The 72,089-nt window shown below is 35.6% G+C and overlaps 1 protein-coding gene across 3 annotated transcripts; it reads left to right on the top strand.

The window, feature by feature from the left end:
• Nucleotides 1-38,516: 38,516 nt before the first annotated feature.
• Nucleotides 38,517-71,749, top strand: LOC18429770 (ferredoxin thioredoxin reductase catalytic beta chain family protein). 3 transcript variants are annotated; one of them, XM_011623467.3, is made up of 7 exons: nt 38,517-38,751; nt 54,313-54,425; nt 64,496-64,545; nt 64,676-64,747; nt 67,946-68,006; nt 71,215-71,270; nt 71,438-71,749. In XM_011623467.3, the coding sequence occupies exons 1-6, from the start codon at nt 38,643-38,645 to the stop codon at nt 71,257-71,259; spliced, it is 450 nt and encodes a 149-aa protein (XP_011621769.1). In that variant the 5' UTR covers nt 38,517-38,642; the 3' UTR covers nt 71,260-71,270; nt 71,438-71,749. The 3 variants fall into 3 exon arrangements, with proteins under 3 accessions (XP_011621769.1, XP_011621770.1, XP_011621771.1); XM_011623468.3 differs by having other exon boundaries at nt 71,433-71,749; XM_011623469.3 differs by having other exon boundaries at nt 71,404-71,749.
• Nucleotides 71,750-72,089: the final 340 nt, after the last annotated feature.

The following is a 72,089-nucleotide window of genomic DNA, read 5'->3' as shown; positions in this document are numbered from 1 at the left end:
AAACATGGTGCGGGTAACATAAAACATGGTGCGGGTAGCACAGAACAGGGTGAGGGTAACACAGACCAGGGTGGGGGAGAGCATGAAGGCTGGACGAGTCTAGGAGACTTTGGCCAAGAGGGCACCGCAGGAAATATTCCTGGCTGGCATTATAGACTCCACCAAGCCTTACTCAGATTTTTCGCCCCGTAAATCCTGATAGTGAAACACACCAATATCATGATCCCCCTCGCCGCTCTCATTACTACTAGCATTGTTAGTTGGACTTTGTAACTTCATTAATTAAATTAATGTCAAATTCTAAATTGTCTTGCATATCTTCATAGTATTCAAATATTAAATTATATAAAAAGATGTTTCAATTTTGTTTTTGTAAGATATATATATGTAATATAATAGTATACATTTAATCTAAGTTTTTTCTATTTTTTTCTTTTTTTTTAATTTTGTTGATGTTTTTTACCTGTTTTTTTTTTAAAAAAAAAAAAACTACTTGACCGGTTAAAACGGTTAACCGCCCTGGTTAGTCCGGTTCCAGTTCAAACCGCTCGTAGCCCCAAAACCAGTTAACCGTTCCGGTTCGATTTTACGAACACTAGTTGTAAAGCACCTATATATAAGCCTTTAATTTATATCCTAGGGTTCTAGGTGGTCCCTCACCTTTATCTAATAGTAGAACTCCAACTAGATAATTTAACTCCTAAACCTTATCCCATGTTAATTTTTCATAATCATGATGAACTCTATCCTAATGGGATTTACGCTTTGTAATGTTTCTCTTTAACATGAGGTGGAGTTTGAAAATGGTAGAACATTTTTTATGGAATTTCAAGGCAGTATTTGTTAAATTAATAAATAAGGATAATTTAGGAAATTCGTATAAGTCTTTTTCATATTTGAGTTTTGTTTTGCTTATTCCCCATTTATTGGCTATTTTTAGTAGATAATTTTGAGTGATTTTAAGTTTCCACTGTACGGGGACTTGGTGTGGAATTGTTAGAAGCCTCTCCTCTTAAGAATGATAAAGGTCTTGAATGTGGGCTAAAATAGGGTGATAGATTTTTACAATTATATTTGTGTGAGAACTTTTGAGGTCTTAAAGAGTATGAGCTCCTCTAATGGTTGTAGCTCTCTCTTCTTTTGAGAATTTATTGGCCTCTGTGGTTCCCACTGCATCAAAATGGTATTAATGAAGACTCAATTGTATCATATTAGAGATTCGATTGTTGTAGGAGACTTGGAATCAGAGTTGTGCAATCAATGGTGGAATTTCTCTAATGATGGATCAATAGAAAGATCATGTGATGCATTAAACTTATTTTTAGGTGTCTTTTCCAATTATGAGATTGAATTATCACCTGTTGACATAGTTGGTGATCCTATACATGATGGTCGGTGACATTTCAGCAGCATCACCTCTGCACGAGGTCTCTTTGAAGACAAAGATGCATGTAAAAGGTGCCGACTTTGTGTCGGAAATCCCCCAAGGTGGATGCACGACCGATGTCTGAAGGGCCCAAAACCCAACCGATGCAATGGCTAGGACCCCCTCTCCACCCCCAACTCTGAACTTCTAACAGTGTTATGGGTATCTTTGAATTTTTAGTACTTTTTTTTGGGACTTTTTAATTTCTAAGGGTATATTGGGGATTTTGATAAAGTTGAGGGGTAATTTAGGGACTATGGGATGGAGGTAGGGGTAATTTGAAAACTTTGATTTTTCTCTCTCTAAGGCTAGGGTTTCTCTCTCTAGATTAGCATTTTCATTTTCTAACTCTTCTAAAATGAGTTTAAGATGGCTATTATTGATACAAGTAAGCATGGGTGAAAAACTAAAAATTGATAGGTGGGAAATAAAAACTATGGCTCAAGGGTGGATTACTAAAAATAATTTTGAGCTATGGCTGAAAATTACCAAAAAAAGCATCTAAAATTTGAAATTTTTCATGATTTGTCCGTGCACAGCCAAAGCCCATCAAATTGGATCATGTTTCCACCATTGAACCCAATTTTTTTCCATAAATTTGTAAAGCGACCAACCACAATTAATTTTTTAACAAATTTGAGCAAAATCGTAATCGATTATCCAAGTTTTGCTAATTTTGAGTTTTAGTTTTCCATTTCTTGTAAAACTTTGCACACCGATTTCTATACCTCGTCATTGCACTTGAATTCAGTTGTTGTTTGACGATCAACTAGTAGATTCTTATGGACAATGCCGAGACCGATGTTTGGTGAAAATTTTGGTTCAAGATGATGCCGGATTGGAGAGATATGGCTTTTTTATTTCTTTTCATTTTTGAAAAATGCAGTCTCATAAATTTAGACAACTTCTTACTAGGATTCGCCCCCTTAATTGGATTTTGATCTTGGATTTCCATATATGGATGTGTTCGTCTCTAAGTTACGAAGCTTTCTGCAAACGTTTGGCTCGAAATGCCATATGGATTGCGAGATATTGCTCCGAGAATGGGTGGAGGTCATAGGGAACACACCAATTGTTGCAAACCTCCAACTTTTTGGCTCGATTCGAGTTTAATTCGAGAGGAGGAATCCATCGATCTATATATGGATGAAAAACTCATGTTGCAAAGAACAACATACTGAAATTCGAGTTCGTTTAACTATAGAAATTGGGAGATATGACCCCTAAATTTTTACAAAAAAATCCATTGCTTGGAATTGAGAGATATGACCCCGAAATTTTTTGCAAAAAATTCATTGCTTGTTGCAATTTCAATGAAGATGATGAATAGTCTAAACCTCTTTTTCGCATGGTCCCCCTACGGTCCATTAAAGGTGGTGGTGAAAAAGGCATTTCTGGATATCCAATTTGGTTAAAATTTTTGTCAAGGGCTTTTCTCATCATGACCTTCTTCTCGTAAAAATTTAAAGCTCATTGGCTATTTATTTATTGGGTTCCTCTTGTAAAGTTGGACCAATTCAGGTGGACCATACATGTGGTTCACGAAATTCAAGAGGCCATTTCTCCTACATCCGATGTCGAATTGGGCTTAAATTTGGTCCATAGACTTTTTATACTGGTGCCTTCTTCCTATAAAGTTATTAGGAAATTTATATTTTTATATCTTGAGGAAGCATTGTAAAATGGCCATTGATCAATATTGTGATATAGATGGTTGAGTTTGGCCGGGCAATATCTTAATCATTTGGCCTTAGATTGACTTGATTTTTGGAGGGTAGCCTTAGAGTGCCTTGGATGAAATATTGAACAGTTGGATTACCATTTTGATTAGAGTTTGATTGTGCCTCTGCCTGAACCATCTAATTGTTGTTCTGGGCATGATTGGGCTCATATCTTTCACGTTTTTGGAAGGGATTTTTATTTCATCACATTTAGGAGATTTTCCATCTTAATATTTATTACAAGGCTGGATTTTTATCCACTGTAACCATTTTTGGTAGTCCCTATAATATTTTGGTAGTTATCATATTGTGAATTTATTTGGCTGGACAATATCACTTCTTGAGTCCGGTGACATTTTATTCGAGACAAAATACCTCCCAAACAGGAACTTGTAGTCATCCTTATCTGGAGTAGGCCGAAGCCTCTTCAGTGATTGATATAGGACGCTGTAAAGGTGTGGTACTCGGTGTCTTTATTCTTCCTACAAAGGATTTTCATGAGGCATCCCCCTTGTCCTGCATAAGGCGAGGGAAATTCCTACCAAAACTCTTATAGGATTCAAGAGGACTGAGAGATAAAATTAAAGTTGGTTCTAAAACTACAATATATGAGGGGAGGAAAGAATTGACATACCACCTCTTATAATCGAATACTATAATTTAAGCCGTCTGCCCTACAATCTCTAAAAAGAGTAGTTATAGGATTACTTACCACATTTAAATCCTCTCAAGGAGAGGCATTCTTTCGTTGTTGAGTGAGTTTTGAACGGGAGCTCCATGGATAGTTGGTAGTAGTTTGCAGGCAAGTGGCCATGTGACTCTTAGTCGAACAGACAACATTAGTCGATACGGGGACACGGATTGTTCCAACCATGAAAGAAGTTGATGAATTTATTTTTCCTCGAGAAGTGATTGAATAGAAGAGAGGTGAACTACTTCCCTAGTGGAATTGTTAGAGATGTTGGGGTGATTTTAATCTGAATGTGTAAAAAAAAAAAAACAAACTCAAAAGTGCTTCGACAACCACTCTGTTAGGGTATATATGTGAATAGAGGTTTATTTTATTTCTAGGGATCGAGCAATTCCAAAGTGCCCATGGATGCCTTGTTAACTACATTCAATGTCTCATACAATGGAGATGTGAAACACCTTGTTTAATCAATCATAGATAAATTTGTTTAGTGAAGAAATATGGAAAAGCTAACAAGTTATTCTTGTTATTGCAACTACTTGTATGAACTAGTCCATGCACATTAAATGGAAAACACTCATGAATATTTGAATATGCATGTTATCTCTTAGTTACTATACTTCTTCAACCCTCTTCTGGTTCTTTTTGGCCAAACTATTTATAATCGTGGAACACTTCGACTAGTGGCTCTCGATCGTGCCCAGCAGTTGCGATATAGTGTGTGTAATGGTTCTCGTGCCTTGCTTTGATGATCACAGGTGGTTTGTCATGATTGTTTGTAGGTTCTAGAGTCTTCATCACTTCTTGAACATTTGCCGCATCTTAATCTTGTCACGTCATGGTAGAAGGACATAGTGTCTTCCATCAAGAGTGACTTTATCCTTTTCACAAGTTAAGAATATGTAATTTTCCGGAATGTCTTTACAAATCTTCAAACCTTTAAGTCTTGGAAGATGTGGGTAAGAATCCAAAGGTATCTTGTCAATAATAATCTTCGAATGCAAGTAATATATGTATTGAGAAATGTGAAGTAGAATAATCAAAGTTGTTTTTATATCAGCCAGAGCATTAGTGGGAACGATGGGTATATTCACTATCTTGTAATTGGTGTAAATTCACTGGAGAGTCTCGTAATAGGACAAATCATAATTAATACACATTTATTGGAGAGATACTTGGATTAGGGGGTCATATATTAGATGTCATCTCTGGTGCTTTTACGAATACACCAAAGTATTAACTCAAAATTCATGAGCTTAACACTTTAATCTAGATGTCAAATCCATCACGCGTAATCAAAATAAGAGTGTAATACGAGATAAGGTTTTCTTAAAGATATATTAAAGCAAAGTTAGGGCATTAATTTAAGTCAAAATTACATGGAAACATAGTATCATTTGTAGTCCAATGCAAAATTGTGTGCTAGTGCTTGTTAAAGAACTTGATAAGCAATATGCCCCATCCCAAGTTGCATTCCTACCACTGAACTACCCAAAACAAAGAAAAAAAAAAGGTAGGTTTCTGGTTATGCAGTTGTTTCCCTGTAAATTTTTCCTTTGCCGCTGACCTAATTTTATCGATATGGATTTGGAAGTGCCATCACTTACGAAGTCCCTCTTTTGGCTTTCCACTATGGTAGAAGGTAATCATTCTTCTTTTTCTTTTGTTTTCCTTTTTTTTTTTTTCTTTTTTTGCAATGTACCTTGTTTTATGTAGCTAAGTATGAATTGACAAAAAAAAATATTTGGGAAAAGTTTATATATAGCTGACGCTCAAAACAATCTAATCAGATCCTACCTCAAAAATTTCACTAGAAAAAGTTGTTTTGATGCCCAAATACCCTCAAATTGATCATCTCCACATCAAGATGCATGGACATGAGAAAAAATGGATTTCAAGTTTTGGAAATAGTGTATTTTGTATTGCATTTTGGACCGTCAATTTCCAAGTTTTTCAAGTTTTCATAGATCTGCTTGATCTAGACTATTTTTGAAGCTTTAAACTTTATAAATAAAGATGAAAACATATTTTAAGGCTATCACAAATATTTCTAGTATTGAAACCATTTTCTCGACACTATTTAAAGGCAATCTCTAATTTGATTATTTAGAGCCTAGGCTCTATACAACACCCAAAATATTTTTCTTACATTTTTGGTTATTTTGCCGAATGTCTTCATGGAGTTGTAAGAGGTGATTAGCCTTAAAGAGTTCAAGAAATTAATTACAAGAAACAATGGAATCTCCTGTGGACCGGACAGACAAAAATATAGACTATGCTGGAGAGGGAGGGAATATTTTAGAGAGAGCATTGAGGGGTAAGAGAAAGCCTGTGTACTTGCTCGAGCGGAGTGGACCCGCTCGAGTTTTTTAAGAGCTCAAAAAGGCTTAAAAATATAAAAAATACAAATATTTAAAAAGCAAAAGAGGACATAAAGAGCATAAAAAATCGACAAAATTAGAAAGAAGTATATACAAGATGAAATACAAAAAAAATTGATATATAGATTGAAGGAATTCCAAAATATTAAACGAAGGAAAAACAATGTAGCACATAATACGAAAAATTCGAAAGTCATCATAAAAAAAAAAATAATTACATATTTATACATTATCTATATATTTTTTATGCTGAGGTGTGATGTAGTATTTGAGAAACCTTTATTTGAAAAATCTCACTTATCCCTTATATTTTTATTTTAGGATTGTATATTATGAGACCATTTTAATTTGTTATAAGGATGCAATGATTGCTACTGCCCATGTCAAATTTGATGATCTAGAGTGTGTCACAAAGTTCAAGAAATTTTTTTTTTTAAAACTTTGTATCTAATTAATGACACACTCACAACCCCTTGATTTGAAATCCATAGATAAGAGTGACTGTAGCCTCACTAAAAATATGATCATTGATAGAGCGGAAAGGCAGATCAATATTCATATAACCAATCTCAAATAATTAAAATAAGGTGCAGTTGTATAGAGCCGAAGCTTTAAACAATCAAAGTAAAGCCCACCTTTAAATAGTGTCAAGAAATATGGTTTCAATACTGAAAATCTTTGTCATAGCCTTAAAATATATTTTTATCTTTAATTACAACATTTAAAGCTTAAAAGTAGTGTAAATCGAGTAGATCTATGAAAACTTGAAAATTTTAAAAATTGAAGGTCCAAAAATACGTTACAAGATACACTATTTTCAAAACTTGAAATCTATTTTTTTTTTCATGTCTATTGATTTTGATATTGAGATGATCAATTTCAGGATATTTAAACATCAAAACAATATTTTCTAGTGAAATTTTTGATATGAACTCTAATTTGATTTGTTTTGCGTTTCGGCTCTATATAAACGTTTTCTATTAAAAAAACGGTTATATTGATCATGATGACTATATTTTTTACATTTTATTTTTTATTTTTCATCATGATATGGCTTTAAGTTGTTTTAATAATCAATCCGAACCGGTCCCAAACGCAAGAGGTTGGGAATGGGATATGAGGCTTTAGTGGGGGCCTTGGATCCACATTAGCATTAACAAACAAAAAGGACGCGTGGAGGGCGCAAAAAAAGGTGATGGTACATTTTGCTAAGGAGTTTGTCAAGGGGGACATCATGAGGGGCATTGCCGTGGTCCGCTCAGGTGGGCCCTCGACAAGCTGGGGGAATCATGGGGGAAGATGCTCACGTGGGCCCTCGACCTCCGTGAAACAAACATAAAACCGACTAAATCCATTCTCCCACCCACCTACATTTCCAGCACCCCACCGGAAACCCTAGGTACAAAATACCAAAAGGTTGGGTGGATTCATGAAATATGGGGTGGCCCAAGAACCCAACAAATCAGCACTTGCTTTTTGATGCGAAACCCTAAAAACTTTGATTTCTCTTCCTCCTATTATTCTTTTATTCAAATGTCAACAAACTGCACCATCTTCTTCTTTGCTTTTAATAAGATAACCCTCCACTTTTCAAGGTCCATGGAAGTTCCCCTTTTCTCTCTTACACAATGGCAAAAATATCCTTTTAGAAATATTATTAAAGGGCTGTATATTATGTTCCTTTGGGAGCATGGTTTTGTTCTACTCCCTCAGGTAGAAGATTTACCTCGGAGGAAATTTTGGTATCCATCTAAGAATCACTAGATGACTATTCTCAAAAGAAAAAGTATTCGAAATTTGAGTTTTTTAATACTTAGATTTTACTATTTAAAAATTAAATGGTCTCTATTCAATCTCAAGATTATTATTTTTTCATGTGCGTAAAAGGTCATTAGAAATTTTTTTTATTGAGCTCAATCTATAGGTTGAAAATGTTACGTCATCAAAATTTGAAGTCCTAAGAGGTTTTATGCTAAGGAGTAAATAGACAGTATACTCCCACAGGAGTATAAAATCTTTTGGCTTTATTAAAAGCATTACGAAAAAGTAAATATCATTTTGATTTAATTTCAAAAAGCAAATCTGAAGACATGAAATATCAGAAAATATTAAGTGCGGTTTGCATAAAGAGTAACATAATACATGGTTCATAAATTTCCATGTCATTTCAGCACAAACATAGTCTTCTAACTCATCATATTTGACTGTCCCTCTTTGTCACAATAATTCCTCTGTCTTCTTCACAATAATTGGCGTTACTTTATTGTGCAGGAACGGTCGAAGGGAGATTTGAGCTATGAACGACTCGGGACGAGTACTCACCCTAAGGCCCGAACCAATACTTGGCTCGAGTCTGGCATGTACTGAGTTCTAGCCAACTCAGAAAGGGGAAAAAAAAAAAACAACAAAAAAAATCCAAAAAATATATTTAAAGTAAAATTAAATAAAAATATATATCTAAATGAGATTAAAAATAGTGAAAAATGGATTTGAAAAAATCAATTTGTGAAGGAGATATTTTAAAAATGATCCAAAAGAAAGGAAAATGTAAAAATAAGTATTATGGGCCAAAATAAATTTTTATTGTTGACCAAAATGATAGAAAATATAAAAAAATATTAAAAATAAATTTTTAATATAGATATCCTCGAGTTAGAGCCCTCAAACACGGCTGTCCTAGTAATCGAAAACTGGATTTGAGGGACCAAATTAAGAACGAGTTGCTTCAAAAGTTAAAACATACGGCCCTATAAAAGCCACATGCGTTTTTTGCGCTATTTTTGATTTTTTGCCATACGACTCCCTCCTTAAATTCCTCTATTTTACACGTACATTTTATAGTAATAAATATATATATTGTACCATTATACGATCACTTATTCTGGTATGCAAGCTCGAGGCTTCATGTGTATAATTGAAAGTACCTTACATTTGGAGGCAGACCATTGAGCGAGATTTATTTATTTATTTTTAAATGTATAAAAGTATCTGTTCTAATTCAAGAGTAAATATTCTTTTAAAGGTATTTTAAAATTATAATAAAAATGAGCAGAGTGATAAAATGCTAATCTTTCCTAAAGCAATCGATACATCTCATTTATTCATGATTGGGGAATATGTATTTGTAACCACAGAAATAGTCTATTTTTATGTGAACCCTATTGAATAGTACATGAAAAATAATTCAAATGAGGAGACTAAAATAAGATATGCAGAAATTGAACCCTAACCCTAACCCTAATTTTGCACCTCAATATTCTCCAGTCTTGATCACACCACAAAAAAACTCCCCCTCTGCCACATAGCATCACGCCTTTTATACTCCAAACTCCAACATCCATCCACTGCACTCAGCAGCAGCAGCGATCAGATCGTTTCTCCCTCCTCCTGCAACACAAGAAGAGAGAGAGAGAGAGCATCATCATTTCTTGCACTTACCTCGTCTTGGATGCTTTTGATTTCTGGATATTTTGCGTGCTAGATAGAGGAGAGCGAGAGAGAGAGAGAGAATTGAAGAGAGAATTGGAGAGGGTTAGAGAGATAATTGGAGAGGGTTAGAGAGAGAAAGAGAGGGAATTGGAGAGGGTTAGAGAGAGAATTGAAGAGAGTTAGAGAGAGAATTGGAGAAGGTTAGAGAGAGAAAGAGATGATTATGGAGAAGGTCGGACTGCGGGCACACAATACCTTGAAACTTTTCTCTTCTTTCCAAACAAAATCATCTCACCTCGTGAGCCCTAATCATTACTTTCTCTCTCCTCTTCTCGCTCATCTCTTCTCCTTTTCTCCTCATCTCTCTCCAACTTTCTCTCTCTAGCCTTCTCAAGCTTTGGGTAATCCAGCACCCATCTCTCTCTCTCTCTCTCTCTCTACGTTTGGGGAATCAAGCGGTCACGGTCCGATGCAGAAGGAGCCCAGATGGATCCAGACGATGAAGTCAAGAGGTTTTAAACTGGGGTTCTTCACCTTTGCCTTATTATGTCTTAGGTTATGGTTTTGTTGAGATGTGATCTACAATTTGGTTTGGAGTTTGGGTTTTTGAGGTATTGGTGTTGCTAATCTTGTTTGATATATGGAACAAAAGAGGTGTAAACTATGTTGCTATTGTTCTTGTATAGGGATGAATCCATGTAAATGATTCCTTGTATTCATTTTGCCCACTTAATTGTTGGATCTCATGTCTCTTTGTTTTTCTGGTAATCTCTCTCTCTCTCTCTCTCTCTCTCTCTCTCTCTCTCTCTCTATTCTCCCTTTGTTTCTCTTCAAAGGGAGAGACAAATGAGCTGAATCTAAACATTTCCTGTGGTTTTGGCTTGTTTATGCTTCCGAATATCTGAGGTTTTGTGTGCATGCAATGTTTTTTATTGTACTTTGGCAGATTCGGAATCAGGAGATACTAAATTTTTTTATTTTTTTATTTTTTACTCAGATCTTGGGGAAGCTTTGTATGTATTTTAGTGGTTTTCGTGGTGAGGGGATTAACCAAATCTGGATTTCCTGGGTCAAATTAGGTCTTGATAAATGAGGTGGATCTTGTGAAAGGTTACTAACTCACTGACCTCAGTTGCAAACCTATCTGAGACCAAATTTTCAGGTTGGAGCTGTCCACAATCTAGCTAAGTGAGTTCAACTTGTGGATCAACTTGTGTGTTGCTCTCTGCCATCTGCGTTCGACTTCGGCAGACCAGTGTAAACTGCGGTATGCATAGCCCTGGTTTCTTTGTTCAAGTGGTAGAAACTCTTCTAGCGTTGCTTTCTTTGTTTGAGTACTATAAACTTTTCCTTGATAAGATGTGAGAGTCTGTTGGATTCCATCGGTGAATTTAAAAAATATGCAGATCCGGGAGAGATTACATACTTTTGAAGGCGGATCGCCCTTTCTATTTGGTGTGGATCTATTCTCCATGATTTCGGATACGACCTGCAACTTAGGTCGACCTTAGGTCGACCTTACTGTGTCTATGTTTTTTCGTTTTTTTTTTTTTAGGTAATTCAGTGTCAAAACAGCCCCTACCCGAGTTTTATATCGGAGTCAAGTATTGGTAGTAGTGAGAGTTTTATTATCAGAGTCGAGTATTGGTAGTCGTGAGAATGGAAACCACAACGTGATGACTTTCTAAAGTTATTATCGGAGTCGAGTAGTGTTAGTAATGAGAATGAAAACCACAACATGAGGACTATGTACGAGGGTGCTACCCAGATCCTTTCCCGGGTAGACCTCGATGCCTGCTACCTCTGGTCGACCTTACTAGAAACCATTGGAGTTTTCTCTTTTTATAAGAGAGGGAAAACTGGGAGATGAGAGAGTGGCATTGGGTCTAAAAACAGGTGAGAATTAACTAATACCTTTCTTCCACCTTTGGGAAAAGTAATAGTTTTCTCTGTGGACCTAGTAAGAAGTTCCAATGAGTTATTCCTGTCTAAATAGGAGTAATCTTTTCAACTTTAGATAATATTCCCTTTAACTAACTTCATAATTATCGATCTACATAGGAGTAATCTTTACTACTTTAGATAATATTCCCTTTAACCACCTTCAAAAGTATCGTTCATCTCATTATCAAGCACATAATGCACCAAACACAAGATTAGAACACCCACTAAACATCGATCATCTCCTAATCAATTATTGCTTCTAAAATTTCATCGTTTCATAACAACAATATCATGAAACTCTCACTGTTATCAATGACTAACTCCTCTCTAAGGGATATTGTTTTAACATCTTTGAAATCCAAACCCACTGACTGTAATGGCAACTATGAGATAAATTGAGATAATTCTCATTGTTAGATAGAATGTCTCATCATCGTCCATGAGCGCCTGTTAGATAGCGTTGATAGCTATCATTTTTTGGTACGTGATATTTGGTATCACCATTGCTAAGGCAGCGGGAATGGGAATATCGATTTCCGATAGTAGATCCTCCTCATAGACCAGGCCTGTTGTTTAGGCTTTTACACAATTCTGGAATCATTCGGCGAAAGAAGAACCGGAACTCTGTTTCACTTTTTTCCAGGACACAAGAAACTAATCGAAGCAGAAGCTATGGCAGCCCCGGCTTCTGTCTCTATTGGTCAGGAGGCCCTGTTGAATGGATGCCCCGGCTTCTGGCTCTATTGGCCAGGCGGCCCTGTAGAATGCTGGGTTCGCCCGCCGCTCTTGATGTTCTATAGCAAGAACAATATGCTCTATTTAACTTAACCCATGCCTGTTAGATAGACCATAAATTGGAAAGAAGTTCATTCTTCCCTTCTTTTGCCTGCCTGGGAAGGCCAATCCCATTTGGCCCTTCCCATTCGGCCTCTTTGAGTTTGGCCAACTCCACCCCTACGAAGGAGTGTTGATTTGACAAATTCCTACCTCCCTATCTATCTATCTCTTCTCATAGATGTTTGGATTTTTCAAAACTCTACAAAGAAAAATGCTCTTCCTACGCGGACCAAGACATAACTTTTACTAAAGTTGATTGTGATCTTCTTGTTCAAATAAAAATTAAGGTGGAGCAGGGTCAGAAACAAAGAATCTCTTTATGATGTTATTACAAGTAGTTTTTTACAAGGGATCAGACCAATGACCTATATAATACTTTAATTATCGATGTAGATGCTACATTGTTGGCTCTCATCCTTCAGAGATTACGAATGTAATAGGAGCTACTTGAATTATCGATGTAGATGCTACATAGTTGGCTCTCATCCTTCAGAGACTATGAATGTAATAGGAGCATCTGTCGACTATGAATGTAATAGGAGCATCTGTCGACAAAAAGAACGCCTTAAGATGATCATCCCATGCTCGCCCTAAGATGATCATCACATGCTTTCAACTAGGTGAATTAGGCCTTGTACTTATCGATATTTACGTTAACATCAAATCCATGAAGATCTCTGGTGAAATCCTAATTTGAATTATGCTTTAAACTAAATCAATTAAAATTCAATAGAGAAGTGAGTTCCATAGAATTATGCCACAGGGGTTCGACCTTTTACTACTTTCCTCTTACGCGGCTCAGGATCCTCCATAAAAACCAATAGAAACTTGAAAGAAAACAAGAAGAAAGGTTTAAAAGAACTTTTGAAGAAAATGAAGAAAAGAATCAAACAAAGATGATTTTAACGGTGTCTTTCTCCTTGATCTTCTAGATTTTTACTTGAACCATAAAGTTTAATTCTCTTGAACATTGAAGACGAACTAGGAAGCCATAGGGTTTTCTTGAACTAGAATTATGGTTTGATTTTCTTGGTTTATGAAGCTTCAATGGCCGCTAGAAATTGCAAGGACCGGAGTTTAATGGCCTAGGGTTTCTAGGTTTTAGAAGGCCGGAGTTTTTGGGTTCCGGGAGGCTCAACATTAAACTTTTAACTATTTCTCCATTATGGAATGGGTCTCTCCACTTGTGATCCCTTGGAGGAATGGAAATTAAGGCTTGAATTGGGGAACTTTGCTCATGAGTTGTACCCTAACTGGGACTTTGGGAAAAATCTTTAAGTATTTCTTTCATCTTCAAATTTTGGTCTTCATGTACCAATCCAAAGATGAGTTCTTTAAGGTGTTTTAAGAAACCTGTCCTGGAAGATGTGAGATATTGCCCTTAAATACTTGGGATGTCCTTGACTTCTAATTTCATACGTGCGCTATCATTTGAAGTTTAGAAGGTCAAGGTTCTTCGAGTTTTTGTACTCCATCAAGCTAGCGCTCATTGATTATTTTCGGGATTGGACCGACTTAGAAAATTTAAGATTTGGGCATCTTTTAAGTCTTCTTTGGAGATTTCAGATGTCTTTTTCTTTTTTCATCTTTCTTCCAATGTTCAAAAAGTCCGTTGATTTTTCAAAAATCAGTTGACTAACTCGGAGTCGATCACTAGCCAATCCCTAGTTTGCCGATTCCATAGGTTATGTATTGGGAAATTTTCATGCAATGTATTAATCGGCTGATTTAATGTACAAATCGGCACTAATATGTGATTTGTTGTAAAGCTCTTTGCACAACATGCCAATCTCTCTCTCTTTGCTCTGCACAATAAGTCTCTCCACTTCTCTCTCGGTTGAGGCACTCTCTCGGTTGAGGCAGGAGTCTTCCCCAACCTCAATCTCTCTCTATATAAGATTTGTCTAGAGTTAACAACTCTTCAAAATATAAAGGTTAACGTTAGAAGGGGTTGTGATTAGTATATTTACTCTCTCGGTTGAGGCACTCTCTCGGTTGAGGTAGGGGCTTATCCCAACCTCAACCTCTCTCTCTATAAGATTTATCTAGAGTTAACAACTCCTCAAAATACAAAGGTTAATGTTAGAATAGGTTGTGATTAGTATATTTTATCAAAACGATTATTATTTTTTGTTTAAAAATTTATTTTAATACGTAACTTAACAATCAATCAAAGGCAAATTTGAACTTTTTACAAAAATACAATGCCATTTTAGAAGCTAGTATTCTGGAATTTTATTTATAAAGTGCCCTTTGTCTTATAATAAAAAGTTCAACTTTACCCTTATACAGATGACAAAAGTACCCATAATAAAAAGTTCAACTTCACCCTTATGCAGATGACAAAAGTACCCATTATCTTATAGTGATATTTACAAAAATACTTTTACTTTTTGAGCAATATATCAGAAAAAATAATGCTTTTTTAAAAAATAAAGTAATACTTTTTAAAAAATAAACTACAAAGTTAGTAAATCCACCTTTTACAACTCATTCTATTATTAACCTTTGTAATTTGAAGGGTTGTATATATATATATATATATATATATATATATATATATATATATATATATATATATATATATATATATATATGAGATAATCTAAAGTAGGCCCACTAGCCTACAACTTTAAATTATAAGCTCAAGGGGTCCAGAATGAATCTGGGTCGATCCAATGATCATGATTGCCTTTTGTATTTTAATTTTAATTTTTTTATAAATTCAAATCACTTGAAATTTTGGACGTGTGTTTGTTAACAATAAGAGAATCTGATAAAAATTTCAAAAAATTATTTTGTGAAAAATAAATTGATCGAAATACCGTTAAAAGTTTTCAAAGGTCTTTTGGTCCATTTATATTTTATAAATTATTTTAAAAATATTTTAACTAGGTGCGCCTTGATGACAATAATTGACGCCTAAAATTTCACATGATTTGTATTTTTAGAAAAAAAAACATTAAAATTAAAATACGAAATGAGGTTGTGTCTATCAGATCGCCCCAGATTGAATCTAGGCTATTAGGCTAATATATAGCTGTAGGCTAGTGGGTCTATACCAGTATTTTTCTATGTGTGTGTATGTGATTATGTTAGGGTGTTTACATTATGGAGTAATTTAACATTATACTCAACAAAATTTTGACATTTATATACTATTGTTTTATAATGAACATATTTTTTAGTAAGGGTATTTTTAGTAATTAGGAAGAATGTGACATCATCTACATGGGGTGTGCTGTCACCCACTTAGAGCATTAAATGCCACTAGTTTGCTCCATGTAGGTGATGACCACTAGTGTGCTCCAATTGGGTAGCGTCACACTCCATGCGGATGATGTCACACCCCTCCTAATGACAAAAAATACATTTATTTAAAAAATACTCTACGTACAAAATAAGGCTATAAAAGTGATCAAAACTTATTGAGTACAATGATAAATTACTCTAAAGTTTGAGCACCCTAATATTTTAAGTTGCAACCTTAAAATGTAGATTTACAAAGGCACCTCAAAAATCCATCGCAAAACGTTGTTTTAATGTTTGAAAAACCCTCTATTGATCATCTCAATTGATCATCTCAACAACGAGATGTATGAATATGAAAAAAAAAAAGATTTTGAGTCCAAAAAATAATGCCATCTTGCAACACATTATCTAGATCATCCAATTTCAAGATTTTCATATGTTTATAGATCTGCTTGATTTTAACCATTTTTAGAGCTTAAAATTTTATAATTAGATATGAAAATAAATTGGAGATAATCCTAAGATGTTTTACACCAAAATTACATGCTATGATAAAAATTGGAGGTGCACCTAAAGGTTGCAACTTTATGGAAACCACACCATATATATATATATATATATATATATCTACCCTTTCTTATCCTACGGATTTTATCGTAAATAGGTAAAGATAACAGAGTTATAAGCTATTAGTTGTTGGAGAAGTCTAACATAATAGAGAAAAGCACATATGAGAATTAAAGCAAAAATCCAAGATATATCAAGAACAATCCACGAAGTATGAGTAAGATTGCGAATTTTAAAAGTAAATACAAATTTCAACTGCATCATAGATTAAGAAAGAAACAGCATAACTTACTGTTTACATATACATAAACTAGCAAAGTGTTTCCACTCGGAGGGATAGTAAGAAGGTAGAGAGAAAATATTACAATCACACATTTAAAGTAGTAAGAGGTTACCAACTTGATGTACAGACGGCTGAAGAGAATAAACCTACTGTCTACAAAAAATAGAAGAAAGCAAAGTAGAAGAGAGAGGCAAAGGAGAAAATATGAAACTATGAGTCCATATGCTGAGCTTGCTTCAGATGCTTTCTTTGTAGTCCTTGCGAAGTCTGTCTTTCTTGGGAGAAGGGAGGAGGTTTTTATAGGCACATGACGAAGTTGGATTCCTTCGTGTCGAAGGAAACTGTGTGGCTGAGGAAGGATGTCGTAATGGCAAAGGAAGCTGAGTGGCTGAGAAGGAGCCGTAATGAAGAAGGAAGCTGACTGGCTGAGAAAGGACCCTGTAATGGAGAAGGAAACTGAGTGAAGTCACATGGGTGGTGAAAGCGGACACATGGAGGACGCAGGAGGTGGTCGTACATTAGTGATGGTGATGGCGAATCTTTTGTGCGAGATGGCAATCGTATGTGTGGGCGTCGGGGAATCAGGAGAGGCCACGTATGCAAAGGTATGGCCTTGATGTGACTCGAAATTAGTCACATCGGAGGAAACGGAGCATCTTCACTGTGGAGGGTCATATCAACTTTTATAGTGGAAGGCTTTATGCTTGTTGGGTCATATCGATGTTTATAGTGGAGTCATATCAACTTTTTAGGGGTTATATCAACTGCAGAAACTACCGGGTCGGGCTACTCATCGGGTCTTTGATTGAAATCTTCGAGAAGCGGGTTGCCTGACTGTATAGTTTCTTCTGAATTGGTTGGTCCTGGATTTGGTGCTGCGAAAATATGAAGAAGTTGTTCTTCCAGTTCTTCTAATGTAGCATTTGGATGTGACAGTCATCTTTTTGAGATACGCAGAAAAATTGGGAAGACTGACAGTATTATTTTCTTGAGGTTGCAGTATATCGAATTGAGGAGGTATCCGTTTGAGTGTTAAAGAGGAGGGTTTAGTACTGTAAATATCCCACCATTTGATTTTGATGGTTTTACCAAGGCGAGGGACATATTCAAAATTATTGGTATTATTTTCAGAAAGAGTGTAATCTCATTTTAGAATCCATGGGATTTGATAGATAGCCATAAAGTATAGGTGATAATCATCTTGGGGAGTGCATGTATTATGAGTGGCAAAAAAATTTTGAAAGGCTTGAAATTCATCTGGTAATATTTGAGTATGTGATCCCCATATCAGGAACCAATGTCGGAACCAACTAGGGAACCGTTCCAAGATAGGGAATTTAAACTGGACATACCAAGAATGAGTATTATTTGGATTTTTATATGCAATGACCTTATGTCAGGCCTCAATATACTCAGCATACTTATAATATTTGTATTGGAATTCAGGATTGGCTAACTTTTTGCCTTGCATAGGGTTATTACCCCAATCTTCATAAGATAATAATTTTTTAATTTGTAGCTTAGAATATGCATATAGCTTAGTATTACCTTGATAGAAATGTACGATGGATACTGAACCAGTTTCCATGAGTACAGCCTCGTACCATTCACGAGTCTTGCCGCCATTGGTAGGATTCAAGTGATTAGTGAGATATAAGGGAGCTAATTTATTTGGGTCAATGTTTATATGCTTGTCGTATATGGGTATATCAGCCAGAAATGCGGTTTCAACATAAACTAACTTAAAAGCGGAGGGAGTTTGTCTATTTGGATAAGCAGCTGAAGTAAATGCAAGAATAGGAGTTTGTATTGGACTTTGAGGAGGAGTCTGGATGAAATATTCTGGTACATTTGTCGACCGCATGGGTGACATAGGTGTTATTGGTAAAGAAGAACTGGGCATAAGAGGCCCAGATATGGGACAGGGTACCAAGTCCATTTTTTGTTCACCATGATTGTTACCTTGAGATGTATTCATATTTGTATGAGTATTTTACAAAAATAACAGTAAACCATAAGGAATACTATCTGGCTCAGGTAGTGGTGTTCAGCGTTTTTATTGACATAAAAAACAAAGCAGCTCCATGGAGATAGGCTTGGACGGATAAGTTTCTTTTGAAGGAGATCTTTGATCTCCATATGACATGTTTGAAGTAATTCAGTATTCATTTGAATAGAACGATCTTTCGTTGGGATTTTTGTTTCATTAAAATCGGGTTCATATGGTAATCCAACAATATGCTCTTTTCTATTCCAGAAAGCAGTTGGTAATTCATGACATATTTCTTGTTCAATAATACTTTTAAGTTGTTGTATTTTTTGTATCATATCTTTAGTTTGGAGTTTTTCCGTAACAACCTTATGTTTGATTTCAAATTGTAATGATCCTAGAAAATCCTCTTTTTGTTTGATATGATTTTTAACTGTATTGATCTCTTTGATTTTTGGTTTATCAAGAAAATCGAATTTAATATGAGTGTCATGAACACTTGTTTCAATTACTGATTGAGTAATTTTCATTGGATATAAAAGGGTGAGAAAAGGTACTCCAAGGATTACAGCTTGGCTGAGTCCTTTGACCATTATGAAAGTAGTTGGGAAGTAGTTGCCTTCATTGCAGATTTTTACATTTGACAGTTTGTATTTGATAAACAATCTGCTTCCATCAGCAGTATTCAGGATTTGGGTTGTTTTATCAAAATATTTTGTAGGAACTAGTTCTTCATTGAGAAAGTTGAGATCTGCCCCTGAATCTACTAATGCTAAAGATTGAAATTCATATTCATTACTTATGACTATTGTTACTAAGATAAACCATTTTTGTGTAATGACTTTATTCAAAATATTTACAGATTTACTTGTTGATGTTTATCTATGTTGTAGATGAGATGTTCTGATTAGGTGATCAAATTCAATAGAATCGGTATCAGTATCTATTCCTGGGGTTTCATTTTGGAGTTCTAGAATTTGTATCCGATTTTTTAATTGAGCAACTTCTGTTTTTACAATATTTACTTCTTGCTTGAGATCAGCAATGGTTGGTTCTTTTTTATAGGCTTCATGCTGACTTATACGTTTCATTATATCAGAAAAATTATATTAATCTGGAGGTTTGATTAATGAAACAAATTTTGATTTTGTTTTAGCAAGATTGATAAACTGAGTAATTACTTCTTGTTTTTCATCAAGGTCAGAAATTTTCTCTATTAAATCTAATATGAGATTATCTTCTTTTGTCAAAGTATGAATATTAGAAGTAGGAATAGGACATTTACATATGTCATCATCATTTTCGGAACAATTGGATGTATTTGACCAATAAAGGTCTTCATCATGGATATTACCAAGAAAAGATGTATTACTACTGGATGAAGTAGTATCTGAATCTGAACTAAATAGAGAATCGTAGATTTGGATAATATCATATATTTTATTTCTTATTTGTTCATCTAAGATTACAGCAGCAATTTTCTTTTTGACTTTACATTGGCTTTTGTAATGGCCAACTTTTCCACATTTATAACAGACAGGTAAATTTTTATCCTTTCTTTGAGATGATTTATTAGAAGCAAATCTTTTTGTAAATTTCTTTTTCTTTTTAGAAACATTTGGAGGTTTATTTTGCTTTTGTTTAGATTTAAATTTATGTTTGCGTTTATGGAATTTATGTATATCATGGGGTTTATTTTTATCAATGTGATAACCAAACTGTTCACAGGAAATCTCCTAATTCTTTTTTACCACTTATATTTTGTTTATCGATTTGTTTCTTTAATTTCAGGTCTATGCATAAGGCTAGTCCTTCAGCACAGATTTCTGCCGATAATTCTCCTAAGGTGTATTGGGAATAGATGATTGTACCACCATGCTTACCTTTTAAGCGTTCTTTCACCTTTTCAGCAAATAAATAGGGTAAGCCGGCTACGAATTTTTCTTTCTAATGATCTAAATGGCTATCTTCTCATATAAGTAAACGAGAAAAGAAAACGTCTTTATACCATTTATAATGGGATAATGTAAGACATCTAAGGTTTAATAAAAGATCAGCAGATCTTGCTCCTAAGACAACAGTATTGCCTATAAAATGTAGGGCGATATATTAAAGTATTAACAGCATCACTTTCAGTGTATAACACATATTGGTTGTGTTCATTCTTTGCTGTCCAATTTCGGGTATTTGTCAAAATCTGTTGTTTTGTTTGATCATTGAGGTGGAAATCCCACCATCCACTAAGCCAACTAGTAAATCCAGACACGATGGCTTTTGCTATTTCTTGGTCATGGCTTACAGCCATCTTACATGCTGATGCGTACATTGTTATATGTCGCATAGTATCTAGTATTTGGTGATCTGAAATTCCATTAATACTCCAATTACTGATGGTTCGACCAGTATAGGTGGATGTATGACTAACTAAATCTTCTTCTAATTTTATGTCAACCAGGGTTGGTCTCTTGTAATATGGTCTAGGATTATTGGCTGCCAATTTTTACTATAATTGATTCGATAAATATTGTCTGAAGAAATACTATGTTCTGTGAATGCCTTTTGCATATTTGACAGAGTATTTTTAATTTGAAGTTTAGGGTCTTCTTCTTAAAGAGCCATATTATCATGGACGGGAATTTTAGCTTTTCCTCTGTCGTCTGAATTAGCTCCAGGGCTTGTTTCAATAATTGTTCTCTTGGGTTCTTTGAGTTCTAATTTAGATAATTTGGATATTAACTGATCCATGAGAATTTTATTATCATCTCCTATAAAGAATTTGTCTTTATTTATTTCAGGGGGAGGTTTAAAGAGAATTTTCTTTGGTTCATTTTGTCGTGTGGGAGTTAATAAATTCTCGATTCTAACCGTTTGTTTTCCAAGAGTTTGAAGATAAAGGTTTGTATAATTGTTTTGTTCAATTATATGGAGAAGTAATTCAATACGGGACATATTTGCATTGTTTAATTTATAAAGAGTAGTTACAGTTTCATAAAGGACCATTTGGTATTGAGAGGTTGATTCTTCTTCCTCATTGTCAGTTTTTGTGGGAGTTTTTTATGGTGCTCCCTTGATTTTTAGGCTTTTCTCAGGAGGATGGATTGAAGTAATCGGTTTTCCCTCTGTTGTATTAAATACAGTATATTGAGATTCAAGTGTTTGAAGATGAAATTCTGGTATAGGAATAGAGTATTGGTGTAAAATGTCTTTTAACCATGTGAAGAAACAAGTACTTTTGTTTCCTTGTTTTCGGAATTTGTTATATTTTTTATGAAATAAATATATTAATTTTGGTTCAAACGTATCAAAATATCATTCTCTTATATCTGTTTTTTCAACAGATAAATAGTCATTTTCGATATATTGATTATCAAATTGTTCTTCAAGTTGTAAGACTTGAAGGAAATCAGATTCTTCAGGTTCTTGTTGAGCCTATTTATATTGTGGAATAATAATATTATCTGGTGTTCTTCTTAATCCATCAATTTGTAGTCTCCGAGGAGTACTACTTGTGGATGGAGGAGTCCTTAAATGCGGACTATGGGTATATGTGGTAACAGATTGTCTTGAAGGTTCAATTTTTGGAGAAAATTGAGGAACAGATATAGAATCTATTGTGGCAGTAGGAATAGTAGTTCTATTATTAGTAAATTGGATTTCAATATTTCCGTCTGTATGTTTTATAATTTTATCTGGAATATTTTGTATAGATGTTTGGGATGGTTGGTTTTCATTATGAATAGACCATGATTCTGGTAAGATAATGTCTGACCAAGATATTGTTTTTGGTATGATGGTATTGGATTTTTCTATATTGGTTTGGAAAAATATAGTTTGTCCTCGGGTGTCTACTTGAAGTACATTAGGACATAATGTATTCATTACTTTGTAATAAATGCGATAGACAATAGCTATATTTTGGGAACCTAACATCATGTTAAGTCCTTGAGTTTTCAAATTTAGGCTTAAAACATTTAAGATATTTGGATCTGTAAGTGATACAGAATAATTAAGAAAACAATTAAAATATATCGGTCCGCTACATAGGCTAGATTCAACCATTCCGAGTAATGAGTTGAAAAATCTATTATGTCTAATATCACGTAGACATACCAGAATAGAATTATTAAGTCCTAAACGAGTTAAAGGTTTAACTGCAATTTGTATTAAACCTATATGGAGATATTTATAATTTTTTGTTTTTTGGACTTGTAATATTTTATTAGATAATAATTGGAATCTTATTGATTACTTATAACAGATAGAGTCTGTTCTACTGTTTTTATAGCATATCCCATTTTAAGATCAAAAGTGCCTTTTTTATAAACATCAGATATTGGAACTTTTGGTATGTTCCAATCTTGAATTTTGGCTTCTATATCATTTATGATAATTTCTTCTTTATTTTTAATTCTTAGAGTACTACTAGTTGAACTAATTGCTTTATCCGATATATTCTTAATAAATTTTTCCATTATTAGGTTGCGGTTGAGTGTTATCTGGACAGTCCTCTGTGACTACCTCTTATGTATTCTTCGACCTCAATGGCTCTCCTGGCCTTAACAGTCTTTAGACTGGGTGTCTGAGCGTCTCTAACCTCAATGCTCGGAACAAATTTCTCTAAAGAAACTTACTAAATTAATCCATTAGAGAAAGTTGGTTCGAGCATTGAGGTTAAAGACGCTCAGACACCCAATCTAAAGACCGTTAAGGCTAGGAGAGCCGCTGAGGTCGAAGAAGACATAAGAGGTAGTCACAGAGCACTATCCAGATAACACTCAACTGCAACCGAATAATGGAAAAATTTATTAAGAATATATCGGATAAAGCAATTAGTTCAACTAGTAGTACTCTAAGAATTAAAAATAAAAAAGAAATTATCATAAATGATATAAAAGCCCAAATTCAAAATTGGAACATACCAAAGGTTCCAATATCTGATGTTTATAAAAAAGGTACTTTTGATCTTAAAATGGGATATGCTATCAAAACAGTAGAACATACTCTATCTGTTACAAGTAATCAAGAAGATTTTCAATTATTATCTAATAAAATATTACAAGTCCATAAAAAAAAAATTTATAAATATCTCCCTATAGGTTTAATACAAATTGCAGTTAAACCTTTAACTCGTTTAGGACTTAATAATTCTATTCTGGTATGTCTACGTGATACTAGACATAATAGATTTTCTGACTCATTACTCGGAATGGTTGAATCTAGCCTATGTAGCGGACCGATATATTTTAATTGTTTTTCTAATTATTCTGTATCACTTACAGATCTAAATATCTTAAATGTTTTAAGCCTAAACTTGAAAACTCAAGGACTTAACATGATGTTAGGTTCCCAAAATATAGTCATTGTCTATTGCATTTATTACAAAGTAATGAATACATTATGTCCTAATGTACTTCAAGTAGACACTCGAGGACAAACTATATTTTTCCAAACCAATATAGAAAAATCCAATACCATCATACCAAAAACAATATCCTGGTCAGATATTATCTTACCAGAATAATGGTCTATTCATAATGAAAACCAACCATCCCAAACATCTATACAAAATATTTCAGATAAAATTATAGAACATACAGACAGAAATATTGAAATCCAATTTACTAATAATAGAACTACTATTCCTACTGCCACAATAGATTCTATATCTGTTCCTCAATTTTCTCCCGAAATTGAACTTTCAAGACAATCAGTTACCACATATACCCATAGTCCACATTTAAGGACTCCTCCATCCACAAGTAGTACTCTTCGGAGACCTCAAATTGATGGATTAAGAAGAACACTAGATAATATTATTATTCCACAATATAAACAGGCTCAACAAGAACTTGAAGAATCTGATTTCCTTCAAGTCTTACAACTTGAAGAACAATTTGATAATCAATATATCGAAAATGAAAAATTTATCTGTTGAAAATACAGATATAAGAGAATGGTATCTTGATACGTTTGAACCAAAATTAATATCTTTATTTCATAAAAAATTAACAAATTCCAAAAACAAGGAAACAAAAGTACTTGTTTCTTCACATGGTTAAAAGACATTTTACACCAATACTCTATTCCTATACCAGAATTTCATCTTCAAACACTTGAATCTCAATATACTGTATTTAATACAACAGAGGGAAAACCGATTACTTCAATCCATCCTCCTGAGAAAAGCCTCAAAATCAAGGGAGCACCATCAAAAACTCCCACAGAAACTGACAATGAGGACGAAGAATCAACCTCTCAAAACCAAATGGTTCTTTAAGAAACTGTAGCTACTCCTTATAAATTAAACAAAGCAAATATGTCCCGTATTGAATTACTTCTCCATATAATTGAACAAAACAATTATACAAACCTTTATCTTCAAACTCTTGGAAAACAAACGGTTAGAATCGAGAATTTGTTAACTCCCACACGACAAAATGAACCAAAGAAAATTCTCTTTAAACCTCCCCTTGAAATAAATAAAGACAAATTCTTTATAGGAGATGATAATAAAACTCTCATCGTTCAGTTAATATCCAAGTTATCTAAATTAGAACTCAAAGAACCCAAAAGAACAATTATTGAAACAAGCCCTGGAGCTAATTCAGAAGATAGAGGAAAAGCTAAAATTCCCGTCCATGATAATATGGCTCTTAAAGAAGAAGACCCTGAACCTCAAATTAAAAATACTCTGTCAAATATGCAAAAGGCATTCACAGAACATAGTATTTCTTCAAACAATATTTATCGAATTAATTATAGTAAAAATTGGCAGCCTATAAATGCTAGACCATATTACAAGAGACCAACCCCGGTTGACATAAAATTAGAAGAAGATTTAGTTAGTCATACATCGACCTATACTGGTCGAACCATCAGTAATTGGAGTATTGATGGAATTTCAGATCACCAAATACTAGATACTATGCGACATATGACAATGTACGCATCAGCATGTAAGATGGCAGGAAGCCATGACCAGGAAATAGCAAAAGCCATCATGTCTGGATTTACTAGTTGGCTTAGAGGATGGTGGGATTTCCACCTCAATGATCAAACAAAACAACAGATTTTGACAAATACTCGAAATTAGACAGCAAAGAATGAACACAACCAAGATGTGTTATACACTGAAAGTGATGCTGTTAATACTTTAATATATCACCCTACATTTTATAGGCAATACTGTTATCTTAGCAGCAAGATCTGCTGATCTTTTATCAAACCTTAGATGTCCTACATTATCTCATTATAAATGGTATAAAGACGTTTTCTTTTCTCGTTTACTTATACGAAAAGATAGCCATTTAGATCATTGGAAAGAAAAATTTGTAGCCGGCTTACCCTATTTATTTGCTAAAAAGGTGAAAGAACGCTTCAAAGGTAAGCATGGTGGTACAATCATCTATTCCCAATACACCTTAGGAGATATATCGGTAGAAATCTGTGCAGAACGACTAGCCTTATGCACAGACATGAAATTAAAGAAACAAATCGATAAACAAAATATAAGTGGTAAAAAAAGAATTAGGAGATTTCTGTGAACAGTTTGGTTATCACATTGATAAAAATAAACCCCATGATATACATAAATTCCATAAACGCAAACATAAATTTAAATCTAAACAAAAGCAAGATAAACCTCCAAATATTTCTAAAAAGAAAAAGAAATTTACAAAAAGATTTACTTCTAATAAATCATCCTAAAGAAAGGATAAAAAATTACCTGTCTGTTATAAATGTGGAAAAGTTGGCCATTACAAAAGCCAATGTAAAGTCAAAAAAAAATTGCTGCTGTAATCTTAGATGAACAAATAAGAAATAAAATATATGATATTATCCAAATCTACGATTCTCTATCTAGTTCAGATTCAGATACTACTTCATCCAATAGTAATACATCTTTTCTTGGTAATATCCATGATGAAGACCTTTATTGGTCAAATACATCCAGTTGTTTCGAAAATGATGATGACATATGTAAATGTCCTATTCCTACTTCTAATATTCATACTTTGACAAAAGAAGATAATCTCATATTATATCTAATAGAGAAAATTTCTGACCCTAATGAAAAACGAGAAGTAATTACTCAGTTTATAAATCTTGCTAAAACAAAATCAAAACATGTTTCCTTAATCAAACCTCCAGATGAATATAATTTTTCTGATATAATGAAACGTATAAGTCAGCATGAAGCCTATAAAAAAGAACCAACCATTGCTGATCTCAAGCAAGAAGTAAATATTGTAAAAATAGAAGTTGCTCAACTAAAAAATTGGATACAAATTCTAGAACTCCAAAATGAAACCCCAGGAATAGATACTGATACCGATTCTATTGAATTTGATCACCTAATCAGAACATCTCATCCACAACATAGAGAAACATCAACAAGTAAATCCGTAAATGTTTTGATTAAAGTCATTACACAAAAATGGTTTATCTTAGTAACAATAGTCATAAGTGATGAATATGAATTTCAATCTTTAGCATTAGTAGATTCAGGGACAGATCTCAACTGCCTCAATGAAGGACTAGTTCCTACAAAATATTTTGATAAAACAACCCAAATCATGAATACTCTTGATGGAAGCAAATTGTTTATCAAATACAAACTGTCAAATGCAAAAATCTGCAATGAAGGCTACTGCTTCTCAACTACTTTCATAATGGTCAAAGGACTCAGCCAAGCTGTAATCCTTGGAGTACCTTTTCTCACCCTTTTATATCCAATGAAAATTACTCAATCAGGAATTGAAACCAGTGTTCATGACACTCATATTAAATTCGATTTTCTTGATAAACCAAAAATCAAAGAGATCAATACAGTTAAAAATCATATCAAACAAAAAGAGGATTTTCTAGGATCATTACAACTTGAAATCAAACATAAGGTTGTTACGGAAAAACTCCAAACTAAAGATATGATACAAAAAATACAACAACTTAAAAGTATTATTAAACAAGAAATACTTCATGAATTACCAACTGCTTTCTGGAATAAAAAACAGCATATTGTCGGATTACCATATGAACCCGATTTTAATGAAACAAAAATCCCAACGAAAGCTCGTCCTATTCAAATGAATACTGAATTACTTCAAACATGTCATATGGCGATCAAAGATCTCCTTCAAAAGGAACTTATCCATCCAAGCCTATCTCCATGGAGCTGCTTTGCTTTTAATGTCAATAAAAACGCTGAACAGGAACGAGGAGTCCCACGATTAGTCATCAACTATAAACCTCTCAATAAGGTCTTACAATGGATAAGATATCCTATTCCCAACAAAAAAAGATTTATTGGACCGATTAGTACATGCTGTTATCATTTCAAAATTTGATTTAAAATCAGGATTCTGGCAAATTCAGATAAAAGAAGAAGACAAATATAAAACTGATTTTAATGTACCATTCGGACAATATGAATGGAATGTAATGCCTTTTGGTCTTAAAAATGCTCCATCTGAATTTCAAAAAATTATGAATGATGTCTTTAATCCTTATTATAAATTTATAATTGTTTACATAGATGATGTACTGGTCTATGCTGACTCCTTAGATCAACATTTCAAACATCTTCATACTTTCATCAATACTATCAAACATGCTGGTTTAGTTGTTTCTGCTAAAAAACTTAATTTGTTCCAAACCAAAATCTGATTTCTAAGACATAATTTTAATCAAGGTACAATTATCCCCATTGATAGATCAATTTGCTGATAAATTCCCTGATAAAATTTTAGACAAAACAGAAGTGCAACGATTTCTAGGGTGTCTTAATTATATTATTAATTTCTATCAAAATCTTGCCATAGAAGCCAAACCTTTATATGATAGGTTAAAAAAGAATCCTCCCCCATGGATTGAGATCCATATTTTGGTTGTTCAACGACTTAAGTAAAAAGCCAAAGAATTACCTTGCTTAACACTTCCCAATCCTACTGCATTTAAAATCATTGAATGCAATGCCTCTGACTTAGGTCTCGGCGGTATACTAAAACAATGGTGTGATTCTACTGAGCAATTAATTCGCTTTACTTCTAAAGCATGGAATCCTACACAAATGAATTTTTTATATATATATATATATGTGTGTGTGTGTGTGTGTGTGTGTGTGTGTGTGAGTGTATGTGTGTGTGTGTGTGTTGCGGCAGGAGGCTGCCCCAATATCCGTTTCTCTCTCTCTCAGGTTGGGGCCACGTGCCCCAACCCTCTCTCCCTCTCTTTCCCCCCACTACCACTCTCTCCCCCTCTCTTTCTCCCTCCCTCTCTCTCTCCCCATTCTCTCTTTCTCAATGTCTAAAATTAGCTTTTTAGTATAAAAAATTTCTTGTAAATTAGCTTCATGTGTTTAAAATTAGCTTTTATCTCTTTTTTTTTTTCTTGAATGACCATCACAAAACTTTGAAGTACCCATTTCACTCAATTCCATAATTTTCTTTTAGGCTAAGCACATGTCAATCAAGGAAACTACAAACAAGTGAAACAAGAAATTTTATAGAAATCATAACAATAAACATAATCAACATTAAAGTAGTATGCAACACTCTAATCACATTGGCCCTTCCTTCACCAAACTTTGAACATTGGCTCAAAGGAAATTCATGTTGGGTTTTCAGTTTCACATCCTCTTGTGAAAGTCCCGTATCTTCAATTTTTCTACCTTGCCGAATAGTTATATCAAGACCTTGCTTTATACCACTAAGATCTTCAGTTGCCAAACCATGTGCCTCCTTTTGAGCTTTATTTTTCTTTACAACCAAATTTACCTTTTCACTTACAATTGTGCTCCCTAATAATTTATGCAAGTTTCCTTCATAACTAAATCCCGCTTTGAAACTTTGAGCGCTCCGCCTTGCTTGGTAAATTTGTAGCCTTCCATATCTAGATAAAAAAGTGAAATCAAACTCTTCTTTAAATCTAGTACATGCCTCATATTTTCAAATATTTGAACTATCACATCATACATCTTTATACGAATCGTCATTCCAGTCGTTTTACTCATTGAATTATTTTCAATTGATGCTAAACCTCACATAGCTCATATGCATCAAATCACTATCTTGACATGATGTGTGGCTCCACTATCAAGTATCAAACTTTGATAGTACATAGGATTACATCTCACCATCAACACCTCATCTTCAATATAACCGCATGTTAATAATTCAACTTGGTAAGCCTCATTCTTGGCTTCACCTTTCCTTTTCATTCCCAATCCAAAACACTTTGAGGCATTTTGCCTTTTTATTTGGCAATAATATTTTTTTTATGTGACCAAACTTGACACAAAACCAACAACCTTTGTCATAAAACCCCCTCAAGTTTGATTAACTACTTGAGGAATTTCTTGATGAACCAATCTATTCATCCTACCGGCCTTTTGCCATAAGGACATCCACTCTCAAACCCATCGATGTCAGCTTTCGAAGTTCATTGGCAAGAAGAGCCACTACACACAAAGCCCAAATCAAGAAAATATGTGTTACTCCAACTCAATATAATAACAAGGTTATTGTAGGATTCTGACAATGTACAAAGTAAGATGACCAACTTATCTTCATCCTCCATTATCACACCGATACTTTTAAGTTGACCAATGATATTATTAAATTAATTCAAATGTTCCAACACTTTTGCACCATTTTTCATTCTCAATGAATACAATTTTCTTTTTAAGAAAATTCAGTTTGTGAGATATTTTATCTGATATAAACTTTTCAAATTTTTCTACAAATCTTTTGTCGTTTTTTGTCAAATAATATTAAGGAAAAAGTTTATATAAGGATGCAACCTTATAATGTAGAACTACGGACGCACTGAAAAATCCATCGAAAAAGGTAGTTTTAATATGGAAAAACCCTTTGATTGATCATCTCGAAATCGAGATGTATGACCATGAAAAATAAAAATATTTTAAGTCTAAAAAATTGTGCATTTTACAACATATTGTCTACACCGTCTATTTTCAAGATTTTCATATGTTTATAGATCTACTTGATTTTAACCATTTTTGAAATTTAAAATTTTATAATTAGATATAAAAATAGATTTTGAGATAATCCTAAGAACATTTTACATCAAAAGTATATACCATGATAAAATTTGAAGGTGCACCTTACCTCTACACTTACGGATGCATCCGTATACCAACTGCATCCTAATATTAAACAACTCTTCATTCGTCAATCACAAGTGAATAATGGCTTGTACCTTCATATCAAGTTCCTCCCAATCATCATCGATCATATTTACTGGTTTTTTATCTTTTCCAAGTAATGCATTGTGTTGTCCTTGATGTACTAATACATCTTGCATTTTTTATTTTCAGATTTCAAAATCATCTTTCCCATTAAACGTTTCCACTTCAAACTTGTGAGATGTCATTTTTTCAAAAATATTACACCACTTCCTTGAGCTCTAATATCACTTTTTGGCAACTGAGGCTTTCTCGGTTACCTCTTATTGTGCCAAATAGGGGTAACTCAAATGCCTACTTGATGTTGTGAGCACCCCATAATAATGAATCCAACACCCAAATAAAACACCCAAAAACGATAATGTGTGTGCAATATTTTTAGAAAAATATAGAAACATGAAAACAAGTAATATGGAAAATCTTTAAACCACAACACAAGAAAAAGTAAAAGACACATATTTACGTGGTTCACCCAAATAGGTCATGCTCACGGGCAAGAGGGCAATGATACATTCACTATCCAAGGAAGAAATTTACAAATTTGAGGTTTTGTAGATATTACTTCATACAATAGCAAGGAAAATTCAAATAGAAATTTCCTTCCTACTATAATACCACCATTAATCGAATCATCTATTCGTCTTTGTCGACTAAGACTGTCGCTGCGAAGAAATCCTAATAAAATCTGACCCAATACAAGGGCCACAATAGTATTAGGATTTGTACAAGAAACTCCCGATCTCTACCTCCCAAAACTTCTCTATACTTTTCTTTTCCTTTCGTTATGTTTTATGTTTCCAAAAATGGCTTTAATGAGCCTCCATAAAAAGCTTATTTTTTATGACGAAAATACTCCTTTACCAAAGAGAAAATACAAAATTGGGGTGATTTGCATCATCGTCGCGACAAAAAAAAGAGAGAGGCTTAGGTAAAAAAATTTTGGGTGAATGGCTTAAGTAAAGTTGAGAGAAAGTCTTGAGAGAAAAAGAGAGTATATCATTTGAGATTAATTTGATTTTTTTTTTATGCCCAGCCCGGCTTGGCCTAAAGCCCCAAAGAGGCCCGAAACCCTGAAGCCCGGGCCAACCATTGGCAAGCCCACATGCAATATATATGAACAAGGAAAAATATCCCATTCGCAACCATTGGCATGCCTACGCAATGTATTTACAAACAAGGAAAGTATCCAGAGGAAAGGGGTTGGGGTTGTATTGGTAGCATCCCCACACTCAGATACCACATCGTGGTCTCCATTCCTACCGCTAACACTCCCAATTAACACCTTCAAAAATGTGACTCCCTAATCTATTGAAAAAAATGGGTAAGGGCCTATCTTCCCCACTTAATTACCCCCAAAAAAAAAAGAAGGAAAGTATCCCCACTTAGTTATCCCCAAAAAAAAAAAAAAAAAAAGAAAGTATCCCATCTACATCATTTGGATAGGCGGAAGGGTGCACAAACACCCTTCCAACGGTGGAGATTTCATAAGACCGTATCCAGTGGCAAATATTAAGTCTCATATTTTATTTTTATTTTTATTTTATTTATATTTAAATAAGATATTTATCTGAATTTTGTGGGGTAGATGTATTTTTATAAATATAACTAAAAAGAAATGACTAAAATATTTTAAATAGAAAAAGAACCAAAATATCCTTAAATTTATTTTGATCAATATTTTTATTAAAAATATTTTTCATTATTTTTATTCAATTCTACTTATAAAAATGAAGCTAAATACCAAATTCCATATTGATATCTTTTTTCAATAATAATAATAATAAAGCTATAAAATTCAATTTTGATCCTTCGATGAGGCTAGTTCAATCTAAACCATTAAGAGTCCACAGCCTGTGGATGCAATACCAACCCATAAAGCAATACAGACAGAAAGGTCATCACCATTATTCATATGATCTAGAGCGCATGGATGACCCATCTACTTCCCTGTAAAAATTAGAAAGAGAAAGATCACAATTTTTTAGTACAATTTTGGGATTTGAATAAGGGATCCACGACAATATGTGTAGGTTGAGAAGTATGAATTAATATAAAAAAGAAAAAGTTTATGTAGAGCCAAGGATCCAAACAATCATATTACAGCCCATCTAAAAACTTTCACTAGAAGAGGTTGTTTTGATGCCCAAATATTCTCAAATTGATCATCTCGACATCAAGGTGCATGGAAATGAGAAAAAAATTGTATTTCAAGTTTTGAAAATAGTGCATGTTGTAACATATTTTGGACCGTCAATTTTTATGATTTTTTAAGTTTTCATAGATCCGCTCGATCTACACTATTTTTTAAGCTTTAAATTTTATAATTAAAGATGAAAATATATTTTAATAGCATCACAAAGATTTTCAGTATTAAAACCGTATTTCTCGACACCATTTGAAGGTGATCTTTACTTTGATTGTTTAGAGAGTCAGCTCTATACAAACCGAACCATATAAAAATTGCTGCTCCTGGACAATGGGGGATTGCTATCAAAGTGGGTGACAAAATTAGGCCAGGATGTTATTTTGTTAAACATTTGGGCTACCCTATTTACTTGTGGCGACAAGATCCTCGACTCTTTCAATCACTTGTACATAAAATATGGAATAAATACGAAAGTAACTTTTAAATCGTCTGCTTTTTGTTTATCTTTTATTCTTGTTCCATAAAAATCCCTCTTTGAACTCGAATGTTATGTTTAAATTTTTATTTGTTATGTGAATTTATTGATAATTAGGTAAAAATAAAAGAAAATTTAGCTAAATATCCATTTTAGTTTTCATTATTATTAAATACCAAATACTTTATGTTATTACTAATATATCTATTTTTAAGACTTCATAACAATTCTTTTAAAAAAAATGAAACTGCCAAGTTTTGATTTTTCAAAAACTGAAATCAGGTCAATTTTTCTTTTTTAAAGTTACGTAAATATCTGTTTTGGTTAGGGTGAATGTATGTGAAGCCGAAGGGTTGGGGCTTCCTATGCTGCAAACTTATCTCTCTGGTTTTCATGACGCCGTGGACTTCAGAAAGTGGGCGAATTTTGCAGTGGCAGGAGCTACGGCCCATGATTCGCCATTGTTGGGAGAGAAAGGTGTTGAGAAATTGTCCACTGCTCATGCGACTGTGTATCTCGCTTGAGCAACTATTCGATCAAATAGATGTCTCCTTGAACAAAGCTCAAAAATCAAATGAACCCAACTCGATCCTCATAAATATCATATAAGTGGATCGCATTGGGGTGAGGAGAAACATTTTCAACAATCTTTCTCATGCCCAAAATCTCATTAGTGAGCAAAGTGTCGGCGATCGCAACCTGTTTCCATGTGGGTAATCCAGAGGCTGTTTTGCAAGATAGCATAGACTGGTTTCTCGGTGGAAGAGAGAGAGAAAGAAAGGTTGAGAGAATACATAAAGGACCCACAAGAAAAAAAAAAATTTCAATTTAAAATTTTCAATCTAATTTTAGGTTTTTCAAAAATTGAAATTGACATGATCACAGTTTTTTAAAAACTGAAAATAGATAGTTTTGCCTTTTTAAAAAAAATTGTTATGAAGTCCAAAACAACGGACATATCAGTAATAACGAAAAGTATTCGGTATTTTGGTAATAACGGAAATTAAAAAGGATATTTACTTAATTTTCCCAAAAATAAATATCTTTACCCAATTGAAAAATTTGCCTAACTTGTTTTCTATTTTTTGTTAACAAAGTAAAATTAGATAGTTGACTTAGAATAAAAAAATAATAAAAACTTGAAAAGATTTAGAATGCAATTAAATATAGTAATTTGAAACAGGATTCCTACCAAAATAAGAAACCCACTAAAAATTAATGAAATTTGAACACGAGGGAAATTAAATAATAGCATAAATAATATCAGATAATTAAATAAGGATGTTGTTTGCATAAGGTTGCAACCTTAAACAATTATAAGACGTACCTCCAAATTTTAAGATGCACTTTTGGTGTTAATAAATCTTTGGATGGCCTAAGAATCTATTTTCATCTCTAATTATAAATTTTTAAACTCTAGAAATAATTCAAAACAATTATATTTATAAACAAATTAAAAACTTGAAAATGGATGGTTTGAATTATATGTTGCAAGATACACTATATTTTGGATTCAAAATCTTTTCTTTCATAACTATATATCTTGATTGGAAATAATCAATTAGAGAGTTTCCCAACACTAAAAAAAGCCTTTTCTAATGGATTTTTTTGAAGCGCTTTGATTCTACAGTTTAAGGTTGCAACCTTATTAAACTTTTCCCAAATATAAAAAAAATCATATTCATTTTTCATAAACTAGAGAAAATAAATAGGAACGAGGGCTAAAAAAAAGTAGAACTTATACAAGAAAGATTTCTTCATTATGAGTTACAGAATGAATTCTCAACTATATTTTACGTATGGATTAAAAACCAAGACGTGAATATAAGAAATTAAATAACTTTAAAAATAAGGGAATTCTATAAAAAAAATCCTCTAATTTTTTTTTAAATTTAAGAAGAGGGGGGCATATATATATTATGCTCCAATCTCACTTTTCTCAATTTTTTTTTATTTTCAAATTACTTCCTATTGAGACATCTAATTTCCCAATAGGGGTCACTTTCTTTCCAGTGAAAGATGGGTTTGATCATGTCTAAGACGGAACAAGTTAAGACATCCAATGTTCGAACAAAAATAAAGACAAAGTGGCCTAGTTAGGATACTCAATATCGGAACTTGGCCACTCATCAAATTGTTTGAGCAAAAGATTAATTCAGACATTGGATGAACCATTTTTTTGTCTTAACATATTTTTGTAACTAGAAATTATTGAAGGACTAAGTTCCGACATTTAACGTCCAAACTAGGACAAATTCTATAAGAAATGACCGGTTCAAATAGCGAATTGGGGTTAATTTGAGAATAAAAATTTTTAAACACTTGGAGATTGGAGTGTAAAATATAAAATAAATGGAACTATTTTATAATTATGTAACTAAAATTGTTAAATAAAAGCCAAATAATAATTTGTTCTAAGGGTTCATATGGATAGGGAACTTTCGAGAAAAATCTAGTATTTTTCTAAATTAAAAAAGCGTTCCACATATTTGCACTTTTATGCTTAAGCACCACTTTTTTTATTTTTTATTTTTTAAATTACCTTGAGTTTGTACATCCAATATCCTAATGAAGGTTTGCTTTGTTGAGTGAAAGATTGATTTGGACATTGAATGCATGAACCAATTTTTTTTTTGGGTAATTGGGCTACTTCACATATCAAATGTCCCATTTGGTCTTCCACTAAAAATGGCAAATGGTCAGGTTCGAACATTGAATGTCCAAACTCAGCCGCTTGTCAAAAAAAAATTTTGAGCAAAAGCGATGTTCCATCATCCAAAATCTGAACCAATCTTTTACTCCAAGAAACGAAGTGGGTTCAAACATCCAATTTCCAAACCCGAACACTTCTAACTTTTTGTTTTGAGCATGGGTTGGGTTCGGATAATGGAAGACGAGTCTGAAAATTAAATGTAGTTCACTTTTCATGTTCTGAGTGAAGTACCGATTTGGACATCTAATGTTTGAATCGCCTGTCATTAAAAAAAATAATGAGTGATTGGGTCATCTATTTTTTAAATAAAAGACCAATTCAGCCATTAGATGTCCAAACTTGTCCAACTACAAAATATCAATGTCTCAAGCCTAGCAACAAAAAAAGAAAATCATTTTAGATATTTGATGTTGAAACTTGTGTAATTACAAAAAATTAGTTCATACATCCAATATTTGACCCGTTTTGTTCCCTGAAAATATGTCTTTTGGCAACCCATTCCCATAAAAACGGCCTGTAAATAGAGGTGGTAATGGACCCGAGACCTGCAAGGTATACCCGATATTGGTCAAGTATGGGTTTAGCATTTGGATTTGACGGGTCGAGTCTGGGTCTAAAACTTGAACCTGAACACTATACGGGTGTGGGTCTAGGTCTAGCTGGATCCAACTCGTACCCATAAATTGTTAGAGATAAAATACTTTACTTTAGGCCCTATTCATTAGGGTGTATTAAGGATCGTATATAATTAGAACTAGTAGTCATCTTTAGCTATTAAACGACAAATCACACTGCTTAAAATCTAATAATGGATGATTGTGACCTTGTTGCTAATAATACGGGTATATGATGGTAAAAAAAAGAAAAAAATAAGCTCATTGTGAGGGTGACAATGGACCCGAGACTTGATAGGGTAGACTCAAGACCCGACGGGTATTGGTATAGATCCAATTTTTAGATCCGACGAATCAGGTTCAAATCCAAACCCAGACCCGAATCTATTTGGGTATAGGTTTGGATCCAATCAGACCCGACCCATATCAGACCCGTTGCCACCCCTACCTGTAAATGCAATTTGGATGCCCTCCTAGCGTAAAGAGTCCAATTTCTGTATGGAGATCGATTTCCACATTTTAAACCTTTTGTGGAAATGTGGATTACATGAAAATATGTCGATCTAACATTTTTAGGAGATTGAAAGACAGACACGGGCCCCAAAAACTTGCGGTAAGTTGTATTTTATAAAGTGGGTTGAGGTTCGCCCCAAAAAAAAGAACCTCAAACCCCTAAAGCTGTAATAATTATTATAATTAAAATAATTAATATATGAATAATAAATAATACATATTTTACATTAATTATAGTTAATTATATATTACTATATCGTACTAATTTGTATATTGTAATAGATATAATATTGCAATCTATAATTAATATATTGTATACAAAATAATTAATATACAATTAATATATTAATAATATATGCAATATTATGATACATAATATAATATTTTATTATTTCATAAGGGCATGTTTGGTTTGCTCAAAAATATTTCTCAAGAAATATTTTCATGTACAAAAATTATTTCATCTGGTTAGGCGTGAGAATATTTTCATACTAATTAGCTATAGAATATTTTCATACTAATTAGCTATCAATTGATGTAAAAAAAATGTATTTTGACCAATTATATGAAAATATTTCTACATGTAACCACATGAGAAAATTATTTCACATGAAAATATTTTCTGAAAAGTATTCTCACATAAAACATATGTGCTCCAATATTATAATATTATATTATAAAATTATTGGGAGATACGTCTTCCAAGCAATGAAAACCAACGTGGTCAGATTCGCTTCGGAGTCTTCCATTTGGTGAGAAATATTAATCATTTCGGTGCTTCAGTCGATTCGAGGGAAGATTTCGGAATTTTTTTAATTTAATTTAATATATATAAAATATATACAAATAATAAATAATAAAAATAATAAAAAATAAAAAATACTTTTATATAACTATTTCTTTGTTGGCCAAAGCAAATCCAAAACATACCCGAAACAGACCTGAATCTGACCAAAACAGACGAAAGCGGCCCAAATCTGACCGAAAAGACGACACCAGGATTTGCTTCACTTCGGCTTATGCCTAAAATAAAAAATATTCCGCCTATTTGGCCGAAGTGAAACGAATTTAATAATATTATGGACACCGATTTCCAAGGAACAACGGGGAGAAAATTGAAAAGCTCTAATTTGAAATAAAGAAATTTGAAAAATAAAACTTTGGAGTAGAATACAAATATGTGTGACTATTTTAAAAATTTAAAAATATTTTTAATTTTTCCTACAAAAATTAAAATTTCCGTCCATTCTTATTTTATCTTATCGAGCAGCACGTGGCATTGGATAGTTGACGAGAGACAAAGAAGAGAAGGGATGAGAAAAGGAGCGAGAGAGAGAGATCTGAAGGACGGGAGAAAGGCGAGGGACAAAATTTGACACCCACGTTTGTGGCGGCAACAATACTCCACACCCCTCACCCAAATCTCTCTCTCTCTCTCTCTCCTCACACAACGCCATGGCTCTTCTGCAACTCCAAACCTCTCTCTGCAAAACAACAGGCTTCATAAGGTCCCCAAATCGTTCACCTCGTGTCTACTCTGTTGTCCCCGCAATCAGAGCAAAAGGTAGAAATCTGCAGTTTTATTTCAGCTTTTGAATTCTATAAGGTTCAAATCATTGTTCCGTGTGCTATTTAACTGTGAATTTATGGCAATGAAATTTTGGGAGCCCCTCCTGTTTCTTTTTCTTTGATCCGTCTCTTGCTTCACTTCTTAGTTCCATTGATCTTCTTGTTGTTTGGAATGCTCTGGCATACCTATATTATTTTGCTTTTCTTGTTTGATGATGGAATGTGTAGTTAAATTCATCGAAGTCGAGGAGTTTCTGCTACCATGAGTGGCGTACGGTTTTGATTTATTGAGAGCTTTGATGCGTCTTTATTATTTCGCTCTCATTCTCTATGAATGCTTCCATGAGTGGCTGAATTCCTACTGTTTTGCTTTCTAAAACTAAGAGCTGTTTCCATGTGCTGTAATTAGACATGGTTTTTATACAAATGTGAATATTTTCTCCCAAACTTTTGCGTTAACTACTTGTTTTTACATGTGATTAGGTTATTAAGCGGATAATGGCTTTTTGTTGACACTACACTTCTGTTTTCATGGACAGTCTTTTGAAAACCTATGAATTGAATGGGAAAAATTTTCCTGGTATTATTGTCAAATACTTTTCTTTGACATATTTATCATTTCTTTCAACATACTTGAAAGCTAGAGTGCCATGTTTATGTTTTTTTTGCCCTGAAAAAAGCCCGATGCTATTCTCTTTATTATTTTCAACGACATTTTTGTGAAGTTATAGAAACTTGCATTTATTTTTATGTACAATATCTTATTTCCTTTTTTATGTATTCATATTAGGAAGGTGATTTATTGCATATGTTACTTTAGTAGTACACAACTTTGTAACTTTACAAATTGGGGTTCTTGTACACATCTTCAGTAAGCCCTGAGGGCTCTCAAATACATTAAAATTTAGTATTTTCTCACATGGTATCAGAGCGAGGTTCATATTCAAGGTGTGCATTTCTCGTCCCTCAAGCATTGTCGCCGATTTTCAAAATGAGTCTCGTGCTCACCTAGTCAGCGTATCTTCTTCCTTGGGTCGATCATCCATGGGTGTGCAAACAACGGTAGAAGTTTATCGACATCGTCTGCTTAATCAACGATCCTAGTAGGCTGTCATCCCTATTTTTGCTATTTGCATTGCCTGATTTTGCTATTTGCATTACTTGCTTTTGCATGTTTGGAATTTGCATCAAGAAGTTTTCATCAAAGAGTTAACTTACTCAATGTTGTGTCATACAAGCTACTCATGAAAATTGTTTTGCTATTTGCATTACTCAATGTTGAGTCATGCAAGTTGCTCTTCCACGGCTTTTTTGTGCTGCTGCACCCATTTGATCTGTTGCTCTTGAAAATAGTTGGGAAGATTTTGGGCTTGTGTCTCGAGAGAAAAGTTCTTCCCAAATCGGTTAGGTAGAGAGTCAAAACCCATAGATCTGAGCTCGCCGTAGAGAGAGATGATCGGGGCATGCCACTTTCACATTCTCCACTGCCACATATCCCTTTGCTGCCAGGCTCCCTTATGATGCCAAACCCTTGTTGAGCCAGATCTGAAACCTACCTTTAAGAAATGCTTTCAGTCTGCCCTTTGATATCGGACCCCTGTTGAACCGAATTTGAAGCCTACATCTGAAAATGACTTTTGAAAACAACCGATCTGCACCATCTTCAAAACAACCATCGAGTCGTGTTTCGACTCTTTGATCTGTCTCTGTACCGAGTCGTGTTTCGACTCTTTGATCTGTCTCTCTGCCGAGTCGTGTTTCGACTATCTGATCTGTTTTGGATCTTACTGTTCTCAACTCCGAATCTAAGGTCCAATTATGCTTGTTGATCCGCTGCTGATTTCTGTTGGCTCTTCCAAGTGCCTCCTGTTTAATGATCGAATTTCTCGATCCTAGTTGTTAATCAAGTTTTTAGTTACTTGATCATGTTTAATGATTAAGTTTTCCATTACTCAATCCTATTGGATGATGATTTTTTCGTTACTCGATCCTGTGTAATGATCGAGTTTTTTTCATTACTCGATCTTGTCTGTTCTGGAGGCTTGTTGATTTGCTGTTATGCGAGATTTCTCTGTTCGAGGCGTTGATTTTTTAGGATCGCTAATTTGTAGCTGCTCATGCTTCTTTTGTTCCTGCTTTGTTTCTAAGGCTTGCCTTCAGTTATCCAAACTCAAGTTGCTATCTCGTAACTCATCTTGAGTTTGAAGGGAGTGTAGAAATTATAGAAATGTGCACTTATTTTTTGGTATAATATTTTCTTCATTTTATGTGTACCCATATTAGGAAGGTAGTTCATTACATATATTACTTTTTTTAGTGGTACACAACTTTGTAATCTTATAAATTGGGGCTCATGTGAGAAAATACTGAATTTCAATGTATTTCAGAGCCCTCATGGCTTATTGAAGATGTGTACAAGAGCCTCAATTTATAAAGTTACAAAGCTGTGTACTATTAAAAAAAATAACAAATGAATGAATCACTTTCCTAATATGGATACACATAAAAGGAAATAAGATATTGTACACAAAAATAAATGCAAGTTGCTATAACTTCACACTTCCCCTCAAACTTAAGATGCTTAAGAGAGAGCAATTGGAGTTTGGGCAATAAAAGACAACCCTCAGAAACATAACGTGAACAGAAGATCGAGCAGCGACAAATCAACAAACCTCAGAAACAGACGGCTCAAACAGAACAAGCTCAAGCATTAGCAGATCAGCAAGCCCTAAGAACAGATGGCCATATCAGAGTAGGCTCGAGCCATCAGACAAAAAATTCCAAATCTTCACCGGAGAAAGAAAAACAGTTGAGACAACCGATAAAACAGAATGACACTTAGAAGAGCCAACAAAACTCAGTGTGGATTCAAGACCGATTCAACAACACACAGATCATAACCAACATGATCGAGTAACCAAACAAACAAGCTCGATCATACAAATAAGACCAAACAACGCGAAGATGAACTCAGAAAACCTACAATTTTTTTGTTTTTTGGACAAGTTTCAGAGGGTTGATGACAATATCAGATCAGAGTGGCTAGGTGAGATTTCAGACAGATCTGGACAGTGAGATCAAGATCCAGAAGCAAAAATAGGGCAGTTTTTCAGATGGGGCAGATCTGCTGATTTCAGAGGTCATTTTTTAGAGGTGGATTTGGCGGCGGGTTTCAAATCCGGCTCAATAAGGGTCCGACATCAATGGGGAGCCTGGGAATGACGGGTTCTATAGAGGTTGCAAAGTGCCTCAGAAACCTTCCAAATGCAACAACAACAACAAATACATCAACAATAACGATAAATATATGAGAAGCAAATACGGGGAGTCGAAACATGACTCCACATCAGAGTCTTAGGAATAACCCTTAAAACATGGCACCCACCATCATGTATAGCCTGAGAAACCAGACCCATGAGACCCACACTTCCTCCTCCATAAACCAAGTCGATATCTCTCCCCACTAGTTCAATAGAATATGCAAACCCTTCTAAATTGAGACTTATTTTTCTGCTCCATGGCTATCAATTGATTCCTTGTTCCCTCTCTCTTTCTTTCTCTCTCTCTCTCTCTCTCTCTCTCTCTCTCTCTCTCTATAAAGAGATCTCAGCATGGCAGCAATCAGCCATTTCAAATTGGGAACAAAGCGAGGGAACAATCTCGCACTTTCTCTCTCTAGGAGATGTTCAGGTACAAAACAATGAGATGCAAACTATGATGAGCAAAGAGACCTGCTGTGGAGAAGACGGGGACTGTTTCTTCAGATTTAATGGATGGTATTCTGTCTAATGAAGATTTCCAGTTGATCAAGGAGCTTAACTGGACACCAGGTCTTCACATGCAACAATACTTTTTAGTTGCCAATATAGCATACCCATTGCAACAGGTATCATGGAGAAAGCAACTAAGGCATTGTGATCTCGCAATGCTAGGTTTTCTCATGAGATATTCAAAGAAAGAACCAAAGAGATCAGGTCAACAGAGTTTTGGTACTAGGCATTGGAGCAAGGTTCAAGGTCATGAGGGCAGCGAGAAGGAGAATCAAGACGCTGGGGATTCGAGTAAAGTTGTTGTTGGGTCTTCTGGGTAAGGTGTAGATCATGGAGAGGAAGTTAAACAGGTGAATGAATCGATGTCTAGCGAGGAGAGAGGAGTGGAGTTTTCCAAGTATCACTTGGCAGGAGCTACAACAACCCACACATAACTTGGAATCTGATCTTGACTCTGAACTCAATTTGCCCTCCTGCTCCATCTGGTCATGCTCGAGTAAACCCTTATCGACTGGTTCTTTGGAAAGGGTGATGCACACAATATCAAAAAAGAATTGTAGAGAGAGAAAGAGTATTGAAATTTTCAACGATGAGGTATTCCATATCAAGCAATGGAAAATCAGCTTAGTGTGGAGAGTCGAAACACGACTCGACAGAAGGGCTCAAATCAGACGATTGTAGAGGTGCAGATCAATCCGGCAGTCGGTGTCAAAAAACTTATAGCTTTGATACCATATGAAAAACTGTATTTCTATATATTTGAGCCTTAAGCCCCCATGGAAGATGCATTTCAGAGCTTATCGAAGATGTGAACAAGAGCCCCAATTTATAAGATTACAACATTGTGTACTACTAAATAAAGTAACATTTGCAATGAACCAGTTTCCTAATATAGGGTACACATAAAAGGAATGACAATATTGTACCAAAAAATAAGTGCAAGTTTTTATAATTTCCACAGTTTTCACACCTTCCCTGTTGTTTTTTTAATCACCCCTTTCCTTTTGTTTCAATGGCTTTGTGGGGTGTTTCCTTACGGTTCTTTTTTATGGAACTCCCTTACTCATTTCAATGTGAAATTGCTTCTTCTATAAATAGTAGGAACTATGCATTCTGTAAACTATTAAGATCGATTTGATTCCTATTAATGGAAATGCTCACGGTCAAAATATACAAATTATCCTTGCTTTTTACAAGCATTTGAATGTCGAAACACATTTTTTCTGCCCAAGTGTAAGTATTAGGGGCAGGATGGACATTTTATTCCTTTGGAAGAGTTGTTTCTTTTTCTTAATTTTGTGCTTCTCTTTCTTCATTTAAGGCTATAATATCATATTTGTATTTCAATAGGTAAGATTTGAAGCAATGTTATTGATATATTGTGTCTAGAGGAATATATTTTTCCTATGGCCTTTATTTGCAATTGCAAGTTGTTGAACAATCATTTCTTTCCATTGATTGACAAATTGTACTTGCACACAATGATCAAAGAGTTTGCAAGAATCCAGCTTTTACGACCTATTATATATCACGATAGGTCTAGAAAAACATTTTTTATTTGACCAGTTTAGTAGGGAAGGGTTCCCCTACCCTTGGTAGGAATGGAATTCAAGACCTCACATTGTGGTACCCCGTCTCCCTAGTCACCTAATCTTGAGCCCAATCCTAGAAAAGAAAACAAAAAAAAAGCAGTTTTTAAATATAATGCATTCAATATTCACATCCATGGATTACGCATAGGAGACTAGTCTTAACTCAATTAAGACACCGGTGTTTTGGGTTTGACTGAAATTGGTTAAAGGCATGCTGAAGAAAGTGTAATTTGTGTAATTTTCATACAACCTTTGACCTATAAAAAACTTCATGTTTTCTGTTTTTGGATCAGTAATTTTGATTTTGCTGAACAAAATTGATTTACAAGAATATGTGCTCATTTTCCATTTACAAAATTGAGCCTATATACCACAAACTCTATAGAATAACAAAAACTTATTTGCTCACAACCAACGAAGACTTTGAAACACCATCCTTGGGAGAGCATTTGCCTCACTATTTATCTCCCTAGCTAAGTGATTGAACTGCACCTCTAGCTTACTCATGTGGTCCCAAATTTCATCGAGCACGTTCAAGTGCCATGGGCACAAAGCTTTTCCACTAACCCATTGTACCACAATACTTGAGTCTCCCTCAATTTTGGGCCATGACCATTTTTCTTCCACCAACCCGATACTCCATAGGAGGGACCGGGATAGGGGTGGGAATGGGTGGGGTTGGGTCCCAGGCAACCCCAACCCGAACCCAACCGAATTAAGTTTTACATGTTCAGATTGGGTCCAAGTCATTTGGACCCCGGACCAACATCTAGAAATTATAAAAATAGAAACAAACTAATTTATATATTGTATAGTATATATTTAATATATTTTTATATATATTCTATATTCGGACAGGTCGGATCAAGTCGACCCTGACCCACAACAGACCTAACCCAATGGGGTCCATGCCGAAGTCTGACCTGGACTCGGACCCGACTTGGGTCGGGCTGAAGTCATTGGAGCCCAGACACCCGATTGCCACCCCTAAGCCGGGCTTCGGCATTATTGTAGCCACAGTCGGGGGAGGGGACCTGAGTTGCTAATTGATGTCCTCTCTTCATGGTTCCTCACAGGGCCCCTCCAATTCGTAGAGCCTGAGTGTCCCCTTGGGCTTCCATCAAAACTGAGCTTCAGGTCTTCATGGCACCTTATGGGGGCGAAGTTCGCCTGTTACATTTACATTTCTTGGGAGCCTGGTTTTTTGAATGTGATTAAATTGGAGAGGAAACCTAATGAACTGTAGCCCCAAAGTTCCTTCATTGACTTCCCCTAAGATATTATTGTGGGCATAATCGTAGCTTTTAAGGATTTTACTTCTCTTCTTTTGTCCGTAAAGTTTTTGTTATTCCTTTCCACCCACAAAAGCCACAAGGTTGCAAGCAATATAAAAAACCATAACAGCAAGCCTAACTTGGGTAATGGTGGAGAAAACTGTTGTCTAAAAGATCATTTCATTTGGAAAGTCAACTTTTTCCCCAAAAAAAAATAAAATCAGTTCATTTGACTTTATTTAAGATGACGACATGCATGAGATATGAAAATTGGTTTTCAGTATAACTAAGCAGAAGATCCCCTATCCAGTACACATAGTAGACTTGAACTCTGTTGTGCCTTGCTGGAGACTGTATTTTAAGTGGATTTGTGGATGAATACTTTGAGTGCTTGCTCAATCCCCTCATGATTTTATTTGCTTTTAAAGAAGCCTTAGACACCATTAGGAGGCATCATTTGGACTCCATAAATGTTAGATATATGATGGAGAGAAACAGTGTGTAGAAGTGAATTCAGAATTCAGATGCCTTTGACAGTAGTCCAGAAGTGTGTGTGTGTGTGTGTATATATATATATATATATATATATATATATATATATATAAATATATATTGTTTGCACTCTAGAGAGATATTAGATATATGAAGGAGAGACAAAGAATGTAAAAGTGAATTCAAACGCCTTTGATTAGGTGATGTTACTCCAACCCCCATTTATCCATCCTCCTTAATGGATCACCGAAAAGTTTCTTCTCGGCTGGGATCCCCTCACCCCTTTCCTCTTTGCCATAGCCATATTGTTTGCACTCTAGAGAGATATTAGATATATGAGGGAGAGACAAAGAATGTAAAAGTGAATTCAAACGCCTTTGATGAGGTGATGTTACTCCAACCCCCATTTATCCATCCTCCTTAATGGATCACCGAAAAGTTTCTTCTCGGCTGGGATCCCTTCACCCCTTTCCTCTTTGCCATAGCCATGGAAGTCTTCTCTAGATCCCTCTCCCGCCTCTACCAGTCTGGTCTTCTCTCTGGCTTCACCACTAACAACCAGGGTCCCTTGGTGTCACACTTGCAATACGCAGATGACACCTTGGTCTTCCTAGACGCCACCGAGAGGAGATTAACACCCTCAAACTCTTTCTCCAATGCTTCCAGACAGCTACAGGGTTCAAAGTTAAAATGAGTAAATCCAAAATGATGGGCGTTGCCTTGTCATCTGACGAGGTGGCTGCCCTTATTCCAGACTGGGACTGCAAAGTGGAAAATCTCCCCTCCACTTACCTGGATCTTTCTCTGGGGCTAGGGAAACCCAAAAAAAGACTTTGGTCCCAGGTTCTTGACAAAGTTGAGAGATGCCTAACCACCTGGAAAGGTAGATATCTCTCACGAGCGGGCAGAGTAATCCTGATCAAGGCCACCCACCCTAGTATATCTCATGTCCCTGTTCCAGATGCCGGCACAGGTGGCCAACCGCATAGAACAACTTATGCGAAATTTCCTATGGTCAAGCCAGGCAGAGAAGACAAAATTTCACCTGGTAGCTTGGGATAACACCTGCCTACCAAGAAAACAAGGGGGCTTAGGGATTCGCATCCTCAAAAAGCATAACACAACTCTTTTAGGCAAATGGTAGCGGCGCCTTGCCACCCAACCAAATGCTCTTTGAGCTTAAATATTGTGCAAAAAATACAAGATCTAGGAGGATACTTGGGTACCAGAGAGCATTCAAAAACATAAGGCATCTGGAGTGTGGTTGTCTTTAGCTTCTTCCCTACCACAGTTCACAAGGCACATTAGATTCCACACTAGAGTTGGTACTAGAGTTAAATTCTGGACAGACCTCTGGATCGATACTTCCTTTGTGCAAGGCCTCCCTTCCCTCTTCTCCCTCTCCACTGACTGTAACTCCTCTATTTATGAGGAATTGCCTCTCGTGGGTAGCAGAAGAACCTGTTGTCCTTCATTTCATAGACACCTCTCTGAGGACGAGTGCACTCAGTTCCTACATCTATTGGGCACTCTATCCTCCCACTTCCTCCCCTCCTTCGACAGTGACTCTTTGGTATGGACCATATCCCTCTCTGGCCTTTTTTCAGTAGCTTCTTTCTAAAAAGCCCTCATTCAACCCCCAACCTTCCCCCTCAACCCCACTTCTATCTTGTCAAAAGTGTGGTCCAACATCGCCCCACCAAAGATCCAGTTCTTTAGTTGGATTACCTGCTCTCAAAGAGCCCTCACAGTCGACCAATTACAAAGAAGAAGTCTCTCCTTACCAAACAGATGTGCCCTATGTCTCTGTGAGGAGGAATCTAACCCCCACTTGTTCATTCTTTGCGACTTTTCCAGTAAACTCTGGTCACTTGTTCTCCAGCTTTTCGGCCTCCAATGGGTTACCCCAACCACGTTCAAAGCACTCATCACCCACAACTTCGCTTCTCAGTGGCCCTTGGCTGGGAAAATATTATGGAAGGCCACGGTGGCTGCTACAATATGGTCTCTCAGGCTGGAAAGGAGCAATAGGATCTTCAACGGTGCTCAGCTACAATAGCCAGCTCTCTTCCACAAGATAGTCTCTTTAACCACCTTCTGGGCTTCTCAACACAAATCCGTTTCGGGCATCCTGAGGAACACTTTCTTTCCTCAATGGCAAAACATACTTATCCATAGACCTCACAAACCCCCAAGAATTAGCAGTTGGCAACCCCCTCCAAAGGGCAGCATCAAGCTGAACTTTGATGGCTGCTCCTTAGGCAACCCTAGTCCCTCAAGCGCAGGGGGAGTTTTCAGAGATAGCTAGGGCTATGTCCTCTTTACTCTTTCGATACTTCTAGGGACTTTCGACTCTCAATATGTAGAAGCCATGGCTCTCTTATTGGGATTGAGAAACTTTAATTCCTCCTGGGGTTCTACATTGATAGTGGAAGGAGATTCTTCTAACACCATATCCTAGGCACGAGGCTTGTCCCCCCCTCCTTGTCAATTGCCCTCAATCTTTGATGAAATTTCACATTTATGTAGGGTTACCAGCGTCTTATGGCACCATACCTAGAGGATGTCCAACAATCTAGCAAATCTACTGGTGAAGGAGGGAGCTAGTTTGCATTCAGACTCCCAGGCTAGGTCCAACTCCTTTTTTGTTCAGGACCTCAGCAGTACTGACTCCTAGACTAGGTCCAACTCTTTTTTTGTGCAGGACCTCAGCTGTACAGAATAGCACCTCTCCCATTGAGCAAGCCATTGCTCAGTTTTTTGTATTTCTCATTGTAAATCTTGTAACATGGAGCGCTTCTTATAAGCCTATATTGATAATGAAAGACTAATGTATATTCACTGTTAGCCACCCAAGGAGGGTGCGGTTTCAGTCATATCTTTTGTAAACTCCTATAGAAATACAATGTTAACAGTTATCAAAAAAAAAAAAACGCCTTTGATAGTGGTCCAAAAGTGACTCATTGAAGTATATGCACACACATACACACATATATGTGTGTGTGTGTACACATATATATACATAGACATATACATATATTTGGAGTGGGTTAATGTTCTTCAAATCGCTATGGAGAAAAGAAAAAAGAATTTCAAGAGGCGCTTATGATGTTTGGTTTGGCAAAATATAGAGACATGAAGTTAGTGGCATTGTGTGATGAATGGTGCATCCTGGTATTGTAGGATTCTCGAGTTCAACTTGGTGGGGACAAATCCTGCACACTATGTGTGCCTAACCTCATGAGGTTCCACTAAATGTCTAACGGCTAGGTGGTCACCCTCCAGGATTGATTTTTAAAATTAGGGATATGGATATGATGTATGACATTTATAGATGACAAATCCTCTATCCCTTTGGTGTTTTTGTAGGACATCTATTTATGAAGGTGTGCACTAATCAAATCTCTTGAGATCTAGTTGTGAATCATGGCATCTTTTTGGAACGTATCAACTTCAGAGTTCATATTATCCATCTTGCATATGGTGGCATCCTGTGTAATATATAATTTTTTGAGAGGATCTAGAGACTTTGTGAACCACAAGCATTTGAGAGCCATCATCATCATCATCATCATTTTAGCCTTTTCTCAATTAATTGGGGTTGGCTCTATGAATCCTGATTTTCCATTCTACTCTATTATAGGCCATATCCTCAATGGGGCCATAAGTCTCCATATCTTTTCGGACTACTTCCAACCACGTCTTTTTGAGCCTACCCCTTGCCCTTTTCAGTTCTTCCACTTGAGCTAAGTTGCATCTCCTTACAGGTGTTGTACTTGGTTGGCACCACACATGGGCAGCCCACCTAATCTACTCTCTCATTTTATCGGCTATTGGTGCCACACTTAAATTCTCTCGAATAGATTCATTTTGAATTCTATCCCTTCTTGTTTTTCCACTCATCAATCTCAACATCCTCATCTCCGCTACACTCATTCTTTTTGTCAGTCCAACATTTCCCCCCATAGAGCAAAGCTGGTCTCACCGTTGTCCTGTAGAACTTGTCCTTCAACCTCATTGGTATGCGGCGATCTCATAAAATTCTAGTTGCACATCTTCACTTCGTCCACCCAACTCTAATTCTATGTGCGACGTCTTCCTCGATCTCTGCATTTTCCTGGATTATCGACCCAAGATATGGAAAGTGCGGTCTTTTTTGTACTTGCTGACTGTCAATCTTGACTACTTCCTCGTCTCTACTCCTATTATTACTAACCTTGCACTCCATATACTCTGTATTAGTCCGACTAATTTTAAGACCTTTGGATTCTAGAGCATCCCTCCAAAGTTCTAACTTTGTGTTGACGTCATTTCGGGTCTCATCAATCAAAACTATCATCTGCGAACAACATGCACCACGGTACCTCTTCCTGTAAGTGTCTAGTTAAGTCGTCCATAACTAAGACAAAGAGGTATGGGCTCATTGTTGACCCTTGATGTACGCCTATTATCACTAAAAACTCACTCATCTGTCCACTAGTTGCTCGTACACTAGTTAGTACTCCATCGTACATATCTCTCACCAAGTCGATGTAGTGTCCGGAAACACCTTTCTTTTCCAACACCTGCTGAATCAATTCTCAAGGTACTCTATCATAAGCTTTCTCTAGATCAATAAAGACTATGTGGAGGTCTTTTCCCTTCGCTCTAAGCCTTTGAGAGCCATTTTATAAAAATATTTAAGACCTGGAATATTGATATGACCATTTCTAAATGAAATATTTATGTTATATAATCTCTTTCCAGGGACCAACCCAAGCTAATCTTTGTGAATGTTGACCCCTGTTTGAAATTGACAGGGAGGTTACCCTTTGACATCTAAAGTTTGAATGCATCCGCATGGACCTTCTTTGATGTCTAAAGTTCAAAAGTGATACCCACTTTGATTGATTTCATAATCAGTTCGGCTGATTCCAGAATCAAGTCCTGGCGTATTTCTGTTGAAATCTAGATTTAAACACTTCATAACAAACTGTGTAGTGGATTCCTTTTCTCAATTTAAATTATAAGAACTCAACCTGAAATTCAATGAAATGTAGAGGGATTTCCATCCTAATTTTTAGCAAGTTCAGAAAGAATTAGTTTCTGGCTTATTTCTTTTGAAATCTGGAATTAAATACTTCGCACAAAACTGTGTAGTGGGTTCTTTTTTAAATTTTTTTTTTTTTGAAGACTCCTTAATTTCAGCAAGATCTACAGGGATTTCCATCTTAATTTTGAGAAAATTTTGAAAGTTAGTCATCTATCAATTTACTGTAGAAACATTTAGTGATATTTTGAGACTTGGTCCAAATTATAAAATTTCAGTTTCTAATCCCTGTCAACACCAAATTGAAATCGAGGATGCTATTGGCTTGAAATTAGAACACCTTGCTATAGCTCACTGGTTAAAACCCTTCATTTGGATATCATTTCTGTTGGTTCAAAACTCTTGCATCCCCAAAATAAAGAACCACACAGAATGCCCAGGATTTGTCATGTCATACATTACCATGTTCATGTTCTTTGAAATTAACATGTTGGTTGTCACTGGATATAATCAAAGGGATGATGGGTTGTGCAAAACACCAAGAAGCATGTCAGACATGCTACAATGTCCCCACCAAAATGTGTCTCACAAACACACATCACATGCACACATGCATTATATGGCCATGGGAGAATAAGTCGGGAAGTGACTTTTAAAGTCCTTTCTAGCAACTCATTTTCCCTCCAATTTTCCTCAAACGTTCACACTCTCATGTACCCACTTATTTCTAAATCTCTCCTAAAAAATATGTTTTTGTTTCTTCTAACCCAATGATAAATCATCATTTTTACATTATAAATTAACAACAAATAAAATTGGTATATACTTATTGTTGTAAGTATCTTGAAAACTATGAAACAAAACCAATGTTTCTAAAAAGTGGTGAGTGTTTGATTTTATATTGTACAATCAGACTGGATGGTGAATAATGTGATTCCTTGAAATATTGCAATTTAAATATTCATACAGCAAGTGAGCACGTGATCCCTTGACCTATCGAAATATTATGTGATGGAGGAAATTGTTGAATGGAGAAAAGGAAGAGAGGGCAACAAGTGGAATTTATTGATATCTTTCCTGTCAAATTAGGGATGTATATAAAATAACAGCTCACAATAGAGAAAAATATCCTTACACAATCTTAGAATGGCATACAAATGCAGTACCACAATCCCTTCACAGAGGCCATTCAAAATGCAGTGCAGCTATTCCTCTATAATCTGCCCCCTACATTATCTTGCAAAGGCTCACTACTTTTCTTGGTGTTTTCATGGACCTAAGCTTCCACCGAGAAAGTCATAGTGTCCCAAAGTTGACCATGTATCATCTGGTGATGAAACCTAATTTGCCTATGAGTAGCTTAATAGAATGAGATATCCTTTATGCTACATTAGAATACCCGTGCTTGGCTTGGACCTCAAGTCAAAATCTAACCAACAGTTCTCATGTGACTCGTCCGTGGTGCATGCAGGAATGGGCTGACCACCTCTCTGTGTAGGTGGTGTAGGGTTGTTGCGTCTACCAATGCCCTTGGCAGTTTCTCTTTCATCAATTGGAAGTGATTGGATTGGCTATTGCTTTTTCAGTTTCCTTTTGAGGATCTAAGGAATATATTTCTCTGAGAAATGAAAAAATAATATTACTGGACTTCATATGCTCCATCTCAAGAAAGTATCCCCTAGTTCTTTTGAGTATTAAGATGAAAGTATATAATTTCTTACTATGTCTTATCTCTTGCAAGCACAATATCATTTATGTACACTAGAAATTCATTCGTCACCCACCCCTCAATAGACATCTTATAATCACTCGTATGCCACTTGGATCCAGAAGTCATGACTACTGAACTTTTCTAACCATGGCCTTGGCGATTGCTTCAATCCATATAGATTGACTTCTTTAGTTTCCACACCATCTCAAGCTTCCCTTGGGTCAAAAACCTAGTAACGAATCCATGTACACTTCCTCCTCTAGGTTAACATGGAGAAATGAATTCTTGACACGAGGGCCACTATCTGTTAGCTGCAAGGGACAAGCTCACTCTCTGAGGATTCAGTATCTCCATGTTGTCTACGCTACACATTTGAGTATGTCACTAGCCATGCTTTGTACATTTTGACAGATTCATCTAGTTCAAATTGTATGCTTGCCTTTGGTAGTTATACGATATACCAACTCTTATTCTTTCAAAGGTGTCAACGTCTTTCCCCTTGGCCTTCTTCCACACAGGATGGGTACCAGATTCAGTAGCTTGTGGGTTCTAAACGGAGTCATTACAAGCATGCAAATCCTGAAGAGCTGGCAAATAATAATAATAATAGCAGGTAAATCACTCTATACAATTACCATGGCTACTAAGGTTGTGACCACAGCGACAACCAGACCCTATCGTCATCCTTGTCCGTCTCATTTGAGGTCTGTGGACTTTGGTCCGTTGCACTAGCCATACTATCCCTAAGTAGAAAGACATTGATACCCCACTGCCCCAAGGCATCACTTGTTATGTAGGAAACATTTTTTTGACATTATATAGGAAACATTTTTTGGATAATCATACATTGAGTAGCATAAAATTCATTTTGTATACTCAATGGGAGTTGATTTTGGTAGTATGATAATCGATTGTTTCATTTTATTAGTAGATTATGTAGTAAAAAATGAACTTTCATATTAAATAATGCAGTGCAAGTGCAAGATATGTACATTCATATCAAGGTAACTCACTCTTGCCACTTGCTTTCTAGCAAGGATAGGATCTTTCATCTATAGATATACAATATAACATTGAAATATCAAGAGAAAAAAATTGAAGTAAGAAACCTACATAAATATAGAATTAGCAGTACATGCAGGAATTGATAGTTTTGCGATGTTGGAGGAACTTTGATGGGTTTGGGCATGGGTAACAGTTCACTGCTCATCACTTCATTGTTCTCATATCGTAAATGGTGGGAATGTTTTTATAGTCGCAGGTTGTAAGAAGACTGAAATCTTCTTGTGTCGGTATTTGATTGGTCTGTTCATACGTTTGATAGCAATGGTTTCAATATTCCTAAGAGCTCTGTTACAAATATGTACCAAAAAACTGCCGTGGTATAAGCAATTTGTACTCCTTATATGACAGAATACAGTTGGCTACATGATATTTGTGCAGCAGATTGGTTTCAGTCCCTGGAGTTGCATATGGAGAATTCTCTCTGGACGCTTTCATGCTGAGAATCAAGTGAATATCTCATTTTGTGCTCTATAAAAAGAAAACTTAACAATAGCCTGTTGTTGTTGTTTCTGTGTTATAGTGGTAAAATAATTGCAAGTTTTCAATTATAGAACTATGGTGTGTCACTGCTGTTTCTGCTTCATGTTATGATCTTTTAAACTATATTTCCAATGATTCTGCAGTGGAACCTTCAGAAAAATCTGTTGAGATTATGAGAAAATTTTCAGAACAATATGCACGCCGCTCCGGAACATATTTTTGTGTGGATAAAGGGGTCACATCTGTTGTTATAAAGGTAGATCCCATTTCAGTTTCTCATGGAATTTTATTGCTAGGAGTTAACATATCATTTACTTGATTAATTCAGCAATGTGGCATATGAAGTATACAATCTTCATCCTGTGTATAACATTTAGGTTTGAGCTATTTAAATTGTCTTTTTCGAGATCACAATGATCATCTTTAGTATGGGTAACACATCATCTGCTGTAGATCTTGCATCTTTTTTCAAAGTGATGGATTATTTTACAAATTTCCCAACTTTTTCTGTCAGTGAGTCTCATATTCTGAGCTTGATGCTCTGATGAGTGCAGAAGTCTTATTGATAAAGTAGTTTCTTTGTGGAATTTTATATTGGGTTGCTTTGAAACATGGCTGGGGTAGTTTCTGTTGGTCAATTTTCATCTGTTGATAGAATTAAGAAATAAAATTGTAACAATTTGGTCGAAAGAATTTCCTAGTTCCCTTATTGTGCAATAAGGAACTTTAATTTTTGCTAGCCACATCTAGATAGCGTCTCATCAACCTCCTGTTATAATGTGAGCATCCTTTATAATTATTCTTCATACTTGATTTCGTATGTGAAATTGTCATCTCATTGAGTTCAATGAAGGTCAATAAACTGCAAGTCCTTCACTCTTTGACTCTTATCCATCTCTATCAGATTTTCTTGCTTCTTCTAGACATCAGGGAGGATAGAAATTATGGATGTGTACCTAATGCTATTAGCCACTGAAAGGTTCTATTCTAGATGTTGTCGAAATTTGACTGTCTACACATGCAAAGACTAATTATTGAATGGTTCGCCTGATTGGCCTTCCAAATTATCATCTATATTGATTGAGAAGCTCAGATTGCTTCTACAGAAATTGAATATATATATATATATATATATATATAGAAATGCTGATGTAGGCCCACTAGCCTACAGCTAAATATGAGCCCAACGTCCCAGATTCAATCTGGGCTGATCCAATGTTCACGATTGTATTTCGTATTTGAATTTGAATTTTTTTTTTTATATATAAATCCAAATCACTTGAAATTTTGGGCTTGTGTTCTGTAAAAATAGGAGAATCCAATAGAAATATCAAAAAAATATTTGTGAAAAATAATTTGACCAAAATACCCCTAAACTTTTCAAGGGTATTTTGATCAATTTAAACTTTGTGAAGTATTTTTTAAATATTTGTATTAGGTGCACATTGATGAGAAGAATAGACTCCTAAAATTTCACATGATTTGGATTTGTAGAAAAAAATTAAAATTCAAATACGAATAGGCCCACTAGCTTACAACTAATCATAGGTCCAACAGCCCAGATTCAATCAAGGTCGTTGGGCCTATATGTAGCTGTAGGCTAGTGATTCCATGGGCATTAATGTCCCAAAATATGGTATCTAAGCGATGCGTGAATGCCTCACTTGGCTATTAAAAGGCGTGATCGACATACTCCTTTTCAATAATCCTATTTACTCAAGATCTCAAGTTGACCTTAAGGAGTTGATTCCATACCGTTATTTCCGTGCCATGGCATATTGAGAGTCATCGGATAGAGCCTCGACCTTATCAATTGTCCTTGCTATAATGTCATCATCCAATAAGGGTGCCCCTATTGATTAGTTAGATAGGGTGACCTCTATTGAGTTATGTCCTTCACTAGTGGGAGCTTGTGTCTCATCAAATGGGTCTTCTTATTGTTGGGATGCCTTACTTATTAGAGTCATGCCCTTGCCCCAATTAAATTCCAGAGATTTCCCTTTTCCCATTTCTTTGCCCCAGTTAAGTGGGGGTCATCCATTGGGCTCTCCAGAGAGGTAGCTTGACTGGATCTTCTAGATTCGGTTCATCACCCCACCTAGGTGGGTTCTCTACAAAATCATGTCATAGTGGGGCAGGCGGTACCCTTACGATTTCTAGGGGGTTTTCCTCTTGCTCTTGAAGAGGTGGGGAATCTGAGTCCAAACTTGGGAGAATACTCGAAGTTAAATCCTTTATGCTATCAACCTCCGAGTCAACCCGAAAGGGAGATGTGCTTATGTCCTTTGGCTTGTGTGCATTGTACCACCTGTATGGGTTGTCTATTCCATTTATTTGAAAGATTAAACAGATCTTTTGTCCATACTCTAACATGCATTATAGGGATATCTTGGATCCTTTTTGGGCCTGCATCTTCAACTACTATCGGAATCTTTCTTAAGGTACTTGTTCTTTCGCCCTTTATTAAGTCATGGAACCTAGGCTAAGGCTATCCTCATCGTTGTGATTTGATGATTCTTACCACAGAGTCTTAGGTGAGATTATGATTGTCTTGCTCTTTATTTAACGGGTTCTCAGGCTAGTCTTGTCCCTTGCCACAAGGCCATGTTGGATGATCTTTACATTTAGACCGAGTTCTAGACTCATTCATATTTATTAGGTCGACCTCGGCGGTTGTTTGGGAGGTTGAAGATATCTCCTCGTCTTTATTTGTGCCAGTGATACCATCCGGATTTAAGATGGAAAATATACCCCTTTTATTAAGAGTGGAAATTGGCCCAGAAGTAGGCTTGTCATTCCCTTTGGTCTGCCTCGTGACTGTTATGATTCCTTTATCAATTAAATATTTAACAATATTCCTAAGAGTAAGGCATTCCTCAATGTAATGGGCACGGCTTCGATGCCATTTGCACCACTTCGATTTATCCCCAATGGGGCAAGAGAGAAATCTAAGCTATAGGCTACTCCACAAGTTTATTGTCAAGTTATGGCTTGAGAACATCACTCATTGATTCCTTAATGCGACTAAATTCCTTGGTCATACCTCTTTGCATCTGCCATGTATAGAAATGCGGTTTATCTATGTACCTAAGAATTTTAGAAGGAGAGGTCGGACCTTCGACTCATTGGTTATGACTTCTTTAACTTTTCCACCGAGTGAAGCTTCATCTTGATCATCTCCTGTTAAGGTGTAGCTAGTGGTTGATTCCTGAGGGAAACTAGCTTTGTCCTTCGCCCTCTCATAGTGCGCTACCATCTCGAGCATGGAGTCGAAAGAGAAGGGCATGTTGCTTTTGCTAAGGACATGTATTCGGGCGTAACATTTTCTAGGAGGATAGCAATTAGTGTGTATTGAAGGGAGTGCACTCGAGAACCCGAGAAGCAACAAACCTAAATAGCTCAACAAAGTCAAGGCACAATTCGTCATCCTTTCGCCCCTTTGAGGTAAGCTCCCCTAGTGAGACGGGTTGGGGTTTGCTGCCCCAGTAATGAGACTCAAACTTTTAAAACATCTTGTCCGGAGTCGCATTGGAGTTATCCTTCATGAATTGTCGATGCCATATGAAGGGTATTCCTGATAGGCTATGTGAGAACATCGCCTTTAATTGATTGGGCCGGTCACAGTGGGTTGGCACTGAAAGCAGGCAAGCGTTGATATGTGCTTCTAGGTGACCCTTTCTGGAGAACTTTCGAAATGGTGGCATAATGAATCCCATTGGTAAATCTTAGAGATTTTCAAGGGTTTCTTGTACATATGCTTTAGGAGCTGAGAAATCGCATATTCCCATTCTCTAAAGAGTCTTGAAGGTGTTGCATGGTCGCCTACATATTGGCTAACTGAGCATTGGCACTAGGACAACTTCTCTGGACGATTGGTTGCTTAAGATGGACTATTGAGCTTGTGTTTGGGTATATGAATTGTTGATTGAGCTTGGGGAACCGATTGGACTAGTTAGGATGATTGTTGACATATGAAACCCCTTGGGCTATCTTGTTGTTGCCTCATTGGGCTTACCCTAACTTTTCCAGTTTCGCAAGAAGACGTGCAAAACTAAGTGTTCACTTATGGGAAATTGGGAAGGACCCCCTGGGTTACTACGGTGGCTAGACCTTTGACCTTGGTTAACTGGGCCTAGATGCTCCTGTCATAGACAAGGTGGTCTACTTCTAGAGTTGGAATCGCCTCTTTATTTAGTATTTGACCCAAAGAGGGCATGAAGTCCATGATTACTATCAAACGTCGATGGCCATAACCAGACCCCTAGCTAGGTGGCCTATTCCTACTAAGTGGTTATTTGGTTTGCTTGTCTAGCAAATTGTTAACTAATAGGGTTAACTTGGTTTGGGCCAGTTGGCTACAGGTGAATTAAGGGGTTGAACTTCTATCCTACCTTGCCTATGCTGACTAGGTGGTTGAATGGTATATCCCTTGTTCACTAGGCCTTGCAGGACACCTGAGGGTTTGCCTGGAGCTGACTATGGTCAGGACGCTGACTCCTATTGGTGTTAGGTTGAGTAAATGGGTTGCCCCTAGCAATGCCATGGTGACTAGAAACATGACTGGGCACCTCAAGCCTATGTGAGCCTTGGACCACTCTCCCTTAATTGGTTGTTTGTTTGGGCCAAAATTCTTGGGTGGTAACTGATCACTAAGGTTAACCTAGCTATGGTGCACTGACCATAGACTTGGAAGGGTTTGGACATTTGGCCTACCTTGGTCACACTAACGGGAATTAAGACTCACACCCATGTCTTGGTGGATTACCCCTGGTCTAATTCCTTGACTATTCAGGGTGCAACTTGGAGGTCCACGGTTCTTAACGACAGTCATGAGGACTACTAGCTTGTAGCCTGGATTGCTAGGTATGGTTCCTTATGGGTTGAGACTAGATTCACCCACATGGGTACCTTGGGTAGGAGGAGCGCCTTGGTGGATCCTCTCAGGCTGCCGACCTAGTGTCCTAGACCTAGGTTGGCCTGAAGTCATGGGGTCAGACCTCACCTCCGTTTAATCCTTGAACATTACTCTTGACAGACCTAAACTAAAGTAGGCTAGGCAAAACAGCACCTTAAAAGGTTTGATAAATTTGACCTAGTTTTCTATAGGTAGGTTAAGGCTCAGGTGGGGTTCCTAGCTATGAAAGGGTTGGAATGTGGCTAGGTCTCAATGGGTACCCATATATGTCTTGGCCACCTGTTCAAGGGATCAACAAAGGTCTTACTATATGTAGGGTGCTTTGGGGCTAAGAATTACGGAGGGGCTCTCACTGTTAAAGTTGTTCCAGCCCCAACCCTCTCGGCTCCAAACAACTAGGTGCCCCCCTTAGCATTAATGTCGACTTCGGGGGTTTCCAAAAAATTTGATATGGTTTTCATAGTTTTTCGGTCAGTGTTTGTAAGGGGTGTGAAAGAGAGCACAAATGCGCATGTGAAAAGGTATGGCAATCAAGCAACAAGATAAGTTGGCTTCTTAATTCAAGAAAATATCATAATTTAGTATTTCTTATTATTATTGAAAAGAAATTAGTAAATAGAGATGATCGAATTTTTCCTTGCTTCACTTTTTCTATAATTGTTATAAGCTGAGGGTCTTTCTTTTGTGCCGATCGGATATGTTGGATTAATTGGGGTTCTGCCTTAATGTTGGCAATCATACTTACTACACTATTAATGGACGGAGTCGGATGCCAATCCACTATTTCCTCTAACAATCTCATTTCTTGGATCATTAGATGAGCTAAGACTCCCGTAGATTTTCTACTTAAAGCGTCGGCGACAACGTTCGCTTTTCCTGAATGATAATGGATTGTACAGTCATAATCTTTTAAGAAATCCATCCATTCTGAGAGAAGAGGTATTTCAAGCTCTTATGATCCGTATATATTTCGAATTGCTCACCATATAGATAATGCCTCCATATTTTCAAAGCGAATACTATTGCAGCCAGCTTCAAGTCATGAATTGGATATTTTTTCTCATATTCTTTCAACTGTCTGGATGCATATGCGACTACTTTTACATATTGCATTAATACACAACCCAAGCTTTTATGTGAAGCATCATTATAAATCACAAATCCCTCACTCCCCTCAGGAATAGTTAAAATACGTGCTGAAGTTAATCGAACTTTTAGTTCTTGAAAACTCTCCTCACATTCACTTGTCCACTCAAATATGACATTTTTCTGTGTCAATCGAGTCAATGGGGTTGCGATTCGAGAAAATCCTTCTACAAATTTTCTGTAATATCCTGCCAATCCCAAAAAGCTTCGAACTTCAGTCACATTACTTGGTTGTTTCCAATTAACAACGGTTTCAACCTTTGAAGGATCAACTGATAGACCTTCCTTTGATATGACATGCCCTAAAAATGTCACTTGTTCAAGCCAAAATTCACATTTACTAAGTTTGGCATACAATTTCTTCTCTCTTAATATTCGCAATACCATTCTTACATGCTGCTCATGTTCATTCTGATTCTTGGAATAAATTAAAATATCATCAATGAATACCACAATAAATTTATTCAAAAAGGGCTTAAAGATCCGATTCATCAAATCCATAAATGCAACCGGTGCATTGGTTAATCCAAAAGGCATGACTAAAAATTCATAATGGCCATACCTTGTTCTGAAAGCTGTCTTGGGAAATCTTCACTTTTAATCTTAAGCTGATGGTATCCAGATCTAAGATCAATTTTTTAAAATACTTATGATCCTTGTAATTGATCAAATAAATAATCAATTCTAGGTAATGGATACCTATTTTCACTGTCACTTGGTTCAACTGCCTATAATCGATACACAATCTCAAGGTCCCATCTTTTTTTTTAACAAACAATGTCGGAGCACCTCAAGGTGACACGCTGGGCCTGATAAAACCTTTATCTAATAATTCTTCCAATTGTTGTTTAAGTTAAGTTCTGCAAGTGCCATTCTGTAAGGTGCCTTAAAAATTAGGGCCACCCCGGGCAATAATTCAATAGAGAATTCAATTTCCCTGTCAGGTGGTAATCTTGGCAATTCTTCAGGAAAAACGTCAGGAAATTCTCGGATAACCGGAGTGGTATCCAAATTTATCTCTTCCTTCCTATCTTCTTTGATATAGGCAAGAAAGCCTTGACGCCCTTTTCGAAGGAGACGATTAGCTTACAGGAGATTAAATATGATGGGGAGACTTCTTTGATACCATTGAAGTAAAATACTGGTTGATTCGGAATACTAAAGGTAACCATTTTCTTATAACAATCAATACTTGCATGGTATGCAGAAAGCCAATCCATGCCTAAGATTACATTAAAATCTTGAATTTTCAGGATTATTAAATCAACCAACAGTTCCTTTTCTTCTATCTTTATTACACATGATTTGTACACTATATTGGTGTTAATTGAATTTCTCATCGGTGTGGCTACCTCTAGAATGTATTCTAATTGTTCTAGTTCTACCTTTAAGTGGCATGCAAAGTGTGATGACACAAATGAATGAGTAGATCCAGGATCAATCAAAACATGAGCTACTTTTTGGAAGATAATAAGAGTAACTTGGATCACTGATTTTGAGGCCTGAACGTCGTGCTTGGTGATCACAAATACTCTTCCCTTCATCTGAGGCTTTTGAGCTATATCTCCCTGCTTTGGTAGCTGTTGCATCTGTAAGCTAGGACATTGTCTAATCTGGTGTCCCAATTTTCCACATTTAAAACAGGCTCCAGTATTCCAATAACATGGGCTGGATCAATGGTTTTTTCCGCATGTTTTACATGGTTCTATTGGGCTCTGAAGTGGTAAGGGCCTTGGCTTCTTGTTTGCCCTTTCAAACTGTTGTCGATTAGATGGTGTGGGTCTAACATGGCCTTTCTGATTTTTCGTCTTTTAGTAATCTTCGAAATCTTTTTCGACAATTTGGGCTCGATCCACTATTTCAGCATAAGTTCTCAATTTTAAGACTGATATTCTGCTTCTAATAGCTGGTCTGAGACCCCTTTCAAATTTCTTCACCTTTCTTGCCTCATTGTTAATCATATGTGGGGCAAACCTGGACAATTCAGTAAACCTGGCCTCGTACTGTGCTACTGTCCGGTTTCTTTGGATTAATTCCAAAAATTCCATTCCTTTTTGGTCTTGAATAAAATCTAGAAAATACTTTTCATTAAACGCCTCTAGAAATACTTCCCAAGTCAAGGGTTTATTTTCTTTAACCAATACTCCTTTTGCCATTCACTACCAATGTTGTGCTTCTCCTTCTAACATAAAAACTGCCAAGGCCACCTTCCTATCATCAGGACATTCCATTACCTCGAATATTATCTCCAATTGCATAATCCATCCCTCAGCTTCCAATGGGTTTACAGCACCCTTAAAAGAAGGTGGGTTCAATTTCTTAAATTGTTCGATATCACTCCCACCATTTCCCGTAACTGACTGCCTGGATGGATTGTTGTTTTCCATCTGATGTTGCATTAGAGCAACCATACTTTCCAAAGCTTTGTGAATTCCTTCCATAATAGCTTCAGCTATTCTGGATCTTGACTTCGTCCCAGTCTGTACACGCAATAAATGCGATTTTAAGTATATTCTTTTTTTTTTTTTTTTTTAAATTTCCTAAGAATCTTAAACCGATTGCTCTGATACCATAATTGTCACACCCCAAGAATTTACAATACTGATATTCCTGAGATGTGACAATCAAAACATTTATACATTTCTTGATAAGACAAATTCAGTGGCGAATTCTTACAAGGTAACAAAAGAAAGTTAGCGCAACAACAATATCTTCCAAGGTTGATCTTGACTAGCACTCAAAATGAATCCGCATTTATCCTGAAAAAAATGTTTACCATAGTTTGATGAGTTTGGCTACTCAGTAAGTGATCATCATAATCCTAAAATAATCATGGTTGAAAGATATCAATATTTTCAAAAACACCCAGTCAAATATTTTGGGCTCAAATTCAGAAAGGTAGCAGTTTGTAAAAACATTCTAGCATAATTGCCAATCTAATATGTATAGAAAGACTCTTATAGAAATTCAAGAATACGGAATTATCACAATTTATGGGATATCAATTCATAAATAAACATTTCACAATAATGCTATAATCAATTGCAAAACTATCAATTTTTAAATAATAAGGCAGTCATTTGCACATGAATTTTACAATGTCTAAATATTCAAAAACAGTAGAAAGAAATATCACAATTTACTAAAAGCAGAAATATCACATTTATTTCTAATAATTTTACAGTATCTAAAATTTTCTAACAATAGTCAAGAAAAATAAATAAATTTATTTCTAATAATTTACAGCATTCAAAATTTCTAACATAGATAAAATATCACAATTTTTATTACAAAGGTTATGTTTAAAATAATGAGGGCGCGTGCGCATAAAATTTATCGGGCCTAAAATTCATGATAATAAGCAGAAATAATTATTTCATTTCATTTTTAAAAAGAATGGATTATTTTTCAAGATAATAATGTCACTTACCTAAAATATTTGAGAGGGAGCTTCCGATAAAAATTCGGCTAGAGAGAGGGAGACCTCAAAATTTTCTAGGGTGGGAGTCCTCACTTATTCTATTTAAATTCTTACGATACCTTATTATAATATTTTATTAAGTTACACCTCATACACGAGGTGTAGCGTTTAAATTAAACGTAAAAGCTTTAAGTCCCACACAACCAAGGGACGTGTTAAAGAGAGGTAAAAGGTTAACCAAAGTGGTGATGGTCCCTAAGGACCATCATACTTATATGGACCATCACTTATTAAAAGTTTCTTTTCTCTCTTTTTGTTTTTTTGTTTTTGAAATTTTAGGATTATTACAACCACATACTCTACTCATACTTCGGTTGTTCTTTGTGAAATCTGTACATAATTTTTTTGGGGTTTGAAAGTTATGAATGTGGAAAAGTTCATGTACTATAGAAACCTGTGTGCGTTTATGGTTTGAAATGCTGATGGACTTTACAGTGCAGTTGCTAATTCTTATATGGAACACCTTCTGTTAAAGAAATTTTTTGGCCCTTTAAATGATCACATATTTTTTCTTGGCTTCAAAGAATTTCAGTATCCCACACTTCCTTAAATATGTTGGAATAAGGACATGCAGCTTGAGGAACTTTACAATGGATAAGAGTTGCAACACTTTGCTTATGCTTTTATGCTATTGCATGTTAGTGACATCTGATAATTTTCACAGTCAAGGATTAGAACCACATTAATATCTCTTTATTATATCTCTAGATGGTCAATTTTGTTTCTGTTTGACATGTGCTACATTTTTCTTTAAGAATGTGGTTTTAATATTCTTCATTTACAGGGGTTGGCGGAACATAAAGATACATTAGGGGCACCATTATGCCCTTGTAGGTAATTGAATAATTTTCTTAGATGTCTTCCTTTTTATTTTCTGCTGGCATGAATTCTGGCTCCTCTTTTTCCATTTGATGAATGAAATAATGATGTGTTTTCTGACGTTATATAAATTTGTGAGATTCAGGCATTATGATGATAAAGAGGCTGAGGCAGCTCATGGTTTTTGGAATTGCCCATGTGTACCCATGAGGGAAAGGTACACATCTCTTGTCTATTACTTAACACCAAATGAAGTATTGTTTTGGGCTGTACCGGAAGTATTCCTTTGACAACCTTTTAATTGCAGAGACCGATGATATGATGTTATTTGTCCGCATATAAGCCACTGTGTGTGAGACTCTGTATTACGTCATGCATCATTTTGGGTGATTATAGGATTTTATTTCTTAAAAGTTTTTGTTAAAATAATGAGTAATTTTCCCTAAGAAATTGATATCGGTGCCCTTATGGTGGTGGGTTTGTGGGGGTGGATGGGGGTGGCTGCATGCGGAGGGGGGGGGGGGGTCTTGTGTGCTCTATAGATAAACCCTACAAACACCTATGGGTGAGTTTCTATAGCCATGATTATCCAATAATATTTGAAGTTTTATGTTTTTTAAAAAATCCAATTTATCTGGAATTCACCTTGCACCAAAATAAAATATTAGAAACTAATTATCAAATGATGATGAAAAAATCCTTGAAATATTCATAAGGGTAATTTAGTCATTTTTATTTATTTGAATTATTTTTTATATTTTATTTAAGTGTGCCTCACTAAGCACACACCTACAAATTTTGAGGTTAATGAGATTTGAAAAAAATTATTAAAATTCAAATGCTATTAGACAATCATGACCATTTGATGGGCTTTGGATAGTTATGAGCCATGAGTGAAACATTGTAGAACTTTACTCATGAATGTTTCTAAGAATTTTCATATATATATATATATATACATATAGGAAAACACTACACAATGCCTATAGGCAAAAATGAACAGTGATTTCGCCTATGCTCATCACCGTCCAAAGTTCATCGCACAGTCATAGTTGTCCGGTAGTGTTTCAATTTTCATTTTTTTTTCTACAAATCGGAATGATCTAAAATTTGGAGGGTGTGTTAATAAAAAATAGGAGATTCTAATAAAAATATAAAAAAACTAATTCACAAAATATAAATTAACCAAAATACCCCTGAAAATTTATGGGGGTATTTTGGTCAATTTATATTTTACGAAATATTTTTTTCATATTTTTATTAGGTGCGCTTCACTAAGATGTACATATGTTCCAAATTTCAAATCATTCCGATTTATAGACAAAAAAAATGAAAATTGAAACACTACCGGACAATCCTGACCATGCGATGAACTTTAGACGGTGATGAGCATAGGAGAAATCACTGTTCATTTTCGCCTATAGGTGTTGAGAAGACTTTTCCATATGTATATATATATGTGTGTGTGTGTGTGGAACTTTACTCGGCGTTGACATTGTACAACTTTACTCATGAATCATTGACATTGTCGCGTCAGTGAGATTTAAGTTCCTTATACCTATAGGTTGCAAACTTATGGAAACCACACCTATATATATATATATATATATATATATATATATATATATATAGGAAAAAATTTATACAAGGTTGCAACCTTAAAATGTAGAATGATAGATGCGCCATGAGTGAAATATTGTAGAACTTTACTTGGCATTGACATTGTAGAACTTTACTCATCAATCATTGACATTGTCTCGTCAGTGAGATTTAAGTTCCTTGTACGTAATAGGTTGCAACCTTATGGAAACCGCACCTACATATATATATATATATATATATATATAGGAAAAAATTTATATAAGATTGCAACCTTAAAATGTAGAATTACAGATGGACCTCAAAAATCGATCGGAAAAAGTTGTTTTAATGTTGAAAAACCTCTAATTGATCATCTCGACATTGAGATGAATGAATATGAAAAAACAAAAAGATTTTGAGTCCCAGAAATAGTGCATCTTGCAATACATTATCTAAACCGCCCATTTTCAAGATTTTCATATGTTTATAGATCGACTTGATTTTAACCATTTTTGGAGTTTAAAAATTTATAATTAGATATAAAAATAGATTTTGAGATAATCCTAAGAATTGTTTTCACCAAAATTACATGTTATGATAAAATTTGAAGGTGTGCCTTAATTGGATTGTTTAAGGTTGTAACCTTATAGAAACCACACCCATATATATATATATATATATATAGAGAGAGAGAGAGAGAGAGAGAAAAGAGTTAGTGACAGATTAAAAAGCACCATTATGTCATTTTCTTGTACTGGAATAGTTTTACGGTTTTCAACTTCTCAAGAATTGACTAGGCAGTTATCAGCAATAGCATGTGTCTCATTTCTACCAAGATAGGATGAAGTTGGTGAACTCAGTTTTCTTATATCGTTAAGCAAATCATTAACTGTACTTTTACACTATGTATTCAGTTATGCTCTGTTTTGATTGAGGGTGTTAAGGAAATTTCTTCTGAGAACCTTTGGTCTTTCCAAGAATGTTTGGACTTAATCGATTGGGTATTTCTAGTTAGTTCTTTCTTGGTTTATTGCAATCATTTGATGAGTTTTTTTGCAATGTGGTACTGGTTTGGTTTGCTTGTAAATGATTAAACAAGTTGAGTGATTGAGTCTTAGTCTTTTTCCTGAGGTTTCATAAGCATTTAATTGGTTCCCAAGATCATGTACATAACCTTTTGATTTTTTATTAAATGAATGCTTTTTGTTGGGTCTTTGCATTGCATGTGTTTGTTCACTTCCTTATCAAGGCTTCATTTGTATCCTTTCGAATGTGACTGACTGTGGAACTTGAAGTGGAGAGTTTTGATAGGAGAATGGGTTCTTAATGCACCTTTTCCTCCAATATACTATTTGCAGTTGTTGAGAGTTCCATCGTTTTCATTTTGATCTCTGTTAACTGATTGTGTTTTTAGCTAATCCACACTGTTGTTCTATGCTTTTGATTGCGTTTTCTTAAGAATTGTTGCAGAAAGTCTGTCAAATTAGAGGTGTTCTGTATGTAACTTACAGTTACAAGTTTCTCAATTGTCTATTTATGAAGTAAGATAGAACCCTCCCTTCTGTATTTTTCCCCTTCCATATCATTCGGTATTAGAAAATCACAATAAGATTATATTATGGTAAAATAATCTGTGAACATGCAGCATATAAATGGTATGCTACATGCCCCATTGACCGTTCATTGTTGACATTGACACTTGAGATGAATTGATCCTTTCAAGCTTGCTTCAGGAGATGTACATTTCAAAGCGCACCATAGTATACTATCACTCATACTAAATTGGCATCCCTTGTGCTATTAAAGTTCTATATAATGATATGACTATTGGCAGGAAGGAGTGCCACTGTATGCTTTTCCTCACCTCTGACAACGATTTTGCTGGTGGCGAACAGGTATTTTCTTGTTTTTACTCTGTCTTCAGGTCTGCCTCAGGGAGACTAAACTTATGGATTGGTAGAATATGTATTCTTTCGTTCTTACTTTACAAATTGGTACAACACATGCATTTAAATGTCATCCATGGACACTAAAGATAATTTAAAATTAGATACTTGATTGGCTCAAAAGCCTCTCAAGGGATGTAACTGAGCTTCCAAATGACAATGTTGAATAGTTTTCCTTCTGAAATCAGTCAAAAGAGATAAGGGCTGCCGAAAGCGATTCCTTAAGCTGTGAAGGGAAGGGCTTCTTGCAGCAGCTGAAACACGCACTTTCCATTGATGCTGACTCATAGTCATGTTTATCAGTGTTCTATTTGTTGTTTTGAGCAAAGTTTGGAGCACCAAATGGTCATGGTGTGAGGCATTTGGAACTCAAGCACAATAAGTTTGACCTTTTAGAAATTGTTTTCAGTATTACTTGTTTCACTTTCAAAATGTCCTGGATGAAATATGAGAAACAAATATCTGAAAGATCAGTTCATGGATGTTTGATAAGAGTTTTGCCATGATGGTCTTGCAGAAATAGCTACAAATACCAAAGTCAAATTTTAGCCAGATCAACAGTCAAATAGGATACAAGGACTGTGGAATAGTATGCGTCCACTAGTTCCTTCATACAGTCTCATTTTGTCACCTAGGAAACAAATAACTATTTTTCAAAAAATGTAATTGTTGCAGATCTTCTATTCTTCAATACAACCAGTGAAAGTGCTATTAAATTGTTGGACCTATGGGGGAATAGGGGTTGCCTGTGAGGATGTTATAACACTAATTGGTCATGGAGGTTTGTTTATTTGTTTGCTTTAGGAGTAAGTCATTGCAGATGGAACAAGTCTTGTGTTGGGAATTTGGAGCAGTGATATTATGATAAAGGGTTTGATAAATGGAAAATAGAGGTTGAAGTAATTCTGGAGACTGAGATATCTTCGAAAGTATAAAAACTTGGACTCAGCTTGGGACTGTGCCTTATCCCACAGTGCCTCATCCATATCGATGTTGACTAGTGAGGACTCGGTACGACTTCTAGAGAGAAGATTATTAACACTGGGAACCGATGAGACTATGATGTGTCTTGAAAATGTGGGTAGTAGACGAGCCAAGTTGATTTGAGTGTCTTAGCTCTCACAGAGAAGTATCTAAACAATGCTTTAATGTAGCCAATAATTCTCAAATTTTATGCCACAAATATGGAGGGTTGATCATGGTTTTCCAGAAATCTGACATGACAACTACTCCTTTGGTCAAATCATAATCAAAAGTGAGCAATAAAGAAAGCATGAAATCCATGAGATAATCACAAGAGGATACTGACGATCCTCTATTTCACCTTTGTTCCCCCTGATTCCAATAAAGTTCAAAACATTCCTCTTGCTTTGAATGCAGTTCAGAGATGAGTCAATGCAATAAGACTCATCGGAGTCTTAAAAAACTAGTACAGAAACATGTAAAGAAATAGAGCCTCCACTGTGTCTGTTGTGGCTCAGCCAAGACACAGTCAAAGTCCATGGCACGTCAGGTCAAGCCATTCCTAGCTGGTTCACTGATTTTTAGGCTCTGCTTTAGGGGAGTGAGAAACCAAAAACAAATATTCTGGAAGATGGATTTTCCTAGTTAGTGGAACTTGCATTTATTAGTGAATAGGGGGCATATGTATTTCACCTGTTTTACTTGCCCTAAAAAGCTGCAATGGGGAGCAAGGGTACATGTTACGGAAGCTGGACTCCTGGAGATGCAACTTGCAAGCAAATAGAATTGTATAGAATGGGATTTACTCTAACAAGGATTATCTAAATGACACTAAAGTCAGTTTCGTGGCCTTTCTGACTGAATTTTTGTCTTTCTGACTGAATTTTTGTCAGTGACTCTGATGCTTGCTTGATGTGGTCCCAGTACCATGTGTGCACCTCTTTAACATGCTCCATATGCTTCTTTTCCTACCTTGAACCGAGTATTGTTGTACGAGATGAAATATACCCATTAGAACTTACGCTTGAACTCTCGACTACTACTTTTTCTTTACGGTAAGTTTTCCACTTTGCTGTTTTGGGATGGAATTTGGTATCATAACCATCAAACTTAGGCTTGCACACTCATAGGAATACTGTAGGTTGTTCTTGGCGTTGATATCAGAGGGTGAGTTTGGTGTCTATTGTTATGGACATCGTACTGTAATGTGACCATCAGAACGTGCTGTAATTTTTAATTGCTTTTCTTGCCTACATGTGGATGGAACAATATTTAACTACTGGGGAAAGTGTATTGGAACATAAGTGCAATGATCTGCATTAATGAAATTGCCCCTTCTTGCTCAGAAGAAAGTTTCTTCTTACAATGATATATTAAAAAACATATTTTTTCCTCTCTATTTAACACTGTTCTTAGTATTGAAATAAAAAGATTTGGTGGTCCATAAGATCACCTTGTACACTTGCCCACTACCCAAAACACAACAGTTACGAAATATGTTTGGTCCTGAAACCCCAAAAGATATTTTGTCATCTATAAGATCAAATTATATAATAAAATGGAAATTAGAAAATAGAAAAATTGATTTGAAGCTCAAAAACTGCTGCAAATTCAATCCCCTCCCCCAAAAAATTTGTTTGTAGACTGTCCAATTTATGGCCTATGATCTAGGTCTCCAAGAGTTTTTTTGTTTTTTTTCCTTTTCTATTTTTTACAAATTGTTCGCAAGGCAAATAAAGGATGGTATGCAAATTCTCAGATGAAAAGCAGTCCTGCTAGCTAGGTGCTTGGGGAAGAACAAAATCTGTAGAGGGCTGTTCCACGGGACCATGCTATATGCAGCATGCACCATAAAACATAGAAACATTCACATGGATTATATTTAGTAAAAATGAGATGCATTTTGTTGTTCACTGCATCATTTGAGAAGGTAACTTGAAAATATGATGATTTTCTCGACGCTTCAATTTTTCAAATTGAATGCACCATTCTGCATGAAAAGAAAAGGAATATGTGGAACCTCGCAAAATCTGCTCAAAGGCCCAACTCTCTTCCTCCACCACTTGCCAAACCCCCCAAACCCCAACCCTCCCCAAAAACGAAAAAAAGCAACCCAAAATTCTGTGCGTGCTTGTGCATGTTCATTTACATGTGTTTGACATTAACATGAGGCTTTGGTTTCTTATTGATGTAGGCTATCAGTTTAGAGGAGATCAAAGAATCAACGTCCAATCTCTGATTGTCAAGCTGGTACTTGATTTCCTAATACTCTTACATTATGCTTGATTGTCTAGTATTATATGCTAATGCCCCATCCAAGCAGTTCTTAAGTGGAATATAAAGGACCCGAACTTAATTTCTTATATGTCCATTCTGAGAACAGGACCTCTTTGACAAAATGGATTTGTGAAGTGCAGGAGATCTGTATGATAAAACGTTGGAGTTGGAGCATGTACAGGTTCAGGATTCTTACTTCATTATATACTTAGGTATCATGCTACTTGGTTTCTCAGAATAATGTCAAATGCATGACTCACTCCATTCTCTATCTTCTGTTATATATTATTGAAATACTAGGGGGGTGTTTCTCTCTGATACATAGAGCGTTTCACAGTGCCTTTCTATGTGATTTATGTAGGATCTCAATTCTTGCGTTCAGAGATTTTCCTTGTAATTTTTGTGTAGTGGCTTATTCCATGTGCGTTTATGTATAGCTTCATAATTGGGTACGCCTTGTCTCCTCTCTATGGTTTGCTTCCATGTTTATTAGTACCGTGTCCTTAAATTCGTTTTGAACATAGCATTTCAAATTTTTGAATTGACAAAACTATTATCTTTTTGAAACGTTTTAGGGATTGATTGCCTCACAATAAATTCCTGTTTTGTGTGTACTTTGGTGGAAGCCAACTGATGCCTGATGCCTTCAAATAGTCAGCAAGTACCGTGTGTCCTTAAATTTGTTTTGAACCTGACATTTCAAATTTTTGAATTGACAAGACTAGTATCTTTTTGAAACGTTTTAGGTAATGATTGCCTCACAATAAATTCCTGTTTTGTCTGTACTTTGGT

Source organism: Amborella trichopoda, chromosome 10 (assembly GCF_054954075.1).
Source record: "Amborella trichopoda isolate Santa Cruz 75 chromosome 10, AtrichopodaSantaCruz75HAP2 v2.0, whole genome shotgun sequence".
Lineage (NCBI taxonomy): Eukaryota > Viridiplantae > Streptophyta > Magnoliopsida > Amborellales > Amborellaceae > Amborella > Amborella trichopoda.
The sequence above is the reverse complement of the archived record's forward strand: the minus strand, read 5'-3'. Positions and strand labels throughout refer to the sequence as shown.

Bases quoted from the DNA above. Each gene is read 5' to 3' on its own strand.
- LOC18429770 (XM_011623467.3), top strand. From the start codon at position 38,643: ATGGCTCTTCTGCAACTCCAAACCTCTCTCTGCAAAACAACAGGCTTC. The intron at 38,752-54,312 runs GTAGAAATCTGC...ATGATTCTGCAG, and splicing joins CCCCGCAATCAGAGCAAAAG to TGGAACCTTCAGAAAAATCT. The intron at 64,748-67,945 runs GTACACATCTCT...GACTATTGGCAG, and splicing joins TGTGTACCCATGAGGGAAAG to GAAGGAGTGCCACTGTATGC.